At 40.0% G+C, this 72,089-nt stretch overlaps 2 long non-coding RNA genes across 3 annotated transcripts; one reads left to right on the forward strand and one right to left on the reverse strand.

Annotated features, from left to right (window-relative positions):
* The first annotated feature begins 4,190 nt into the window (after nucleotides 1–4,190).
* Nucleotides 4,191–34,504, forward strand: LOC125911129 (uncharacterized). The gene is made up of 4 exons (XR_007454271.1): nucleotides 4,191–4,284; nucleotides 29,846–29,967; nucleotides 32,643–32,760; nucleotides 34,364–34,504. It is a non-coding gene; the product is annotated as an uncharacterized LOC125911129 (long non-coding RNA).
* LOC125911128 (uncharacterized) lies at nucleotides 30,526–33,869 on the reverse strand. 2 transcript variants are annotated; one of them, XR_007454270.1, is made up of 3 exons: nucleotides 33,748–33,847; nucleotides 32,807–32,934; nucleotides 30,526–31,081 (listed from the first exon to the last, which is right to left on the reverse strand). It is a non-coding gene; the product is annotated as an uncharacterized LOC125911128 (long non-coding RNA). The 2 variants fall into 2 exon arrangements; XR_007454269.1 differs by lacking the exon at nucleotides 32,807–32,934 and having other exon boundaries at nucleotides 33,748–33,869.
* Nucleotides 34,505–72,089: the final 37,585 nt, after the last annotated feature.

The following is a 72,089-nucleotide window of genomic DNA, read 5'->3' on the forward strand; positions in this document are numbered from 1 at the left end:
TGAAATTATATAAAAATAAAGAGATATTTTTAAAAGTTCTAGATGAAAAAGAAAAAAAAAATCACCCAACACGAAGACATTCCTTCTCTTAAAAAATATCAGCAGCCCGGTTAGAACTAAGAAGTGATATTCCAGATGTGTTAAGCAGTAAGTTCAATGTCTGGCTGCAAAAATATTTAACTTCTAGTGTGTAATAGCCCCCAACTGAGGTTGAGACAAGTTGCTTTTACCAAACACGCTGACATTTCTAAACTCAAGAATTTGTATGTTTGAGACAAACCAGCCTCATATATAATTTCTTTTATTTATGAGACCTGTTCAAGTCTAGGTAGTCTATAATATCAAGACTACTCTACTGGTAAATGCTTGGCATTGTTTAGATTTAATCAAGGTCTTTCTGTCTCAGATCCTTCACACAATATTCCCTTTGGAAAAGTAATACTGTGCAGAGCAAAACTGCTATGCTCTGATGCCTAACAGAAGGAGATCAGGGGCATTTGTTTTTTTGGAGAATGTCCTCATCATTGTCACAAGTTGAGACAAGTCATGTGATGTGCCTACTACATTCCTTAAGGTCCACAAATATCAGATTGAAGATATAGCAGTCCAAATTAGAATGTGGCACTTTCAGACGTAAGTGACAAAAATGAGAGGCATATATCAGGCCAAAGCAAGAAGAAATGTACAGCCATCCATTTGAGCAGTGGAGACAAAAGCTGTGGAATGTGTAACACATTGGCAGTTTTTCCTAGTTTGGAGAAATAAAAAGCAACTTGTGTTGTTAGGAGTGCCTTGATACTTACTACTAAGTTTAGCTCAAGAGATAGTTTTGCATTCATCTTTCTTCATTTTTTTATACCAGTGCATGGATTTTCACTGCAGTCACATAAAACATATTGGGAGTTCAGTTTCTATGGAATAAAATTCCTAAAACTTAGAAATATTCTACATATTCTTACGGTATTATCAACATTGATAATTCTCAAAGTGTGTGGTGCTTTGCTGTTTCCAAAGCTTTTTGCAAACTTCATGTGTTACTTTGTATCTAGTTTTTTTTTTTTTTTGTGCTAGACATTGTGAGATTAGCCCTGTTGTATATGGTTGTTGTTTGTTTTCCTTTTGAATGAATGTGATACAATTTATATACCTATTCTGCTGCATTTAGGATGTTTCTACTTTGAGGCTTTTCTGCCTGCCCTTGGGTGAACATATGAAGGTATTTCTTAAGTAGCTGGTGTTGACTCAAACAAATCTTTTAGAATGTCTAAAAAACAAAAACAAAAAAAAAAAAAGAAAGAGGAAGGAAGAGAGTTTTACTGCAGTTCAAGTTAGGACAGCTGCTCTGGGTGTATAATTTTCATAAGGAAGAGAACGCTCTAGTAAGGAAACACTTGATGTAGGGTTACATTTTTTACATGAAAAGTTACAAATTATTACACAACATTTCAGAAAGTTGCAGCCCTTAAGTTTCTAGTATATGCAGAGATGTTTGACTTTAATATTATGGGAACCAGGGAAGTTTCTTCCTTTTTCCTATTGTGTGTGTGTGTGTGTGTGTGTGTTCCAAATGCTCTTCTTTTGGTTATTTTCATTAATGAAGCAGATGTACAACGTGTGCTTGGGGCAGAAATTGAGCCCATGTTTTGAGATTCTGCCGGGTCATTTTGACCTTGGTAAATGTTGAAGTATAGCATCCCTCCGAGCCCCGGAACGGGACCCACACACATTAAAACTTGAAACTGTTCTTGGGGTGCCTGGGTGGCTCCGTTGGTTGAGCAACTGACTTCGGCTCAGGTCATGATCTTGCAGTTCACGGGTTGGAGCCCCGTGTCTGGTTCTGTGCTGACAGCTCAGAGCCTGGAGCCTGTTTTGGATTCTGTGTGTGTGTGTGTGTTTCATTCTGCCCTTCCCCGCTTGTGTGCTCGCTCTCTCTCTCTCTCTCAAATAAATAAACATTGAAAAAGAATTATTTGTTTAAAAGTATCAGAGAGCCACTGAAACAACAGAAACCAGAAAGGCTAAGATTCCAGAGGGGGGAGAAGGCAGAAAATGCGAGTGTATCATGCGTGGCTGCTTTTGTTCCCAGAGGAACTGAAGGTTCTTGGTGTGGGCAAGAGGTTGAGGATCCAGGATCTGTCCTGGGAAGAGAACTGGGAAATGACAAACAAGGAAGACCTTCTGTGGTTCTCTAAAGATGGAAAGACAAAAGTGGGGACTGGAAGGGCGGCCAACACACGGTCACGTTCTCCCTCAACGCATTTGCTAAATTCTGAAGTCGTGTGAGATGGGTCCCAGTCACCTGATCTGGAGGGCTCTGTGACAAACACACAGGCAGCCAGAGGTTGGCTGAGCCTTAACTTTGCAAAAATGGCCTCAAATGGCTTCTTGACTGAAGAGAAATAATAAGCCTGCACCTTTGCTGACTAGTAGAGGGGAAGGGTGGCTGATTCCAAAGATGGTAATCTCATATGAAATAGCAAATACTTTCATAAGCAATTGTTCTGTTCAAATTCTTACTTTTATCTATTTTGTCCATCTTTTTTGTAATTTCCTTGAAAATATGAATAGTTATTTAATGTCCTGTCTGCTACCTCGAACATCTGTACCACCCGAGCCTGTTTTATTGTCCTTGTTCCCCTTAGTTTCAGTCACATTATCCTATCTCTTGATTGGCCTGGACATTTTTTTTTTTATTGAATATTGAACACAGATCTCTGATCTCCTGAAATTTGCATTTCGCCATCTATTTTATTGAAGTGGTTAATTTAAATCAATTTCAGGTCGAGGTCTGAGCACCCGGCATCCAGTTCATTTGTGACTCCGTTGCCTTTTGGTTTGGGGGTGCTATTTATTGTTATTTATTGTGATTTCCATTGAATGGCAAGTATTGTTTATGGCGAGTATGATAGAGTCTGCATGATGCTTTCCCTGCGGTGAGGAGTGACCCCATCCTGCAGCTAGGTAAGGGGAATTTCCCTCAATCCGACCAGAAAATGTGGGACCCAACCGAGGTTTGGAGTCTAGTCAAGTCTTGGTCTACTTTTCACCTACAATTCCTGGAGGAGAGCTTGCCAACAGTCCCAACTGAAAGACTGGAGTGCTTTCTAGAACCTCTTTTCCTTGGCAGTCCTAAATTCCAGTTTTTGTTTACCCAAATGCTGTGAGATTGCCAAAAACTCCCTTCTCCTCTTCAGCTGCTTTTTACTTAGCTTCTTAACCTCTGACACCGCTCAATAAGGAATTGGCAAATGCTGAATGGGGTGTACGAAGAATGTCAGGCTCATTTCTCTATGCTTCTTTATCTTCCGTGATCTTGTTTCCTCAAACCCTTGACACCTCATTGGCCTGAACTCCAGTTTTTGTCTTCCGGCCCTGTGATATTTTCAAAAGCTCCACTGCCCTCTCTGCCTCCTGGCAGCCATCTTCTGCCTGGCTTCAAAATCACTTCCATCGAAGATGAACAAATGCCCCAAAAGGAAAAAGAAGGATGTGTACATTCAGCTCGTCTTAATGGCTATCATTTCTTCCTGGGATCTTAGCGCCCAAATCCTAGGCACGTTTCCAATGTCTCCACACAGATTTGATTTACCTATCCTACCTGACTTTTCCAGTTATCCTTGGTGCTATATGGGTTTGTTATAAGCTTGCCAGTCATGGCCAGAAACACAAGTCCCTTCACATTTGTGTTTTATTAATCCTAAGTTAAATATCTTACCTGCGTTTTACAAATGAGGTAACATTTTATTTATGTGCTTCTTTCTTTATTTCAAAGTTTATGTATTTATTTATTGAGAGAGTGAGAGACAGCATGAGCAGGAGAGAGGCAGAGAAGGAGAGGGGAGAGAGAGGATCCTAAGCAGGCTCAGCACTGGCAGAGCAGAGCCTGACATGGGTCTTGAACTCACAAAGCGTGAGGTCTAGACCTGAGCCGAAACCAAGAGTCAGACCCTTAACCAACTCAGCCACGCAGGTGCCCTAAATGAGGTAGAAATTTTAATGAATACATGTGGTTTACCCCCAGTTAGCAAATGGTAGATTTTGAATCCTGAGTTCCGATTCCAGGTTCAGGGCTCTATACTCCATCATAGTGGCCCTTATTCTCTTAACTAAACTAACATCCGATCAGTTGATGATTATATTGTCTGAGATGGTCATAAAGGGAAAGGATACTTCTTCACTGTCACACGCCTAGTTTTTTGTATGCTAATGAAATACACACATATGTATGTTATTTTTCTTTTTTTCAACTGGACCATAATTCTTCTGGTCTGACACTCAACTGAAGTAAGTGATCATATTACTAATTCATTCTCCATATATTTCATAGATTTAAACTTCATGTCAATTAAAACTTCTTCAAAACCAACGCAAACACATTCATAACAACCTGACTTTTAGAAGTATATGCATTTTGTAGATTCTAATAAGTCTTAACATGTAATTTTAGCTTATTTTTCAGTAATATAATAAAAAATAATGATTGATCACCTGAATGAACTATCATTGCTTCCCCCATACTTATATACAACATGTTCTATAGAAGACATATATCATCCTCATTTTATAAAGGAGAGAGCCAAAGCTTAGACATCTGTTAAAAATTTGCTTAAGAGTAGGCGCGCCTGGTTGGCTCAGGCGGTTGAGTGTCCCACTTGGGCTCAGGTCATGATCTCGCAGTTTGTGAGTTTGAGCCCCGCGTCGGGCTCTGTGCTGACGGTGCAGAGCCGGGAGCCTGCTTCAGATTCTGTGTCTCCCTCTCTCTCTGCCCCTCCCCTGCTCATACTCTGTCTCTCTCTGTCTCTCAAAAATGAATAAACATTAAATTTTTTTTTTTTAATTTGCTTAAGAGCAGATATTTGTGAATACGATCAAGTTTAGGTCTGAACCACACAGCCTAATCTGGAGCCCACATCACTAAATACATGTAACTCTATCCCCACACCCAGGGTAGAATACTCTTACTTCTTTCTTTGAAATTTTAATGTCTATTGATTGCCTACTTTTATCGATGGTGAAAGAAAGTGTTTATACAGCTGAGCGAATTGAGTGTGTATGTATTATAGTTGCCCTGGTAGATATACAAAAGTGACAGAAACTTCCAATTTAGTTGATAAGTGAGAACGCCAGCCTAAGAAATGCCCGCTGCAAAGTGTCACTAAGAGCTGACTGACACAGATAAGAGACTTACGAATTTGGACAGTGGGAGGGCTGTGAGCCTATTCTTGGCAATAACTGCCCAGAGGAGGACAGCTCTGGGAGCTCATCTTGAAGGTCAGGGTCTAGAGCAGGGAAGACAAGAGCAAAGCAACTCGGGCAAAGGAACTTCAGAGGCCCAAATGTCCATGGCGTCTAGTCATTAATGCATGGGCATCAAAAGTCTTTTTACTGGGGGTACCTGGGTGGCTCAGTCGGTTGAACATCTGACTCTTGACTTTGGCTCAGGTCATGATCTCAGAGGCCTGGGATCAAATCCCACATCGGGCTCCATGCTGAGTGTGGACCCTGCTTAAGATTCTCTCTCTCTCTCTCTCTCTCTCCCCCTCTGCCCCTTTCCCCCACTCGTGCTCTCTTTTTCTTGCTCTCTCTAAAATCCAGATGGAAGAGTCTTCTTATTGTTCTCCTTTATGAACTTAATATCTTTGAAAAAATTTAACATTTTATTATATGTACCTTTTAAAGAGAAAAACTAGGCAGAGCTGTTCCTGCAGTATAATTGGAATAGGATAACCGATGCAATATTCTGCCCACCGACATTGTCCCCTTGCTGGTGTTTGTATCCATCGACTTGTTCGAGTTCTCAGTAGCTCTAACAAATGCAGTTATCTTTGAAATGGGTGTGGCTCAAGATATTGTCATATGTTAACGGTTTACTTATTTATTTATTTTATTTTTTCAGAACTTACTTAAATGACTTGCTCCGTTTTTTCCCCTTTTTTAAAAATGTTTATTCTTGAGAGAGAGCATGCACACCAGTGGCGGAGGGGCAGAGAGAGGGGGACAGAGGATCCAGAGCAGGCTCCATGCTGACAGCAGAGAGCCTGATGCGGGGTTCGAACTCATGGGCTGTGAGATCATAACCTGAGCCAACACAGGACGCATAACTGACTGAGCCACCCAGACGCCCCTATTAACAGTTTATTTTGAGCTAATTAATGTATTCTCTCCTTACTTTGTCTGAAAGTGGGAGTTGTGTACTGGGTTAGCGATTGGTTCAGCACAATAGGACTTGGTCAGTGACTGCCAACTCCTACATTTTTTTGCCCCCGCTTCTAATTCAGGGCCAGCCAGGGAAAGCCAAATATACTTCCCAAACCGATCATTAAAAGCCCTGCTTTTAGAGAGCCTGCCTCCAGATTCCTCCTGCTAACAACCTTCAATAAGAGCATACTAGCATCTTCCTTTTTTTTTTTTACCCTAAAACTTACCATATTCCCCTTACCGCATCACCCCACAAGTAATGGTGGCTGACTCCTCAGCTGTAGCACAGTCTGAATAGATAGAATCTATCTGTTCTAATTTGGAGACGGGAGGTGGTCTCAGTTTATTTCCATACATGCTACTGGAGGGCAAATAAAATTTTGTTTAATTAAAAAAAAATTTAATGTTTATTTATTTTGAGAGACATTCAGACAGACAGAGTGCGAGTGGGGGAGGGGCAGAGAGAGAGAGACAGAGAGAGAGAGAGACAGAGAATCTGAAGCAGGCTCCAGGCTCTGAGCTATCAGCACAGGGGCTTGAACTCATGAGCTGTGAGATCCTGACTTGAGCCCAAGTTGGACGCTCAACCTACTGAGCCACCCAAGAGCCCCATTTTTTTAATGTTTTATTTATTTTTGAGAGACAGAGAGAGAGAGAGAGAGATTGAGTGGGGGAAGTGCAGAGAGAGAGAGGGATCCCACAGAATCCTAAGCAGGCTCCAGGCTCTGAGCTGTCAGCACAGAGTCCGACATGGGGCCGGAACCCACAAACCGTAAGATCGTGACCTGAGCCAAAGTCAGCCCCTCAACAGACTGAGCAACCCAGGCGCCCTGCAAACAAAATGTTTATTGAGACTTTCAGGTCTCAAGTACTCGGTCCTCTGCGAGGGTGTTGAAAGACTAGAAATAGTCCCTGGCCTTGTGAATGGGACTGACAGTCTAGTAGGAGAGACAGAATAACACCTCCTCCCCACAAAAGTTAAAATAAAATAGATGCATAAAATGATAAAATGACATAAGATAGTCACAAACTGTGCTCATGAAACAAAGGGGCTGTTTTGAAGGAGAGGGGAGTAACTTCTCAAGTTGATATAGGCAGATCTCCCTAAAGATGCAGAATGAGGGAGACTGGCCTAGAATAGAATTTGCGAGGCAGAGGTAGGGATGAGCTAGGACGGACTGTGTGGAGTGCTCTGGGCATGAGGGAACATTCTGAAGCAAGTATTCTTCCATTTTACAGATGGGAAAAGTGAGGCTCAGAGTGAAAGAGTTGTCCAGAGTTTCACAGCCTGTGACTGGCAGTGAGAGAGAGTCTATCTCAGTTTCTCCTACATCCCTGCCCTCCAGGGCTTCTAGGACAGCTGGCCTAGGTGTAGGTTATTTGAATGAAGGAGTAAGGAGAGGGGGGAAAGTATAAATGGAAGGCAGAGTCTGAATTTGCAGGATAGAAAGGATTTTTGAGTTGGACACGTCGGGAAATAAGATAAACTTAAAAAAAAAGTGAGGGGCGCCTGGGTGGCTCAGTCGGTTAAGTGTTGGACTTTGGCTCAGGTCATGATCTCCCAATTTATGGGTTCGAGCCCCATGTGGGCTCTGTGCTGCCGCACAGACCCTGGAGCCCGTTTCGGATTCTGTGTCTCCCTCTCTCACTCTGCCCCTCTGCCACTCCTCTCTCTCTCTCTCTCTCTCTCTCTCTCTCTGTCTCTCTCTCTCAAAAATAAATAATAAACATTAAAAAAAAAAGTGTTGGCAGGATCCATTAAGGGAGCAAACAAAAACTTTTGAGAGGATTGGTAGATTCCGTGGCAGATGTAGCCTCCAGGGTCCCTCACTGCAGACAGTCCTTTCGCTCTATTTAGGGAGCTGGCTGTTTTTGGTTTTCCTTAGTTTGTTTCTGGAATTTGAGCCTGTATCATTTATTTAACCTTCCTCTTCTCCCCTCTCTACCGCCTAAACAAGAAGAAAAAGAAAAAGACACATGATACAAGTTCCCTCTCTCTTGTTTTACCTTGGTGTCATGTCTGGGACAAATCCACACTCGGAGAATGGCTTGGTTGTCCATTAAGGGCCTGGTGCTGCCTGCTGGTCCCCCAGGTAGCCCTTTCCATCAGCCCGATGCTTCCACGTCACCTGTGACTCAGAAGCCCAGGTCCCCAAACACCTCCTTGGCTGAGAGTCCACACTAGGAATATAGCGCTCAGCCCACGCTGAAAGTGACCATGGTGCTCATCAAAACGTGCTGTGTCTGCCAGGATCTTCCGGTGCCCCTCTGATTGTTGTGTTGCTGTCATTTTATGATTTCTTAGGGATTCGGTGACTCACTGATCTCAAGGTTTTTGTGACCGTCGTGTCTCCTGAAAATTATAGATACTTAGTGGGACCTGTTTAAGCATCGCCGCGAAGCTTCAGGAGGAAGCATGCCGCCCTTTCTCTGTTTGGAAGGGCTGAGCATCAACCGTCACCAGAGCTCCCAGAAGTGGCCCCTGATGCAACCGAGGAGTTTGGGAGACAAGCTGGAGGGTCCCATCACTCCACACGTAAAGAATACACACAAGAGCAACGTTTCTCCAATGTGTTGTCACATGGGTGAGACTCTGGAGATGTGAGACTCAGGCTCTGGAGATGTGAGTGTGGGTGGAGAGAGAAGGTGGGACTTGAGGCTGAAAAGAACACAGCTTCCCTCTGGGTGGAACACCACAGCTTTCATGTGGTCATCCTACCTTGTGTTACGTGAAGGGAAGCAGAAATGAAATTATGGTGGGACTGATTATTATATTGCCTGTGTACAGTTCCGTTTATGAGCTGTTCATCTCTAGCCAAGTCCCATCGCATTATGTAATGATACTATTGCCTCCCTCCAGAAGATAGAGTTTAAGAAAATAATCTCCAAGTACTTTGAAATATTAATTCTGCAAAGAATTCGCTCCGATGGGTGTGCAACAATGCAAATGCTTCTTGGCATTCCTCACTGGGAATCAGAAGAGGTGAGAAAAGCTTGGTCCATTTAGATTTCAGAGTTAATGCAACTCCTGGGAGTATTAAAACCCGAGGCATAGCTTCAGACCTGGAATTGCCGGCCTCCATAATTTCTTTGTCTTGGATGAAAGCCTGCAAAATCAGAGGATTCCTCCCATTTTATAAGCTGGGAAATCCAAGTCCTAAGGGTTTTGACCAAGTTCAAAAAATTAAATGGCATCTTTTTATATATGCAACAAAATTGGACAAAATCTATAGCTTGATTATTGTGCCTTGTAAACTTTTTAGTTTTTCCTCTAAGAACTGTGGAACCAGTAGTTCTATTGGCTTCCTGCTTTACCTTGGAAATCACAATGACAGTCACATTTCCATGGAAAACAGGTTTCAGTGGCACATCCCTTACTCCAGACTTTAAATCTCAAGCGCTCTCTACATTTAACTATCGAGTCCTATTGTGTAAAGCTGGAGGAGACATATATTTTTACCTGCACAGACTTTCCTCTTTCTTTTGTGGTAAAAAAAGGCCTCCCTTTTCCTTTTACAAGTCCCCCCCTCCATTTCCCAGTGGGACTCACGTTCTCACAGATGATTAATAACTGTTCCAGGCCCCATGACAGAGTTAGTGGGTCAAGGTAGGCATGTGATACGACCAAGATAAGGCCAATCAAAGTATTTTGGAAGAATCATTTTGGATGCTCAAATAAGGGAGATGTTCTCTCCTCTGACATGAGAGCTCAGGGGTATTTGAGTCTATTTCTTTTATTTCACCACATGGAGGGATCCTACTTGACAATAAAGCCAACTCACAGGAAGTGGGATAATGGAAAGAAAGAGACAGAGAGGATGGAGAGAAGGAGGAAGGTGATGAAGAGGAGAAGAGGGAGACGTCCTCATGACACTGTGTATTTTACAATCCATCCAGTTGAAACCACTTTATATATCTATGTATCTATCAATCATATATTTATTTAATTTTTAGGATAATTTGAATTGGGTTTGCTAATGTAAATAAATGTGTCCTGAGTCACATAACAGACAAATATATGGGTCAATTCTCAGAATATCATATCTTAAATAGCATGTGTTGAATGTATATGATTCATATAACATGATGTTATATATGTTCTGTAATAGTAAACACAATGACACCTATCATTTATATAGTAGACACTCAATAAAGATGTGTTGAATGAATGAATAGAGCCTAGAGGGTGCAGATGATTGTTATAAATTTCTTCAAAGTCCAGGAACGGAGCTAAGAATGGTCCACCTGTGAAATAGAAACTACTAAAAACCAGCTCACAATGTGTACAATACAATGCAATGTCGAATCGCTAATATCACACACCCGAAACTAATATTACACTGTATGTTAACTAATGAATTTGAATAAAAACTCAAGAAAAATAAATCACATAGGTAAGAAATAAAAAAATACAAGGCTCACCAAGATATGTTTTGAAAGTATAGTTGATCTATTTTTAATTTTTTGAGGAACCTCCACACTGTTTTCCAGAGCAGCTGCACCAGTTTGCATTCCCACCAACAGTGCAAGAGGGTTCCCGTTTCTCCACATCCTCTCCAACATCTATAGTCTCCTGATTTGTTCATTTTAGCCACTCTGACTGGCGTGCGGTGATATCTCAGTATGGTTTTGATTTGTATTTCCCTGATGAGGAGTGATGCTGAGCATCTTTTCATGTGCCTGTTGGCCATCTGGATGTCTTCTTTAGAGAAGTGTCTATTCATGCCTTCTGCCCATTTCTTCACTGGATTATATGTTTTTCAGGTGTGGAGTTTGGTGAGTTCTTTATAGATTTTGGATACTAGCCCTTTGTCTGATATGTCATTTGCAAATATCTTTTCCCATTCCGCCGGTTGCCTTTTAGTTTTGTTGATTGTTTCCTTTGCAGTGCAGAAGCTTTTTATCTTCATGAGGTCCCAATGGTTCATTTTTGCTTTCAATTTCCTTGCCTCTGGAGATGTGTTAAGTAAGAAATTGCTGCGGCTGAGGTCAGAGAGGTTTTTTTCCTGCTTTCTCCTCTAGGATTTTGATGGCTTCCTGTCTCACATTCAGATCCTTTATCCATTTTGAGTTTATTTTGTGAATGGTGTAGTTTCATTCTTCTGCATGGTGCCGTCCAGTTCTCCCAGCACCATTTGTTAAAGACACTGTCTTTTTTCCATTGGATACCCTATGACCCAGCAATAGCACTGCTAGGAATTTACCCAAGGGATACAGGAGTGCTGATGCATAGGGGCACTTGTACCCCAATGTTCATAGCAGCACTGTCAACAATAGCCAAATTATGGAAAGAGCCTAAATGTCCATCAACTGACAAATGGATAAAGAAATTGTGGTTTATATACACAATGGAATACTACTTGGCAGTGAGAAAGAATGAAATATGGCCTTTTGCAGCAACATGGATGGAACTGGAGAGTGTTATGCTAAGTGAAATAAGTCATACAGAGAAAGACAAGTACCATATGTTTTCACTCTTATGTGGATCCTGAGAAACTTAACAGAAGACCATGGGGGAGGGGAAGGGAAAAAAAAGTTAGAGAAGGAGGGACCCAAACCAGAAGAGAGTCTTGAAAACTGAGAATAAACTGAGGGTTGATGGGGGGTGGGGGGGGGGAAGGTGGGTGATGGGCATCGAGGAAGGCCCCCTTTGGGCTGAGCACTGGGTGTTGTATGGAAACCAATATGACAATAAACTTCATATTAAAAATATAATTTTCAAACCCAATAACAGCAATGATTTTACAAATTAAAAAAAAAAAAACCTCAAGTATAGTTGATTCGACGAGGTCATCTACTGAATCCAATTAAACAGATAGGATATTTTGCAAAAACTCTTAGCAGCTCTACTGGACTATAACATGACGAAGAAAGCTCCTGTCTTACAACAAAAGAGCAATGAGCTAAATGAAGTTGAGTCAGCCGTAGGAAGTGCTAATGTGTTTCCATTCTACTTGGCTAAGGTTGGAAAGACCAATCCAGCCAGTGTTCTCAGGAATACAGGTGTGTGTCCAAATCCTTTAACTCTAATTCTGTACTTTCAAGCAATCTTTGGCAGATATATGAGTTTAATTAGGGCCAGCTTCATGGGCATGAGACCCGTGCAGTTATACAAGGTCTTTGCTCTTAGAAGAGCCTGGCGCTTCGTTTAATGCCCTGCCATTGCTGTCTTGAAATTCTTAATCATTCTGAGCAAAGGGGTCCTATATTTTCATTTTGTAATGGGCCCTCCCCGTTATGTAGCCAGTCCTGAGTCTAATTTGTGGTTATGTTTCTCATTCAAAATTAATAAAATGGGATTTTGCATTATCAGTCAATCTTCAGTGGATCTGCTTGATTAAAGGCAGTTTTCCACCAAGCATGAAAAGTCACAATCAGTTTTTTAGAGTCAAATTTCTGAATCTTCCGAACTCAGAATCAGAACCCAGAATGAATGTGGCAATATTATGGACAGTTACTACTTAAAAAAGCCCTAAGAAGGTAAATCTTTAGTATCTATTTAGCCTCAAAGTATAAATACATGTGTACCAGTTCATGATGAGTAGAGAGATAAAAATGATCCCTTCAAAAAGGCACAGCTAGAGCAAATAGATATGTCGTCTTCCATAGCTTTACATCAGTTAGTTATTGGGAGATTTGCAAATAGAGCCTATTTCTCACACTGTTAGATTATATCGAGATTACTTCCAATCACACACACACAAACTGTCCTAGGGAGATACTTCAGGAAATGTAACGTTTATACAGAATATTGTTGTGATTTTCTTCTACAAAATGAACTCACTGATTGAGAATCTGTATCAGAAAAATACTTTGACTCAACACCGATTAGGTTTTTACTGGCTAGCTTCTCCATAGTTTTATTCCGTACCAAAAGAAAATCAGCACGTTATTAGTTCAAGATGAGAACCTGACAACCAACTATAATCTCAACTGTTGAAATGCATTTTTAAAGATGTTTATGCATTATTCAGTAACCTACCTTGAATCAAACATGTAAAAGCCCAAGAAACAAAAAATATATAATATATAACCAATATTATCACCAGATGGTAGACTTTATTTGTTATCCTAATTCCATTTTACATTTAGAAAATAAATATCAGCATGAATATTTAATACATTTGCTATAACAGAGGCAAAAGGCCAATATTATTATTGTAGGAATGTGAGGCTCAGAACCATTTAACTTTAATGGCACTGTTGTTTTTATATTGCTGCACCATCTATTTTCATTGGAATAAGCTAAAACGTTAGTAGATTGTTGCCAAAAGAGTCTAAGAAGCAGCTCTGTATCTTTTCTAAAAAAGCGTGCTTAAAGTCAATATATTTGTTTAAAAACTAGATCTCCACTTTTTATGCCTTGTTTGATGATCATGCCTTCTGCTCCTTCTTTACAAGAGATTAATGAGTTCACGTATGAAAATACTTTACCTTGAGAGTTTTAAAGTAGAATACAAGCTTAAAACGAATATGCAACACAAGATTTACCTCGGATCACCTTCTAAGAGTTCATTTATTTGGCCTTATAATGTCTAAATTATTGGTGAAAATTCATTGAGTCTCAAAGTGTGAAAAGGAAGGGGGTATCAATGTATTTCACAGAGCTCTGGAAATGTGTGTTTTTGTAAAAAGATGCACGGATGCTTCAAGTGTGTTTGTTTGCCGGTGTTCTTATTTGCATTTGAAAGGAGAATTTATGCTGTGAGATGCCCGGCTCTTTTGGGGTGCCCCTAGGAAAAGATGGTTTCTGTGGAGGGTGAAGCAGTTTTAGCCATAGATTTCTAGCTCACTGGTTCCATGGCGAAGACTTTTGTTACCACGGGGTTACATTTGGGGAATCAAAAGAAACCTCAGAAATGGTATAGATTTCCCAGTTTGTTTTACCGGTTTTAATTGTAGGGTTTCAAGGGCATCAATTTCACTTGCTTGTTTTATGTGCTTCTGTTTAACCAAACATAATCATCCATTAATTCATGCAATATACAATCATTGAGTTCTTGTCCCAGAGGATGCCAGGGCTAATGGGAAGACATAACGGCACTGTTGACCAGGGTGGGAAAATCCAAAAACCATTCTAGAGAAATACGGCTTCAACAAGCTGTCGGAAACTCATGCCCACCAGAAGCACGAGTATGACATTATGTTCTACAGCACATCCGAGGACAAAATAGAATAAGTTAGTGTTCTCATTTGTCATGTGAGAACTTAAATACTTATCTCTGAGAGTTATTATAAAGATAATAAAGTCATCTATAAAAAAACAAAGCAGGCACATCAATCTAATAAATAAAGCATAGAATTCCTTGTGATTACATGCATAGAATACATATGCATATACAACAATATATATACCATATGTACTATATATAATATCATATATAGTATATAACGTATACACATTTATACACACCAATCAACAGAAAGTAAAATATTGGGCAATTTCTGAATAGCAGCATACTACAAGCTACATGTGCTTTGGAGACCTCATAATTGAAGCTCATAAAAATTTCATTCCTGCTGGGCCAATACATGCTCTTGAGAACACAATGAATTTCATGAGAGCAGAGCAACGAGTAGGTTTTCAAAACTGAGGGAACCAAGCGTTGTTTGGATTTAACCTTCGGTCCATTCTCACTCGGCCTCGTAAATAGAAGAAAGCATTTTTTGTGTGTTTGTTTCACTTGCTAATGTCCCGAGCATGGTAAATCCTCTGTAGCACACTCAGAAAGACACTTAAATTCATCACATAATAGGGATACTAACAGAAACTTTATGCAGAAACACAGGCACCCTGAGCCAGGCCATAATATTAGCAACTGTAAATCATTCAAAGAATAGAGGAGCTGGAATGTATTTTTCCCCAGCTTGATTGGGGTTTAATTGACAAATAAAATTGTAAGCTATTTAAAGTGTGCAGTGTGACGATTTGAGATAGATACATATATATATATATATATATATGTATATATATATATATATATATATATTTACATATGCACACTTTTTTTTAATTTTTTTAATGTTTTTTTATTTATTTTTGAGACAGAGAGAGACAGAGCATGAGCAGGGGAGGGGCAGAGAGAGGGGGAGACACAGAATCTGAAGGGGGCTCCAGGCTCTGAGCTGTCAGCACAGAGCCCCACGCGGGCTCGAACTCACGGACTGTGAGATCATGACCTGAGCTGAAGTCAGACGCTTAAACAACTGAGCCACCCAGGCACCCCTACATACACACACGTTGTAAAAGGATTCCCACCATCAAGTTAGTTAATATATCTATCACCTCACATATATACTCTTTTTTTTTTTTTTGGTAAGAGCATTTAAGTTCTAGTTTAGGCAAATTTCAATTATATAATACCATGCTATCAATATAGTCACATTGTTATGCATTAGATCCTCAGACTTTATTCATCTTATTACTAAAAGGTTGTACCTTTTTAACATGCCCTCTCTGTTCCCTCGACCCCTCCCCCCCCCATCCTGACAACTAACTTTGTGTGTGTGTGTGTGTGTTCCACAAATAAGTGATACCATGCCATATTAGTCTTTCACTGTCTGGCTTATTTCGTTTAGAGTTAATACCCTCCACGTTCATCCACATTGTTGCAAATCACAGAATTTCCTTCTCTTTTCAGGCTGATGATACTCCGTTATATACATACGCACACGTCACGTTTTCCCCACCCACGCAACCATCCACAGACAACTAGGTTGTTTCCATTTCTTGGCTGCTGTGAATGACCGTGCTATGCCAATGGAACCACAGGCATCTCTTCGAGATAATGTCGTCCCCTTTGCATATATACCCAGAGATGGTAGTGCTGGGTCTTACTGTAGTTTTCTACTTTTCAATTCTTGAGAAAGCTCTGTAGTATTTTCCATAGTGGCTGCACGAGTGTAGCTACCCACCAACGGTGTACAAGGGTTCCATTCCTCTACATCCTCTTTTGTCTTCCTGATAGGAGCAATCCTAACAGGTGTGAAGTAATAGCTCATCGTGGTTTTGATTTGCATTTCCCTGATGATTTGCGATGTTGAGCACCTTTTTACATACCTGTTGTCCACGCGTGTATCTCCTTTGGAAAAATGTCTATTCATCTCCTTTGTCCATTTTTTAATTGAGTGGGTTGGATTTTCTTGCTATCGAAATGTATGTGTGTGTGTGTGTGTTTTTTTTTTCTAATTTTTTAAATATTTATTTATTTTTGAGGCGGAGACAGAGCGCGAGTGGGGGAGGGGCAGAGAGAGAGAGGGAGATAGAATCGGAAGCAGGTCCGAGCTGTCAGCCCAGAGCCCGACCTGGGCTCCAACCCAGGATCCTTGAGATCATGACCTGAGCTGACGTCGGACGATTAACCAACTGAGCCACCCAGGCTCCCCGAATTATATGAGCTTTTTAAAATATATTTCAGATATTAACCTCTTATCGGATATGTGATTTGCAAATATTTTCTCCCATTCCATAGGTTGCCTTTTTTGTTGTTGTTGTCTTGTTTGCTGTGCAGAAGTTCCTCAGTTTGATGTAGTCCCAATTGTTTATTTTTGCTTTTGTTACTTGTGCTTTTGTTGTCATACCCAAAAAGTCATTGCGAAAACCAATGTCAAGAAGCTTATTCCTTATGTTTTCCTCTAAGAGTTTTATGATTTCAGGTCTTCTGTTCAAATCTTTAGTCTGCTTTGAGTTTATTTTTGTCTATGGAGTAAGATGGGGTCCAGTTTCATTCTTTTGCATGTGGTTGTCCAGTTTTCTCAACACTGTTTATGAAATTGAAGAGATTGTCCTTTCCCCATTATACATTCTTGACTCCTTTGTCACAGATGAATTGACCATATATGTATGGATTTATTTCAGGGTTCTCCATTCTGTTCCACTGTTCCTATGTCTGTTTTTATGTCAGTACCTGTTTTTGATTACTGTTTTGATTACGATAGCTTTCTAATATAGTTTGAAATCAGAAAGTGTGATGTCTCTAATTTTATTCATTTTTCTCAGGATTGCGTTGAATATTTGGGATCTTTTGTGGTTCCATACAAATTCTATTTATGTGAAAAAGGCCATTGGAATTTTAACAGAAATTGCATTGAATCTGCAGATTGTTTTTAGTAGTATGAATATTAATTCTTCCAATTATTGGAATTATTCCAATATTCCCTGAACACAGAATATCTTACTATTTATTTTTCTCCTCTCCAGTTTCTTCCATCAACGCATTACAACTTTTAGTGTAGAGATCTTTTGCTTCCTTGGTTAAACTTATTCTAAGTATTTTATTTTTTTTGGTGCTATAATAAATGGGAACTCTTTCTTAATTTCCTTTTCTTAATTCTCTTTCTTTCTGAATTTCTCTTTGATATTCATTGTTGGTACATAGAAAAACAACTGACTTTAGTACACTATATCCTGCAACGTTACTGAAACCGTTTATTAGTTCTAGCAGCTTTTTGGTGGAGCCTATAGGATATTCTATATAATAACATCATATTTCTATATACAACATCATATCTTCTAAAAATGAGACAGTGTTACTTCTTCCTTTTGAATGTGGATATCTTTTATTTCTTTTTTCTTGCTCTAGCTGGGACTTCCAGTACTATGCCGGATAAAAGTGGTGAGCGAGCTTCCTTATCCTGTTCTTGAACTTAGAGGAAAAGCTTTCAGCATTTAACCACTGAGTATGATGTTAGCCATGGGCTTTTTATATATGGCCTTTGTTATGTTTTGGTATGTTTTCTCTATACCCAGTGTGTTGAGAGCTTTTATTGTGAAAGGATGCTAAATTTTGTCAAATGCTTTATCTGCATCTATTAAAATAATCACATGATTTTTAACTTTCATTTTGTTAATGTGCTATATCACATGGATTTGCAGATATTGGGATGGACTTACATCCCTGGAAAAAGTTCCATTTGATCATGGTGTCTATCTTTTGAATGTATTGTTGAATTCGGTTTGCTAGTATTTTGTTGAGGACTTTTGCATGTGTGTTCATCAAATAAGCTTGCAAGTGTTCCTGCCTCTTCTATTCTGGGGAAGGATTTTGAGAAGGATTGTTATTAAATCTTTAAATTTCTGTGAGAATTCACTGGTGAAGCTATTTCGTCCTGGACTTTTCTTTCTTGGGAAGTTTTTGATTAATGATTCAATCTTCTTACTAATAATTCCACTCTTCCATTCAGGTTTTTTTTTTTTTTATTATTATTTCTTCACAATTCAGTCTTGATAGGATGTATGTTTCTAGGAAATCATTTCTAGGTGGTCAAATTTGTTAGTGAAAAATTGGTCATAGTTACTAGTCTATCATGATCCTCTGTATTTCTGTGGCATCAGTTGTTAATGACTCTTCTTTCATTTCTAATTTGATTTGTATCCTTTATTTTTCTTAGTAAATCTAGTTAAAGATTTATCAATTATGTGTATCTTTTTAAAAAATAAGTCTTCTGGAATGCTTCGGTGGCTCAGTCAGTTAAGTGATGACTTCTTCTCAGGTCATGATCTCACGGCTCATGAGCTAAAGCCCCACATCGGCCTCTGTGCTGACAGCTCAGAGCCTGGAAACTGCTTCAGATTCTGTGTCTCCCTCTCTCTCTCTGCACCCCCCCCACTCTCTCTCTTAAAAATAAAATAAACATTAAAAAATTAAAAAAATGTCTTCCATTTTACTGATCTTTTTAATTGTATTTTTAGTCTACATTTCATTTATTTCTACTCAGACATTTATTTATTGTTTCCTTCCTTCTGTTTCCTTCTTTGATCTTAGTGTGTTCTTTCCCTAGTACTTTGAGATGTAAAGGTAGGTTTCTTATTTGAGTTTTTTTTTTTTTCTTAATGTAGGCATTTATTGCTATACACGTCCTTTTAGAATGATTTTTGCAGCATCCCATAAGCTTTGGTATGCTGTGTTTTCATTTTCATTTATCTCAAGATTTTTTTTATTTCTTTTTTATTTCTCTTTTCTTCTTTGACCTATTGGTTGTGCAGAAACACGTTGTTTAATTTCTAGGTATTTGTGACTTTCCCAGTTTTCTACTTGTAATTGATTTCTGTTTTTATACTGCTATGATTGGAAAAGACTCTTCATTTGATTTCCATCTTATTATATTTATTAAGTCATGTGTTTTGGCCTAACATATAGTTTATCCTAACAATATTCCACGTACACTTGACAAGAGTGTATATTTTGTTGCTGTTGGTCAGAATTTTCTCTTTGTCTTTTAAGTCCATCTGGTATAATGTGTAGTTTAAGTCCTATGTTTCATTATTGATTTCCTGTCTGGATGATCTATCTGTTGTTGAAAGTGGATTATTGAAGATCCCTACCATTATTGTATTGCTGTCTATTTCTTGCTTTAGATTTGTTAATATTTGCTTTATGTACTTAGGTACTCCTGTGTTGAAAGCATAAATAGTTACAATTGTTATATCCTGTTGATGTTTGATCCTTCTATTGTTATATAATGACCCTCTTTGTCTCTTGTCACAGTCCTTGGCTAAAATCTTGTTTGTTTGTTTGCTTTTTTTGTTTTTTTTTTTTTTTGTTTTTATGCCTATAGATACCTCTGCTTTCATATGTTTTCCATTTTCATGGAATATCTTTTTCCATCCCTTCTCTTTCAGTCTTTCACCTTAAAGCTGAGGTGAGTTTCTTATAAGCAACATGTAGTTGGGCCTTGGTTTTTGATCCATTTAGCCACTCTATGTACTTGGGAGAATTTAGTCCATTTACATTTAAGGTAAATATTGACAGGCAACTTACTGTTGCTATTTTGTTAATTGTTCTCTGGTTGTTTTGTAATTCTTTTATTCTTTTATTATTCTCTTCCTCTTTTCCTTTGTGATGTGATGATTTTCTATACTTGTATTCTTTGATTTTATTATCTCACTGTATTTTACCTTTTGTGTATCTACTATAGACTTTTACCCTGCTGTTACAATGAGGCTTACATAAAGTATTTATATTTAATATTTATAACAGTCTATTGTAAGCTAATAAAAACTTCAAATGCATAGCAAAGCTACCCCACCCCCATATTCTATGCTTTTGATGTCACAACTTACATCTTTTACATGTATGTCTGCTAATTACTGTCATTACGGTCACTTTAAATACTTTTGTCTTTTCGGGTGCCCTGAGTGGCTCAGTTGGTTAAGCATTCGACTTAAGCTCAGGTCATGATCCCACGGTTCATGAGTTCCAGCCCCACATTGGGCTCTGTGCTGACAGCTCAGAGTCTGGAGCCTGCTTCAGATTCTGTCTCTTCCTCTCTTTCTGCCCCTCCCTTGCTCTCTCTCTCTCTCTCAAAAATAAACATTAAAAAAATTAAAAACACACAAACAAAACGAAACAAAAAAAAACTTTCTGTCTTTTAACTTTCACACTAGGGTTATAAGTGATTCACTGCCAATTAGAACAGTATTCTGAATTTAAATATATACTTATGTTTACCTGTTGGTTTTAAACTTTAATGTGTTTTCATATTACTAATCAGTGTCTTTTTTCTTTCAGCTGGAAGGCATTTTTTAAAACATTTTTGTAAGGCCAGTCTAGTGGTGATAGCAACTTCAGCTTTTGTCTGTCTAGAAAACTCTTCATCTCCTTCAATTCTTAAGAACACTTTTGCCATATGGAGTATGCTTGCTTGGTAGTTCTTTCTTTCAATACTTTGAATATGTCATGCTAAATATTTTCTGCTGAAAATATGCTGGTAGCCTTATGGGCATTCTTTTGCATACAACAAGTTGTTTTTCTCTTACTACTTTTAAGATTCTCTTCTTGTCTTTAACTTTTGATAATTTAATTGTAGTGTTTCTCAGGGCTTTTGGATCTGGATTCCTGTTCCTTTCCCCAAGGTAGAGAAGTTTTCAGTCATTATTTCTTTGGATAAGCTTTCTTTTTCTTTTCCTTTCTCTTTTCTCCTTCTGGGACCTGTATAATATATCTATATCTATATTTATATCTATATCTATATCTACATGTATCTATATATACATATCTATTATATATATTCATATTTCATAGGTCCACTTGATGGTATCCCATATATATATATATATATACACACACACATATCCCATACATATATACATATAATATTCATAATCATATTCACATTTTATATTCATATTCATATTTCATAAGTCATTTTGTATACATATCACATATACATATGCATATACACACATCCCATATACGTTTACATACAATATTCATATTCATATATCATAGGTCCATTTGATGGTATCCCATAGGTCCTCTAAGCTATCTTCACTGTATTTCATTTTTTCCCATTTTTATTCTTCTGATTGAATGAATTCCATTGCCCTCTCTGAGTCCACTGATCCCTACTTCCATTAATTTAGTCTGCCTTTGAGCCCTGCTAGTGAATTTTTCATCTCAGTTATTGTATTCTTCAACTTCATGATTTCTGTTTGATACTTTTTAATATTTTCAATTTGTTGAAATTCTCACTTCGCTTATCCATTGCTCTCCTGACCTACATGAACAGTTTTATGACCGCTATTTTGGACTCTCTATCGGATGAAATATTTATCTCTGTTTGATTAAGATTAATTTCTGGGTATTTATCTTGTTCTTTTGTTTCAAACATATTCCTCTGTTTCTTCATTTTCCTTGACTCTCTGTATTGGTCTCTGTACATTAGAAAAACAGATAACTCTTCCATTCTTGACCGAGTGGACTTCTGTAGAAAAGTAAGCCTATTGATCAGTAAAGCCTGAGATGCTAACTGTCTCTCAAACTTTTGTATTGTCCAAGCCTCCTTCTGTGTCCTCAGTGGCTCCCAGAACTTGAGATTGTGCCGAGATCCATCAGTGTCCCAAAGAGGAAGATTGCAATTAGTATCTAGCAAGCTGATTAAAAACTAGAATCCCAGGCAGCTGCTGGGAAAGTATGTGGTTAAGGCCCTTCCAGGGAGAAAGTGAGAGAGAGACATTTTTGCTTGCTTCCTCTGTGTTGGGTCCAGGTCTCTGGTCACGGTGGTGGAGGGAGGGGTAATTTTGTGCCATCAAAAGCTGTTTCTTTGTTTGCTACAAGTTCTGTGGTACTTGTGAATGCAAGCCTGTTGGCTGTTAGAGTTAGATGATGTGAGGACCCATTCCTAGGATGAAAACTAAGATACTTATTTGTATTTAAATGATCAGAATGATACTATTTTCCCAGGGATGGAAAGTAAATATTGCAACCTTAGCATGACAAAAATAGATTATTTTCTGTTGAACATAATCTAAAGCTAATGGATTCTTTATATTTCGGAATTATAAGGATTATAAAAAATAAAACACAGTTGATTTTAGTAGTTCATCATTATCATCTAAAGTTTATCATTATATTTGGGAGGCTGAAATGCTCTTAATCATATAAAAAATTGATCAATAACTTCTTTATACTAAATGAACACGTGACACATCAGGGTAGAATTTGAATGAGAAATTAATTATGCTATAAATGATTGCTTTTATAAGAGAATCTTACGGGACTCTTCAAAAGAGAAAACTAACTCATTCTTCCTAAAGAAACACTCAAGGGGCAAACATATATGTTATCTCCTAGGTGATACTGACTCATTGGATAATTGGGTCTCATGTCATAATAAGAGAGAGTAATTCCCCCAGGGCAATGATGCACTTAAACAAAATAGGTCAGAGGTATGAATAACAGAAGAGGCAGTTAGAAAAATTCAGAGTCAGCTCAGAGATTGTTTGAAAACAATTCCTGTCGCTGGAGACAGTTTTGTTTTCATTAGCGGCCAAATATTCCCAAACAAATGAAGGGAGAACGAAGTCAGATAAATGTATGAAGACTTACACGAGGGTACCAGGAACTTTGTCCACATGCTACTGAGCGCATCAGCAGAACAGCATAATGCAGTCCGAATGTGTGGGCTAATGGCTAATTCGTATTGTCTTCTAGGTTTAAGAACAGCTAATTTTTCTTCCGTAAACCAAGTTTGCACTCGGCAGCACTCTAGGGCAATCGTATTTGTATTTTGCTAATCACAGTTTCGACATAATGCTATTTGCTCCTTGATGATCCACTAAAGCCACTCTCAGTCTTATCCCCAAACATGTCCTCAATGCTGACACGTATGCACAACTATTGAAGACTGCTAAGAAGTAGTTCTGTGCTGTAGACATTGCCACGGGGAACCAAACATAGAGATGTCATTTCATTTACGTCTTCCTGCTCTTTCCTCTCTTGCGTCTACTTTATTGGATATTGATTCCATTCGGAAAGGCTTCTATCTCCTGTCTCTTGTTTGGAGGTATTAGGAGCTGATAGAGGGTCATATACAGGCTTCGAATTTATACGGATGTTCTAAAACGTCAAGCTTTTTTTTTTTCAACGTTTTTGGGGTTTTTTTTTGTTTTTTTTTTTTTAATTTATTTTTGGGACAGAGAGAGACAGAGCATGAACGGGGGAGGGGCAGAGAGAGAGGGAGACACAGAATCGGAAACAGGCTCCAGGCTCCGAGCCATCAGCCCAGAGCCTGACGCGGGGCTCGAACTCACGTACCGCGAGATCGTGACCTGGCTGAAGTCGGACGCTTAACCGACTGCGCCACCCAGGCGCCCCAAACGTCAAGCTTTTTAAAACAAAGATCGTTCATGCTCTTCCTGCCAGTTTGCTTAACTCATTTCGCCCTCTCCCTTGTTCTCTGGCCCTGAGAGTCAAACTGATGCTCCCCTTCTATTCCCCCGTGGGAAGAGTTTGATGTAAATGAGAAAGTTGGTAGAGAAATACAGACTCAGGTAATAGGGGCCTAATTATCTGCCTTTGCCACATTTTAGGAAAGACAAAAGGTCAAAGCTATAGAGGCATCATTCTGAACACGGAGGTATTGATAAGCATGTTCTAGCTTGCAGGTTAAGTCTTTCGTTGTTTATCATTTCTCTTCCCTTCCCTCTCTCCCGGTTTACAAAATAGAATCATTGTAAAAGTACCTTTGGAACAGTTTATATGACTACCTGCCACATTAAACAGAATTCTGACCCCCCCAGTGTGAGACCAGATTTACTGGTTTGGCTTAAATAAAAATGCAATAAAATTGTGTCATCTATGGCTAACTAGTAGGGACCTCTCAATCTGTGCTCTGGTGAGCATTAGGTTAGCAGGTAGTTAATGATTACTACTCATTTCCTAGAACTGTGTTGTCTACCGTTGCATTTTGATTCAAAGAGCTGTAGAAATACCAATAATGGTGATAAAAATGTGATCGCGTTCGACCAGAACGCTGAGATACGAACAATTAAAAAAATTATTGAAGCTCTGTTAATATTTACTATTTTAGGTCAAAAGTTCAAGGACATCAGTAAGAGTGAACTGATACTCACTTACATGGAAAACATGAACAGAAGGGTTAGTTAAGGATGAATTTAATGTAAGCCAACAGCAATATTGCAATGCATTAATAGTTTTGACGAACTAGGAAGAAAAGCTTTGAGTGGGGAGACAGAGTTTGAGCCCAGGCTCTGCCTCTCCTTCATTGGTCATCTGACCCCGGACAAGTCCTCGATGCTTAGATTTTCACATCAACACAATGAGGGATTTGAATTAAATACCCTAAGTTTACACTAAAACCTGATGTAGGTTATAAAGGCAAGATGAGCAAGAAGAAGAAATAAAAAGTTGATAGATTTAATGGAAGGAGAGATTTGTACTGAGAAGTCAATGTGATAACCTTGGATATAAGATTATGTGAAGCCTTGTTGATGTTAGAGTAAATCAGATAGTTATTAAAGATTCAAAAAATCGTAAGTAAGGTAATAATCATGGTGTAAGTGTTGGTATAAGGGAATGTGACATATGAATTTAGAGAAAAATTAAATAAAATAACAACAATTAGAAGCATTTTTTGCAGTAAATTCAATGGTGATATTCTGTACTATTGTAACCGCAACAATAGGAACAAACATGCATTTATTTCTTACTTTCTGGCTAACACTATATTAAGTATTATATAAGCACTGTGTCATTTAACATGCCATATAAGAGACGTCTCCATAGAAAAAATTAAATCAGCAGGTCATGCTGGATAATACAAAAGTAATGTTAAAACTAGCCAATCGTGATAAAAAAAAGTGTTTTTTTTTATTGTTAATGTTTATTTATGTTTGAGAAAGAGAGACACAGCACAAGTGGGAGAGGGTCAGAGAGAGAGGGAGACACAGAATCGGAAGCAGGCTCCAGGCTCTGAGCTGTCTTCGCAGAGCCCAATGCGGGGCTTGAACTAGACAGACCACGAGATCATGGCCTGAGCCGAAGTTGGAGGCTTAATGGACTGAGCCACCCAAGCACCCCGTGATACAAAATTTTGAGTTTGAATTCTGCCACATGATGATGCCATTGGATTCAGAAAGCCAGTCAGTGTCAGGGGAAAGATTTGGTGATAACTTTTGGCCATGTTGAATTTGAAAGAATTTCCCTAAGGAAATATAAAACATACATTTCTAAGCTATGCTGTGTAGACCTAGGCATTCAGGCCCTAAAAGCAGATGATATTTACAAATGAGGAAACGTACACAGTGGAACAGGATCAAAGGGCTTGGATTTCAGGAGATAATCATAGATTGGTGAAGTGGAACCAAAGAAAGAAAAAAAGGAGAATGGAGGAGAATGGTCACAAATGCTAAGAGAAGGGAGAATTTCAAGAAAATTGAGGGGAATTGAAGGGGAACATCGGCAGTGAAAACTGCCATATAGCTCAAGGTGTGTTTCAGGTCTGGAGCAAACAGGTATATTTGGCTAGAAGGACTAAACTGAAGCTCCTGGGGTGCCTGAGTGGCTCAGTCCATTAGGCATCCAACTCTTGACTTTGGCTCAGGTCATGATCTCACGGTTCCTGAGTTCAAGCCCAGCATCAGGCTCTGCGCTGAGAAGGTAGAGCCTGCTTGGGATTCCCTCTTTCTCTCTCTCTAAATATAAGCTTTAAATAAATAAATAAATAAATAAATAAATAGAAACCCCTTCAACATCCACCAAGATACTGACAGTGGACGACACTGAACTTCGTTAGTAAGTGAATTAGGGCTGGGTCTTTATGATATTCAACAAAAACTGATAAAATAGCTCTAGAAGTTGGATCTCAAAACCTATCGGAGAAGAAATGAAACCTACTTCTGTTAAAGATAATTAGAACTATGGAACAGACCCTGGTAACTCCCAGTGCAACTCCTATTCCCCACACTACCCTCCCCTGCCTCTCTTTCACCCTGACAGAGCCCTGAAATTATTCAGGTTCCCATTCTCCTCTGCTCAAAATTTGGTTTCATTAGGCAGTTGGCTCCATTGGCAGCCCCAGGGGAACTTGTCTAACATACTCATCATGATCCTGTTTTCTTTGGCTAGTCACTGTTCCAGGCGTGGATATCTGATACCAACTTAGCCAGGGAGAAATAAAGAGAAGTTGGCTAGGGGCCTTCTAGGAAAAGTTTTCCTGACTGATTTTAATACCTGCCCTCTGACCCCCCCCACACATACAAGAAAAGAAACCTGACATTTCCTTCGTAGATCTGGATGGGATGCCTGGAAGTCCTGCAGCCAACTTGTAACCAAGAGGGAAGTAACTTTGAGGACAAAAGATGGAACAGAGAAAGGAGGGAACCTGAGTCCTCGAGGATATTATTGAGATGTTTGCCATACCATGCTGCATTTCTAGGATTTTCCTTTACTTAAACTATTGGAATTTTCTATTGCTTGTAGCTGAATGCAATCTATAATGAAAATGTGAATATTACTTCTGGCATTTTCCTCCCTCCCTCTTAATTTTCTCTTGTTATCTTTTATTCAGCTTTTTGTATTTTCTTCCAGTGAAAGTCTTTTACAGAAAATATAACTACTCTAGAAAAGTCCCAATTCTAACTCCTAATTTTGTAATTATTGTCACAATTGAATTCTTTGCTGACTAGATTGGGTGGTATAGTGGTGAGGGGAGGTAAAGAGAGTGCGTGAATACAAGAAGAGTCTATTATTTCCCAATTTTCCTTTCCACAATCATGGCACAGATTTAAAAGGAACTGTGTATAGCATTATTTCAGGGGGATTACAATAAAAACCAAAATCTTTATATAAATTTCTCCAGCCTTTTGTTTTGGGCTCCCATTTTATGACTCTTTTCAGGCATGGCACTTGCATTAACGAGTGCAAGCAAAGCTTCATTGTTCAATATGGCTCTCTAATGAGAAAGAATAAGACTAAGTATTGAGAATGAAAATTGTACATTTTTATGTGGTGGTTTATAGACTATTACTTCTAATTGAAATTTGAAGTTCGCCTTTACAGTTAAGGTGAAAGCAGAAAATCACACATTATGCCCCTCTCTGACATAACAGACTCCAGCCTGGAGTGAGAACTAGTCTTTGACAAAGGGTAGCACTTACATATCAAAAGAAACAGAGAGCTGGCATTGTCTTCAAAGGTGAAATTTGAATGAAGTCCAAAGTCTGTAAAGAAGGCATCTGTGGATGGTAAGGACTTATGATTGTTGGAAAGGTTTTGAGATTGCTAAAAATGGAAGTTGAGGGGGAAAAAATCTATTAACGTGTCCAGGTGATGGAGATATGCCTGTGTTAGGGACCCAGTTTGCTGTTTTTTTTTTTTTTTCCCCCCGCCAACCTAAGAATTTGCTGTGTAATCTGGAAGAATGCTGCAGAATAGACTTGGAGAGTTTATTTCAATTGGTTTAACTACATGGGATAAAACTTATGATAATGGAGCTTTCCAAAGCACTAATATACTTGAGTACTCTGAAATCTGCTCTTTCAATAATTACTCCCCATGCATTCCCAATGGGTCCAAAATTGCCCTCAAGGGGCTGAAAATCCGTCCTTGAGAGAGGAGTGGAAAAATCTCAGTCCATGAAGAGTTATACAGTATGTCTGTGAAATTAAAATTTCACAGGGGAGAGAATAATTAGGAGAAAATAATCTACAAAAGCGGAAGGGAGTTAATAATGAATTTAAAAATGTTAGTCTACAAAAGGGATTTATTTACTCTGTAAAGAAAAAAGAAAAAAATACACTCTGTCATTAGGAGGTCCATCTGAAGCTTCCAGAATTACTTCAGTGACACAAGATCCATGATATAAAGGCTGCTTCGGCAGAACCTTGAAACTGTACGTCAAAAATGTAAATCTTGTTACGATTTTTGAAAGTGGATATGAATGGAAACTTTTACCATTGGTTCAGAACTGTAGCTAAAGGTTTAAGGTAAAACAACACTCTTAACTACCTTCATAGGTCTATCCTGGGCCTTTGGTCACGTGGCCGGTCATCCCTACTACGTCCTTCTTCCTTTCCTAGAACCACGTAATTAAAGGACTCAGGAGAGAGAGGGAATTCTGAGACTGTTTTATGAACAGAGAACTTCCCCCCTGATTGGGGAGGCAGCACTCAGGAGGATGAGAAATTACTGACACAATCGAGGGAGGCTGGCATCTCCTTTCCTGGTTGGACTTCAGCTTGGACGGCACACTTGCTGTGGGAAGCAGGTGGGAAAGGCAAGGAGAGAAAGAGAGAGAAGAGACAGACAGAAAATCCCTAGGGGAAAAACGTCCTGAACTACCGTCATCTGACCTATGTGTTGCCTGCATTTTCCATCAATCGTTGAGATACTGTGAAAGACAGGCCAAGAGACCCTCATAACAAGAGGCTTAGAGTAGTTCCATAGAGGGGGAGGAAGCTAAGGAAATTCCAAAGGAGATCAAAACAGAATATGTCTCCAGTAGCTAATTGTGAAGTAGAGAGATCCGCCCAAGGTGCCTCTTACATTATTCACTTACGTCCCCCCAAGGCAGGTGGAACGTAAGCTATGGTCACGTAGAAAGGCATTGATAGCCACGACCAACGACATCCACTTAATAAAAATAGTCGTGTTCCTTTTAATCTTCTCTACTCCCTTACTAACCCCGAGGAGCTAAAACATAAATAAATAAATAACTGAGTGAAGGAAAAGCAAGGGAAGGGCAAACACAACCTCTTCCCCCTGCAAATCCAGAAGTTCAAAGTGGATATGCTTCAAATTGAACGTGTTATTCGAGTTTTAAGCTGCCAAGGACTTGACCAACCTCCTTAATGCCTGGACTTTACTACAAGCTCTCAGTGAGACGGAGGGACAGTTTTGACTCTACAGAAAAACTTATAAATTAAACACACAAACGGCAACAACGACAGAACGCTTCATTAGGATTTGTTATTTTCCTCCATATCTTTGTAGTTCTTCTTCAACATACTCAAAACCTTAGCTTATTATCAAAATATTTTCCTAATGAATTTTCCCCTCGTATTATCAACATGATTCAACCAAGGACCACAGGGCCTCTGTCTCCATATAGCCAGGAGGAGTTATCTTCACTGTTAAGTACTGCTTCCTTAACTTTCCCGGCTGTAAGAATTACTTAGGCACTTTAGATGTTGTTATTAATATAGTTTCTGAGGGTGCTATGGACTGAATTGTGTTTCCTCAAAGTTAATATGTTGAAGTTCTAACCCACAATGTGATTGTATTTGGAGATGGACCTTTAGGGAGGAAAGTAAGGTTAAATGAAATAACAGTGAGGCTCTAATTTGATAGAACCGGTGTCCTTATAGGAAAAGAAAGAGACACCAAAGATCTCTCTTTCTGCACAGGCACTAGGAAGAGGCCACATGGGATACAGCAAGAAGATAGTCTTCTAGAAGCCAGAACAAAAGCCTTCACTAAAAACAGAATCAGCAGGCACCTTGATTTGGGACTTCCAGCCTCTGGAACTGTGAGAAAATAAGTTTCTGTTGTCCAAACTGTGGTGTCTTGTTATGATAGCCTAAGCAAACTAAGACAGGGGGCCTTCCTCTGGAGTTCCTAAGTTCCTAAATCTGAGATGACTCTTAAGAATGTGTGTGTGTGTGTGTGTGTGTGTGTGTGTTAAACAACTGAAATGATTTTTATGATTTTGTGAATTTGGGAGCTACTAAATTATAGGCATTATACTTATGAATATTTCTGCTTACACCTATTTCTTTCTTTTTTGTGGGGATACACAGGGGTTTTTATTATATTTTTATGTGGTTCAGAAATTACATAAGGAAATTTTTTTGAAACTGTCTAGATAATGAAGGAGGGATATACAGATAAATTTTAGCACATACAGTGGCTTGAAGCTATTTTATGTAATCATTCACTCTACTATCTAGTATAGAGAAGGTGGTCAGTTTAATAACATAAAACAAAACAAAACAGACAATCGCCCTGATGCCCCTCTTGCTCGTCATAGTACTAATTTCACCCCAGCTCTTTGCCTGATCATCCAGGTTTTTACATATACACAGTCTTACGCTTTTTCAATGAGTATTTATTATTAGGTAAGCCATGATTCAGGGTCCCAGGGTGGGGACCACCATGCACCCAGGTCCCCCCTCACCACCTTTGGAGGAGGATGCAGGACAGAGGAGAGGTGGGTGAAGCCAGTTCAGATCTTCCCAGGAAACATACCACCTGTCTACCAGGCTGACACCCAGGATATGGGGCAGAGAGATTTGTACGCACGCTGGTACCGTTCACGCATGGAAACGTCCACCCCTTTAGCAATCATTGACTTCTCACAGCGGTGAAAGTCCACTGCTAGAAACTGCTAGTTCTGCTAGCAGTTCTTTGTCTGGTGCTTGTTGGGGAAGTAGCTGTCAAAAGGGGAAGTCTTGTAGTTCTTGATTTTGGTCTTGACATCTTTAGCCAGCACGTTGACTCCTAAGGACACCCCTGAAGCAGCTCGCAGCTCAATGTGACCCTCAGCAAAGACTTGCTTATACCTATCTCTTTCGGAATTCTCCTTCCTCCACTCTTCACCGACCTTCTCCATTTCAACAAATGTTTATTGATCCATTACCATTCTAGGTGGTAAGAATATAGAAATGAAGTTTTAAAAAAGAGAGGATAACTCCCTTCCACAAGTTGGCATTCTAATGGAGATGGAGATAATATTATTTATTAGTTAATATGCAGTAGTGATAAATACTATAAAGAAAGTTAAAAAAAAAGGTAAAGTATTAGAAAGTGAGGTAAAGTGGAAGGGTGGCTCTTCCTATAAGGAAGTCAAGTAAAGCATCTGTGAGAAAATAACAACCAGGCCAAGATTTAGATGCACTAAGAAAGCCATGCAGAAATGCTTGAGGAAGCACATTCCAGGCACTGGGAAAAGCAAGTGCAAAATATTGTGACATCTGTTAGGGACATCTCAAGGGCCAAGATGGCTGACCAGGGACTGAGGAGGAGGGGGCTGGAAGATAACCTCAGAGAAGTGGGAAAGGGCCAGATCAGGTACTACAAGGCCAAGATAAGGAGGTCGGATGGTGTTGAGCAGGAACCAGTTTTGATCTGATTTATTTCCATGTGGAAAAACCACTGGAGTGAGAGGAAATATTGCAAAGCCAGTTAGAAGGCTATTGATATGCATAGCCTGGGTTAACTCCTAAACACAGAATTTCAATGAATTTTAGTATGATGTAACCAGTAGGTATAACCGGGTCCAAAAAAATCAGGGAACCAGAGGCCATTACCTAGAGAGTCTTATATTTTTTCCAGTCCGATTACAATCCAATGCATAGACTTTCAGCATTCCTTTTCCTTTAGTAGAGGACCCTAACTTTGTGGCCTTTCTTCAAACAGGAAGGTAGTTAAGTCTTCCAACACTGCCTCCTGCCTCCGCTATCACGGAAACATGCAAACAACTGATTTGATGTTCACAATATGTTTTACTAATAATGAGAGCAGGTATATGAAACACATTCCCGTATGATTTACGTAGCGTCCTTCACCATTTTCTAGTTACCTGTTTAGGTGGGGTTAGAAACACCTTCATTTGCATACAATGGAATTTCACCTTTAAAAAATGTACCTATCTACCAGCAGAACTTATCAGTGACCTCAAACCCAGATTTTCCAAATATCTGCTCTTAAAGTGTTCATATCCTTTGCTCAGAACGAAATTATTTGATGAAAGTGTCATTGTGCTTCAGATCGAGGTTTTAAAGTGATTTGATTATAGCCATAGAATGTTGGGTTTTCTGTATCATATTGACAAATCCAAACCGTACTTCTGAATTTAACGTTCTCTAAGGAGGTGTTAAGAGCATACTGGCTGCTCTTTCTTTGGCAAAAGCTTCCTACTAGGTAGCAATGCTTCCAATGTTATTTTTGAACTATTCTGTTTTTGACCCTAATCCTTTTCTTTGCTGTGGTTATGGCCCTGAGTCCCTAAATGATCGGCTCTCCTGCAGCTTCAAAAAGCTAATTCACACCACGATGCACATTAGGAAGGTGGTGTATATAATATTCCACTAAGGGAGACCCGGTGAACATTAAGCCCCCACCAGTAACTGGTCATGAGTCAGGCTACAACTGACGCTACTCATTTTTCTTCACTGACAAGTTTTCATTATGTGGCTTTCCCAGAACAATTTAGAAATTGATCTGCAGCTGATGGAGGCTGGGATGAATCGGGCCCGTAAGTGAACCCAAAACATCAGAGCACAGTCAAAACCAATGCCAAGACTCCAACACCTGGTACAAGGTGAGGAACACCCCCCTCCCAAGTTCCCCCTTCTCCCTTCCCCCACCTCTTCTTCCATAGGCAGCACACACAGATCTCAGACCCTTAAACAGACTTCTCACTCTGGGGACATCTCTATGGCCTGGAGGAGAAGCCGAAGACTTTTCTTTCATCTTCTGTTTACTTATCTTCTGCCTAAATAGGTCAGAGGTTCACATTCTTGAAAAAACAATTCCCTAGTTATGTGTCTACAGATATTAAAGAAAGGGCCTTTTGTTTTCTACAAGTTGTGTAAATCTGTTTGAAAATCTAGGGTGTTGATCTAAACTTGCTCCATGCAATTCTGGCATGCTTGGGGACAGTGGGATTACCTGACAGAGTATGCAAGGGTGAGGTTATGCAACCCTGGGGATACTTTGGGAATGAGATGCTCCTTTTTTTTTAAGTTTATTTATTTATCTTGAGAAAGAGAGAGACAGAGACAGAGACAGAGAGAGCACAGAGGCGGGACAGAGAGACAGAATCTCAAGCAGAGCCTGACGTGGGGCTCAAACTCACAAACCGTGAGATCATGACCTGAGCTGAGATCAAGAGTCAGATGCTTAATGGGCTGAGCCACCCAAGCTCCCCGGAATGTGATGCTCTTAAGACTATCCCAGGAGACTGAAAGAGTCTAGGGACATGCTCTGGTTCCAAGAAGAGTTAAGAGTGATAAATTTGACTTGAGCTGATAGAGTTTAGCCAGTAAGTATTTGTGATGGTGGTGGTGGTGGTGCTGGTAGTGGTGTGTGTGTGTGTGTGTGTGTGTGTGTGTGTGTGTGTACGAGGGAGGAATAAGTGGATGTGTGTTATGGGATGAATGTAGCTGTAATAGGCAAAGGGACCACCTAAGAAAGGACTGAGACTTCAAAAATAAACCTAGATCTATCCTACAAATTGGAATGTAGTTAAGCCAAAAGAAATAGTCCCTTTTCCCCACTCCATCCACGTTTTATGAATTATACCCACCCGATTCCCCTGAAACCAGTGATGACGTCCCAGTCTGTTTCTTCCCCTAACAACAGTCATGAGAACAGCGATCAGTTCAACAGCTATTGTGAGCAAGGCAAAATGCCAGAGGCTTTGTGATGTCATAGATTGACTACAACTGCTAAACTTGGACCCAGAAGTCACATTCTTACATTGTGAGATAAATCCAATTAATTGACAGGGAATTTCACTCTAAACTTTCTTGAGGGAAGGGGGTCATCTTCTCACACACTAAAAGTATCTTGGAAGAGCTTCAGGATAACCTTTTACCAATGAGCAAATCAATAGGACCCATCCTTCAGAACCATCTACTGAGGGCGGCCCCACCTCTCAGGTAGTTGCTCAGCCGTGTCTCTGTTGTGACAAGCCTTGTGCCCACACACATCCAAACTCCACACTCCTCTAGACACATGAGTGCAGGAGGCTGGTAGTGTGTAGGCAATAACCGAGAACCATCTGAGAGAGGAAATATCTTGGTATGAGGTCACCTACTTTATAAATGCCATTTGAGGCTTATGCTTGTATCACCATATCCTTTTCGTAAACCCTTTTGTGGTTTAATAATGAACTCTTGGTTTATTACTTTCTGTTACAGAGTCCAAAGGCAAATTTCCATATCTGGCTCCAGCAGAGTGATGGGTACACAGTTGGTAATCATTCTGGGACTTACCTTTATAGCAATTATGTTAAGGAACTGAGGGCTGAATGGTTTCCACGATCAGCGGAAAATATAACAGACCAAGAAATTAATAAAAAATAAATAAATTAGCTAAAGGGTGCATCTTCCTTGAGTTATTCTATGAAATATCCAGTTATAATATTTTAATTTAAATAGTAAAATATATTTGAGGCTTAAGACCAATTACATTTTTTCCCTTTCACCTAAAAATCATGTTGGTAGTTGGCTAACTGTGTCATAGGACAAAAATGGCCTAGAGTACCTTCTCAGTGTGAGACTTGTAAGCATCTCCAGAATCCTCTGTTTGGAATGATCAAAAGGGAGGTGGAAGGTGAGTGGGAAAGAGCTTCTGTGACAGTGGTGTGAACCCAAACCCACCAACAAAGTTTCATCTTTAACAACACTTTCTGTGATTAGTTTCAGCCCAAGTCTGCTTCCTTCTCCAGGCTAGAGTTTGGATATGGGCAAGTAAGATGTCTCTAGAACAGGGCGGCTCCCTATAGACCTAGCTTTAGCCTGTACGGGTTACTTGAGGAAAGGTGGCTTTAGCAGGAGGGAACGCTACCCAATAAAGATTTCTTGAGAGAATGAGTAAATAAATGAATGAACCCACTGCTGTTTGGCCACAAAGAAGCAATCTTTTATAAATGGACTTAAAATTTAAATTCCAGTCAGTTAACATGGAGTGTAATATTAGTTTCAGGTGTACAATTTAGTGATTCAACACTTCGGTACAATATCCGGTGATCATCAGAACAAGTGCACTTTCAATCTGAAGGAGAAGATATCCACATAACTCAGTTACATTAAAGAGTTATAACTGCCTACAGTTATTGGGAGTATGTCCCTTGATAGACTTGGAGGCAAAGATAACCTCAACCTGGTCATCTGTTACTCTGGAAGACTGATGTTAGTCACGTGATGCCAAGTCGTCTGTGATAGTCCGTACTAACAACCTCGAGTAAGTTGTCTTTTCAAAGCTCTTTTTTTTTTTTTAACGTTTATTCATTTTTGAGACAGAGAGAGACAGAGCATGAACGGGGGAGGGTCAGAGAGAGGGAGACACAGAATCCGAAACAGGCTCCAGGCTCTGAGCTGTCAGCACAGAGCCCGACGCGGGGCTCGAACTCACGGACCGCGAGATCATGACCTGAGCCGAAGTCGGCCACTTAACCGACTGAACCACCCAGGTGCCCCTCAAAGCTCTTTTTAACTTATCTAGTTAATCTTCAATGACACTACAAATGACCAAAGATGAAAAACAAACATTTTGATGTCATCAATAAAAATGATAAATCTCATCTCGCTTTTGATCAATTTCTGGTCAATTCAGTGTAATGGAAATGGAAATGATGCCCTTTTAGAATATAAAATTATGAAACTTTTGCTTAGTAGGGAAACTAACTATTATTTCTCCTTATTACTGGCTAAGCTGGTCAGTTTAGGTACCGATGTTTGTCTCTTCATGGAAGAGGGTATGGCTGGTTACATAGTTGAGATAAATAACACAGCATGCTTGCTAAAACCACCTCAACTCCTACCATATATCCATGTGTAACACATACGTGTAGATCAAAACGTTTATATAACGTTTATAACGATATATGTAACACATACGTGTAGATCAAAATGTTTATATAACGTTATATAAAACGATATATATATCACTGGTTTCAAGGGAAACCTTTGTGAATGACAAAGGTAAAAGCTGTAGAGGAAATTATGGACAACTCCCACCATCTTGCTTGGGACATTATCCTTTAACTGAAAAGGAAAACAAGACAGTTCGGTTGAACACATTGTCCAAATTAGTCATCAAGTAAGATGATGGGCGTTAAAGCATTTTGAAAATATGCAAAAGTTTAAAAAAATGTAATATGGTATTATAATTATTAGTTATTTTCTACTGGATGTTGAGCCCTTTGAGACTGGCTTAATTGCATAGTATTTGAGATCAGATGTCTTGCTGGATTGTGTTTCTAAATGATTGTCCATTTTTATACTTAGAGTTAATATAATTATGCGTGCAGTAATGTAAACATCAAACTATGGGTTCTGTGTCTACACAAGAGCACTGATACCACTGAAGTATGAGAAACATTTCTAGTTGTTTGTTGTTCTTAATATTTATTTCTACCTTTGCATAACAAGAAGCAAACTTCTTAAACTGAAAATAAATCTCTGAACGTGTCGCCTGTAAGGAAAGTTCAACGTCCGTTTCATTGCCTTTCAGCCAAATTTATGTTGTCGGTAATCATAGTCTAAACTTCCACATTTTCCTCAGTTTATAACACTTCAAAAAATCTTAAAACTATTGGTTCGCTCATTCTCACTACAATATTTCTCAGGTCTTCAACAATTATACATTAACAGGGATTAGACTAGATTAGTTCAATTAAATCAATAAATAAACTCAATTTCAGGACTTTATGTTTGAACAGAACTTCTTCCACTCCTTCCTGTGGTCACTTCTTCCATTGCACTTGTTGCTTAAACTGTGTGAGTGGACCCTCCCTGAACACCTGCAGGGCCTGGGCTAGGACTACAACTGGACACTCACACATTAGACACATTTTATCTTTTTTTAATTATTATTATGAAATTTATTGTCAGACTGGTTTCCATACAACACCCAGTGCTCATCCCAACAGGTGCCCTCCTCAATGCCCATCCCCCGCTTTCCCTTCCCTCCCACCCCCCATCAACCCTCAGTTTGTTCTCAGTTTTTTAAGAGTCTCTTATGTTTTGGCTCCCTCCCTCTCTAACCTTTTTTTTTTTCCTTCCCCTCCCCCATGGTCTTCTGTTAAGTTTCTTAGGATCCACATAGAAGTGAAAACATATGGAGTCTGTCCTTCTCTGTATGACTTATGTCACTTAGCATAACACTCTCCGGTTCCATCCATGTTGCTACAAAAGGCCGTATTTCATTCTTTCTCATGGCCACGTAGTATTCCATTGGAAACACATTTTAAAGCGATACTGTAATGGGGCGCCTGGATGGCTCAGTTGGTTAAGCGTCCGACTTCAGTCCAGGTCATGATCCCATACTTCGTGGGTTTGAGCCTCATGTCAGGTTCTGTGCTGACAGCTCGGAGACTAGAGCCTGCTTCAGATTCTGTGTCTCCTTCTCGCTCTGCCCCTCCCCTGCTTGCACTCTGTCTCTCTCTCTCCCCCAAATAAACAAATATTTAAAAGAATAAACTAGAAGCACCTGGGTGGCTCAGTCGGTTAAGCATCCAACTTTGGCTCAGGTCATGAGCTCACAGCTCATGAGTTCGAGCCCCGCATCAGGCTCTGTGCTGACAGCTCGGAGCCTGGAGCCTGCTTCAGATTCTGTGCCTCCCTCTCTCTCTGTCCCTCCTCTGCTCATGCTCTATCTCCTCTCTCTCTCCTAAAAATAAAGAAACATTAAAAAATAAACCAACATTGTAATGTAATAGATGATTAAATAAAATGTGTTAGGCACCTATCTTAACCAAGATATTTTCATAATGACAAATTTAAAAATATGTCTGTGCTACTGTTTTTACATATCTAAAAAATAAAATATCATTTCAACTTATTCTCAATAATAAAAAAGGTTAAGAGTACAAGGTAACTGTAATCAAAATATACCTTAATCAAAATATATTAAAGTACATCATATATTTTATTGAGTATAGTTTCATCAAAAATATAAATTAAGGTAAATATGAATTAACATAAAGGGGTGTCTGGATGGCTCAGTGGGGTAAGTGTCTGACTTTTGGTTTGGGCTCAGTTCATGATCTCACAGTCCGTGGGTTCGAGCCCTGCATCGGGCTCTGTGTTGACAGTGTAGAGCCTGCTTGGGATTCTCTCTTTCTCTCCCCCTCTCTCTGCCCCTCCTTCACTCTCTCTCTCTTAAAATAAATAAACTAAATTAAAAAAAAAAAACTAAAAGTAAATTCTGAACTTTAAAAAGTAAATAATGTTATTATACATCCCGAATTTTTTCTCTAAAATATTGAAAATATCTATCAAAATTAAGGGATAATAGATGAATTGTAGTTAACTTGGGCACGATTTTTAAATGAGTGGGTTTCAACAAAACTCACTTTTAGTTTTTGAAAGAGTTAAATCTTTCAGTATTTTCCTAAATAGGAAGCCATTCATTACCCTGTCATTCAATGTCCACCCGGTTGCCAATGTAAAGAATGTATATCATGCTGCATTTATGGTTTGTCCCAACCTGAATATGAACGCATTTAAGAATAATTGAATTGCTGAATATTGCAAAATATTTCTCGGTCACTGGGTTCCACTGTTGTAAATATTGTGCTGAATTCACGTGTTCCTGCAAAGCCAAGGATGGGAGTATGGACGAGCGAGAAAACAGGCACTCAGCAGCACCTCCAAAGGACACGGCGTGATGGGAGAAGCCCCTGCGTTCTTGCTCTCCAAGGGGATTTGACAAGTTAATGAATTTTTCTCCTCTCTTCTCTTGCCTAAGTACTCCCACTGCTCAGTCAGTCCCCGTGTCCCAAAGCCTTGCCCGCTTCCTGTGTCAGCAGCCCCCTGGCGATCCACAGGCCTCACTGCCTTTGGAAGCAACTGTGGATTATTTTGAAGTGAGAGGGACAAGCATTTCCCTGGGGTCTGAGGACACCGACTCACAAGAGCAGATGTTTAGGTTACAGGTTGCACCGCCCAAGGGCGAAGTTCAGAACGGCCAGCGAGAGGGGCGCCTGAGTGGCTCAGTCGGTTGAGCGTCCCACCTGGGCTCAGGTCATGATCTCAGGGTCCGCGGTTCGGGCCCCTCATCGGGCTCTTGTGGTGGCAGCTCAGAGCCCGGAGCCTGCGTGCTTTGTGTTTTGTGTCTCCCTCTCTCTCTGCCCCTCCCCTGCTCATACTCTGTCTCTGTCTCTGTCACTCTCTCCAAAAATAAACAAACATTAAAAAATTAAAGTGATAGGGGCGCCTGGGTGGCTCGGTCGGTTAAGCGTCCGACTTTGGCTCAGGTCATGTTCTCACGGTCGGTGAGTTCGAGCCCCGCGTCGGGCTCTGTGCTGACAGCTCAGAGCCTGGAGCCTGTTTCGGATTCTGTGTCTCCCTCTCTCTCTGCTCCTCCCCTGTTCATTCTCTGTCTCTGTCTGTCTCAAAAAAATAAATAAACGTTAAAAAAAAATTAAAGTGATAAAAGCTCCCTGTGTCTTTGGTAAAGTTCGATTTCTCATGTCTGTGATATCTGGGCCCATGAAAACACGCGGGCAAGACCGGAGCCCAAGCCTGCCTGGGTGGAAGGGGTATGGGACGTGAACCCGGAACGATTGACAACCTTGGTGTAAAGCTTGAAGATGAAGCCAGCACAGCAGGAGGGACAGTGAACTGATGGCGAGGAACTGATCCATGGTGAAAACGTCTGAATTCCACATTCCGTCACACCTGAGGCCAGGTATACATCTGGAATTTTCATTTGGTGAGACCGTATCTCGTGTTTCTTTTAAGTCAGTTTTAGGTGGGATTCTGTCATTTGCAACAGAAAGAGCCACACCTAATATAGCAGGAAGCCATTCTCTTTCCAGTACACTAATCACCAGGAAGTGTCTTGCCAGCTTTGGCTTCATCTAGTAGAATGTGGATAGGAATTCTGGAGAACCTGCTGGATGTCTGCTTCGGATTCAAACCTTGGATCGTGTCTGGGTGGCCCCCCTTTTCACCAACACCACCCAACCACCCATCCCGACTTTCCCCTTCTGGTTTCAATTGGACTTTCTCTAGATGCCAAAGACCTCTTTGAACAGCTAATAGCGACCCAGACAAGAAGATCATGAAGAGGTTTGAATATGCAAAGAAAGCCTTGAAAGCGCTTTTCATAAGAGCATCATAACTACACCTCTGACGTGTTCATGTATGACATGTGGATCTGGTTAAAAGGGGTAAATACCTAATTTCATAGCCCACTGTTGAAGAGAGGGTTGCATTTCTTCAATCTAAACAACCACCCATTAATGCTTAATTGCCATGATTTGAAAATCTTTTCTAATCTTATTTTTCTTTCCGCCTCCAGCCGAGCGATTTTTTTCTTCCATGTATTTAATCGTTAACATAGCATCAGTGTTGTTTGTAAGGTAATACCACCAAGAAAACTGCCTGTGCACTAATGGCTTAGTTGGAGGCTGCACGTTCCCAACGATTATGCATTCATTTAAAGCTTTCATTGCACAGTAGCAAAGTCGACTTGAAGTAAATCATAAACTTCACTTTAGTGAGTGTATCACATATCAAGATTTTTATAAGTACATGTTGACTTTTTGGTAGAGGCCCAAGTCCCTAATCAGTCTTCCAAGAAAGAAAAAAAAAAAAAAGGAAAGAAAAACTCACAGAAATACAGTGGGTGGAATCATGCCCTACACTAATAATCTATTTTGAAGAATACCTTCTTTCAGACTACACAAAAATATAGTGCTTACATTTTTACAAACCCACAGTTTATGTAGAAATTATTTTATGTTTAGATATCACTCGCTAGTAACTGGTATTGAGCCAGCCTGCAAGCTACATAAACACCAGATTTTACACATTACATAGCTCACACAACATTTTGCTCTAAGCTAGTTAGTTAGTTGTAAATCTACATGCAGTTTATAGTCTAACCCCACCCAGATAGTTCGCCTGCTCTCACGATCTTGGTTTTTTTGTTGTTTGGGGATTTTTTTTTGTATTGTGTCGCACTGTTTTGTTTTGTGTGTATATGTGCGTGTGTCTGCGTGTGTGTGTCTGTGTCTGTGTGTGCCGGTTAAGAAAAGCAGCAGGGGGATTTATATATACACACCAAAAGAAATCAAATCATACATGTGCACTTTTGTAAACTAGAAATTCCTGTTTCTGTTACTGTAAATCACTACCAGATGTCAAATAGCAAAATGTTCATTACTCCCCCAAATAATAGAGTTGATTAATGAGGCACATTTACATTATGGAATCTTGGTCTCTGTCACAACCGGACAGGGTTTAAGAAGTTTCTGCTTTTTTTTTTTTTTTTAAATCACACAGATGGAGAAATAACTTTAACTATTACGCTTCAAAGACAAAGTAAATATTAGGCATCTTGGGGCAGGGTTTGGTCATCTAAGGGGTAATAACTTCCAAATGAAACGAGGCTTTCTTCTTAAAGAACAGAAATGGTAGCCATGTCACAAGACAGAAAGATAGATATGTTTCTGGTCTATCTGTGGCTTATAACTGTTTTGTATAGGGAATATATTCTAGGGAAATTTCAGTGTGATGCATAAACTTTAAAAAATTTTTTTTTTAAATTATTTTTTTTTTTTATTTATTTTTGAGAGAGAGAGAGAGAGAGAGAAAGCAGGGAAGGGGCAGATAGAGAGAGACACACAGAATCAGAAGCAGGCTCCAGGCTCTGAACCTTCAGCACAGAGCCCGGTGCGGGGCCCAAACGCGTGAACTGCGAGATCATGACCTAAGTCGAAGTCAGACGCTTAACCGACTGAGCCACCCAGGTGCCCCAGTATGATGCTTAAACTTCTAAAGGCAGCCTAATCGCTCTAGTCCAGTTCCCTGAACAATCAAATCTTGGGCTCATAACTCTGCGATGATAGTATTCGTGCAGAAGTACTAAAGAGAACCCCCGTTTCTGCTGAATAGGGAGTCTTCATTTGAAAAGGAGCTTCTACTCTTAGTGAAGTTAGCAGATTGTAAACAAAAGTGGTTACCGATCTGTATGCAACGCTCTCAAAGTGACACTTGTTACATTCTGACCCCCATGTTGCACCATCGTGTGGGCTCTCAGGCATGGCAGACATTTGCAAAAGGTACTATTGACCGTGTTTCTCCCCACTTACTGTATGTGTGTGCTATTGCATGGAGGCAAAAGATGTTAACAAATAACACAAACTTGACACTGGCAGTTAATCAGAACTTTTTTGTCGACCAGGCTGACCTGGAATGACTCCTAAGCATCTGGAAACCGGCCTTTTGTCTGTGATACTTGGTTCAGACAATTTGGAACCAGTGTAGGTCTGTTCGCCTATAGGAACACATGCACCGGCATACATCTATGCAATCCGCTTCTCAATCAGGCGTTTATTCACTCTTATGCAGACAAGTGGTGTGTGTGTACGTATATGTGTGTGTGTGTGTGCGTGTGTGTGTGTGTGTGTGCATGCCATTCCATTTCTTAGGAGGCAACCTCTGGTAAGCATCAAGAACATCAACTTTGGAAGCAGTTACATACAAGTGTGAACCCTAGATCTATGACCCATTAGCAGTGTGCTTTGGTCGAGTAACCTAAATTCTCTGAACCCCAGTTCCTCCTATGTAAAATGGGAATATTAATGACAACATCAGAGAGTTATCTGAAGAATTAAATGAGATACGGTGGATGAAATATTTAGCTTTGTGTTCCACACAGTGTAAGTGCCACACCTCCAGCCCTAATTAATAGCAATTAAGAGCTTTTTAACCAAAAGACCTTTCTACATCCTGGCAAACACTGCTCAAACTCCCTGGTTCTCCCTTTACTGCTCCAGCTGTAGTTACATGGAGCAAACCCAGGACTCAGACGCAATGAGAGATATTAATATTAATATTAATATTAATTTAAACATGAAATATAATCAGCGTTCTCTGACATAATTTGAAAATCCAGGACCCAGAATTGAAATAATGCCACACTATCAGTTACGAAGAATCACAGAGCTGGAAGGGAGTCCTGGATTATGGGAAGACACCTTCATTTTTTAAAAAAAAATTTTAATGTTTATTTTTGAGAGAGAGGTGGGGGGGAGGCATGGGCGGGGGAGGGGCAGAAAGCGAGAGGGAGACAGAGAATCCGAATCAGTCTCCAGGCTCTGAGATGTCAGCACAGAGCCAACGCGGGTCTTGAGCCCAACACGGGTCTTGAACCCATGAACTGTGAAGTCATGACCTGAGCCGAAGACAGACGCTTAACCAACTGAGCCACCCAGATGTCCCAAGACACCTTCATTTTAATGCTGAGAAAACTAAACCCTGGAGAGAAGATTTCAGTTTTCTTCCACATCTCTCCAGAGGTGGTACTGGGAACAGAATCTGGGTCCAGTGGTAGCCCCAGTCCCTGCTGACCTCTGTCCTTAGCGTATGTTCTGCCGCTTCTCTTGGGGGGAAGACTGGAGCCAAATACCAACTTTTCTGAACATACCAAACTGAGGAAAATGTGACAGACAGAACCCGAGCCAGCTCGTGTCATTGAAAGCCAAGAATCACAGAGCGTTACCTAATCAGCTGGGTTATAAGGCTTTGTGAGAATACAAACGTGATAATGGATGTGCAAGCAACCCTTAAGAGAAAAAATCTTACGTCATAACGAGGATTAATATTATGCATTTCTCTTATTATCGATTGCATGCTTGTCAAGTTTAATCAGATAACAATTTGCTGAAAATACCTGGTGTTGCAAGACTTCCATTCTATGGTAGGAGAAAATTCCAGTATGAAGAGGAGAGAGAGAGCTGAGAGAAGCCATGTCTTGAGAACTCTTAACACAACATGAATTACTGCCCCCCATCTTATTAGCAATTTCTGGCGTAAAGTCTCCCAGCATCTGGAGAAGACCAGGTTTAACCTTTGTTATTAGTGAAATAACTAAAGCCCAGGGTGATAGAGTGACCATCTCAGAACACATACTGGGTCTAGGTAAAAGTCACTTAAACCTAATGTTGATGAAGAACTCTTCCCAGTTGGGGGAAAAAAACATATTAGCAACTGAATATTGGAAACTGAAGGCAATTTAGAAAAAAAGGGAGGTTAGCTTGGCATGACTAGGCACTTTTAGCTGTCTAGAATACACTTAGGACTTTTAACTGAAATTCACCTTTGATTTTAAAAGAGGAGTTTTTAGTTCTATCTCTCCCTCTAGAGAGACACACCCTTTGTGACACTTATGCCTAGTGTTCATTCCGTCTACCCTTCGTCTAACTTCTAAAAGTCTTCTCTGAGGAATATAGTCTTCCATTCAACACCCTGGAGTTCTTAAATAAGAGACGGTGAGTTGTATTTGAAGAACCTGTAGGTTTTCCCAATGGGAGGATAAAAGGTACTCCAGTTTCCAGGCATAGTTCAAGGATGCCAAGGAGATCTTCCCTTTTTGACTAAATAAATAAAAGACAGATGATAGGTAGATGATAGATAGATAGATAGATAGATAATAGACAGATCTAAAATCTCTGAGTGATCTGACAATGGCTTCAGCAGGCTTCCAAATTTTAGAGGCTGGCATCTCACATAGACTCTTAGGAGTCAACTCTGAGTAATTTGTTCAGTGTGGACAATGGGACCACAGAAGAAGGGCAGTGGTTATGTATGTATGGAATGTAATTAGACTCAGGAATATAGCCTGATAGAAGGGCAAGGATGAGGGCAAACTGGCATCTCGTATTGTCCTGTGGGATTTGGGATTTCCTGGACTCCCCCTTGGAGCTCATTTTCTTTTTTTTTAAATTTTTTAAAATTAATGTTTATTTATTTTTGAGAGAGAGAGAGAGAGAGAGAGGACTCAACTGGCCCTCCTGGGATGCAGCTTTGAGCATCCAAATGCTTCAGATGTTGGAACATCGGCATTTTGCCAATCTCTCCATCTATCCACCCACCTCTCTCCCCCAAACTGTTCTTTGCACTAATTGAGGCACCCAGTTGCTAGAATGTTTTGTTTTGCTTTGTTTTTAATAGTCATTTGCTATTGTGGCATTCTATAATGGGAGAGTTAGAAGCTAGATGCTGCCAGTTGAATGAATTATTCTGTCCTAATATGGCCAGGTCAACATGTGTGAAATGGAAAGACAAAGGGGCATGCGTGCAGGCCATTTTTGCCATCATTACAATGAATATTGATCACCACACATCAGTGCAGCTGGAACAATTACTGGTAATCACGGAAATGGCCAAAATAAATTGATTGACTGTTGTTTCATCCAGTTTCCCAGCTGTGTAGCCAGCTGCATTGCCACAGTCTAGGATAAATCCCGTTTATCGGGTCCTAAGGCTTTTTGATCATGAGACCACTTGTGAAAGTTTATTAAATGGGTACTTGAGGATTCCACCGCAGTTAGAGTACCTTTGAGGATGTCTAACTCATGGAAAAAGTAACTATTCATCCACCGGGATCCCAGACAAAGACATTGCCCCTCTATGATATGCATCAAGCCAAAGTATTTTTAAAACAACTGAAAAATAAAGTAAGCATTTGAATTTTGGCATTGTTGATTTCCCAACGTGTGGTCAGGTGGGATTTACAAATAAATAAATTTTAATAATAATAATAATATATTTGAATGTATTTATTCATAGTAAGTTTATACCTGTTAGTTTCTAAATGGACTCAACACAGTCACACACACACACACACACACACACACACACACACGTATTAAGAAAAACAGATGCCACAATTTTTCACGTTTAACTGATATTATATATGACATGTGGGTGGCTGAACAGTATTTAAAGTCATGTGAACTGCTAGATGAGACTCTTACCATTGACAAGTTCTGTTATTTATTAAAGAAGTTTTGTTAGTTTAACATTGGTTCCGCATGAACAATAGTTTTGTATTTTCTGAGTCATCTTTTTTGCTTGCATGAAAATAGGACACCCTTAGCCCAATGGCAACCGACTCTGACCTCTCTTATGCTTTCCATCTGCACTACATTCATCAAACAATAGAGTTTGGAATCTGCAGCCTTTTTATGCAATTTGAGTAAGAGAGGGGAGGGAGTGAAGCACTAATAAGCCTCCCCTAGGAGGACCCAAATGACTTCTAGCACCATCCCAGGGATTTGGGTCAGTGAAAGACCAAAGCTATACTGACAACTTAGCTTTGGACAAGGGCAAGCTTTGGTTTGAAAATGGCTCTGCGCCTGCTATTCTCACCCTGTGGAATTCTGAATCTCTGAGGTTGTTATAGTTTGAAATAGATGCCTCATATTTCCCCCACACAGACTGGAATGTTCAGGTTGTCCCCCAGACAGGCTGGGGGAAAGCATCTGAGTTTTGGAATAAACTCTGCTTGAGTGGTCTTCCAAGATGGGAGAATGGGAATGATGACCTATTATCAGAACTGCTTAAGGAGGTTCTTGGTGAATATTTTCCTCACCAAAAATTGTGAAAATTCATGGAACACGTGGCCTAATAACAGGAAGGGATATTGGCAGTCAGAACCGCCCTAGAAGGCAGGACTTTTCTTGACAATCCAAAACATATGGCCCCAATAGTGATAATCCAAATTGATTTCCAAATGGTGCCATGATGATTGCAAAACACTTGCAATTATGACACCTGAAAAGGTTAGATAAAAAAAAAATTATTTGGGGCAGAAATAGTTTATAATACTATGTTTTAAAATTGAAGTTTCAGAATTTATTTATGTATGGCCTTTTTAAAACACTTGGACTTAGATGTGCAAAACATGAATATTTACATTCCTTTTTTGGTGAAATGTAATTGTGGCTTTCTATAATTCCTATTTTTCAATGAGTTAACATTCAAGTGTGCTCTTTGTTACGAAGGATGGAAAGAATTTATTTTGACATATGATGACTTTCCTTCAGCTAATTCCACCATTAGTCCTTCATCATTAGTGCTAATGAGTAGAAATAATGTGAGGATAATCCAAAAATAGTAGATAATCCAAAAGGCATGTGTACTTGACTTAAAAATATTTTGTATTTATTTTTGGATATGGGTATGTCTGACATTATTGGCATTCTCACTATTGCAAATCATATAATTAAGTCATATTACAAAGTAGCTTAGAATGAGTAATATAACATTTCAAAACCTATTTTACTTGGAATTTAATGGATCATCACACATCTAGACAATGCTAGTACTATTCCAAGATATGTCAGTGGACAATTTTGCCACCAACCCATCTCTTACTTAAAGCTCCATTTTCCTTTTCCATTACTGTGGACCTTTGTTGTTTACTGAAACCCTAAATCTCCGATTCTCTAATGGCTCACTCAGCTCTGCTCTGACTTGCTAGTTATACCCAACTAATTAATGAATACCCCATGTCAGACACAATTTTATTTGAAGGAGGAAGGGACATGAAAATAAACAAAACACAGTTTGAAAATCCAAAAGCCTTATACTTGAAAGAGCCACGATTTGGAATCAGAACTCCTGAGTCAAAGTCTTAGTTTGGGTGGCCACTCAATCTGTGATGTTGCTCAGATCAACTTGCTTCTTCGGATCACAGGTTCCTCATCAATACGATGAGTGGGTTGAAACACGTTGGGGCTTTCTCAAGGGTCCACATTCCCACAGGATTGTCTCAGTGTGCAAAATGTCTTTGATAGATGAGGAGAGGATGTTGAGGGTCAATACCAGACTTTTAGTCTTTTCTCCCTGGTTCAGAAAAAGCAATGAAATATTTATGTGTTGATACATCGATTGTATTGATATTCCACATAACATTGGGTCTAGGGGAGAAAAGAAAATTTGAAAACTAGACAACTCTCTTCAGTTCTAACACACTTAAATCACAATCAGGTTAACTGGAACACCCATGAAATCCTTGAGAGTGTTTACAAAGCCGTCTAGAGTAAGTTAAACGCCTCATATCAATTATGGTTGGAGACCTAAGGTAGAGTAATATCAAACTTTATGGACAAATTAGGGTTGGGGGAGTTTGGTTAAACTGGAAACTTTGAAAATTCCTACAAATAGATAATAAATAGATGGATAAGTAGACATGAGGGATAATTTTTATATTCCAAATTTTAAAAATAACATTAAGATAGTATCAGTGGCATTCTTTACATTTTAAATGGGTATTTAATATAACACAACTGATTTTCATAGGTCTTTGTCTTGGGTATTATTACCAAGGAAAAGAGGCTCTCAAACCCCCCCTCTTCCAGAACATGGGTTTCCATGCTTTCTGAGACAGACAAGTTTGATAATAAAATTGTATCACTATTGACTATATTTGAATGCTTCGCTCTCTTTCAAAGGATTTTTTTCTGTCCCTTTGAAAAGCACACGAAATGTAAACTGAACAGATATGTTTTGAATATCCGTTTCCACCTCCTTATATATTTGCCAGAGATCATTTTAGCCCTTTCTAAAGAGATTCATTTCCATCTTTTTACTAGCATATTTCAAAAATAGAGTAAGAAATGGCTCAAGGGTTAAGAGACAGCTTCATTTTTGGTCCCAAATCCTTCTGTCTCTCTTCATCATCCCAGAATGATCACAAGGTCTTCTGATAGAATATGAGAGCAAAAATAAAGCTGTTTGGCAATCACTTGACTCAATGTGTTTGAATCTCCCGGTAACCAAATGTTTTACAGATGCTTGGTGCATATATATATATATATATATATGATGTGTGTGTATCTTGAGAAGAAGAATAAGAGAGAATGAAAAACAAGTCAAAGCTGGAAGAGGAAATTCACTGGGGAATAAGGGCAGAATGCTTCCTTCTCTCTTGCTACCTTCTTTTATTTCTCTGCACTCTTTTATAGAGGACGTGAGCTCTTTCTCTCAGTTCTTTCTAGCAATAGCTCCCTTGGAGTTGTTTCTGGCAAAAAACCGAAGTGTGCTTGCCTTCCCATAGAAATCACTGGTTGAGCAGGAGTGGAAATGTAAAAACCAGGGTTGTGTTCTTCTCATTATGCACACACACACACACACACACACACACAACCTCACAGAAATATCTTTCTCTATTAGTTACGAATGAGTCTTTCCTTCGTTAACAGACCTCCTTGAGGCTTCCAGCCTTGCTAACATATGTCCATTTGGGGATCACCAATCTCTCTTACTTCTTGGCCTGAACAAAAGGGGTCTCCTTTACCTTGATCACCTGCCACATGTCTCTCCCTAGTCTTGTGTGGTTTCAACAAAGGTATACCTTCCCTAAGGAAGTTTTCTCTTCTGCCTCACAACCTCTTTACTCTGCCCCCAGTTAAAGTCGTGATACATACTGTTGTGGTTATATGGTAGGGGATATAATATTTTCACAATTCACACACTCAGACAACAAAACTCTAATTTCAAAACAGATCCCTACAACTCACTTGAATTTCTTGCTCAGGTCTCTCTGCCCTCCTAAGTACAGAAAATGACATTTGTTTTTTTTTTTTCACTTCTAGGTAAAGTTAGTCAACATAGTTATTATTTTGTTATTCGGGGTTCTAATCTCAGCCAGTGATCTTACTCAGCTCAGGTCTGTGTCCCTCCCCAGCTCTAGAGATTGTCTCAGTCTGGAGGGGGATTGGTGATAATAGACCAATTAGAAGAGCTAACTCTTCATAGGCCCTATTAAAAGCTTTTACATACTTGTTTAGTCCCCACAGCAGCCCTCTGAGGTAGTACCATTCTTTGCACAGCTAATAGTGGAGGCTGATCCTGGATTTGAACCTGACTACTCTAGATCCAGAGCTCTTATAGACTGCTGTAAGGTCTCCATGAAATATGAGTTTCAAACCAACTGGACCAGAATTTCTCCTTCCTGAGAAGCATGGGAGGTGATCAATCAATCAATACTGAATGAATAGAAAGAAAGCAAATTTGAGAAAAAGAGGGCAGAAGGAAGAGGAGAAAGTAAACAAAGAGCCAGCAACCTGCTGTGAGAAGGACACTGGAGATGCCCTTCCCCTTCCCCAATGTCCATCATCAAGCTGGCCATATGGTGGCTATCCGGTGGCTATCTATTGGGACAATCTGCAGACTCAGGGAAGGACTGTCAAACATCACCTGCATGTTTTTGCTTGCTGGAAAGATGTGGGGGTATAAATCAATGCATGCTCCACTTCTGCATTTTTTAAAGGAATTACTTTGTCATCAAGTTCATAAATTCTCAGGTCTTGAGAGGTTGGCATAGATAAAAGCAGAAGCAGAGTGGGGTGGGACTGACCCAGAGGACTGCCTGCTGGAGATTTTCTGACTCAAATCTGGGAAAGTGTGAGGGGCCGTTAGAAGAGCAACCAGATAGAGAGTCAGCTGGAGAATTCAGGGTAGCTGCTGACTGCAGCGCACGGTGGAGAATACTGGAAAGCGAAGGCGTTTCTACTTGCTGGCCGCTTTGACATTAACTTGCGTGTGACCTTGAGCAACTTTCTCGGTGTCCATTTTTTTCCCCACCTAAAATGGAGGCCATGTTTTGAGTAATCGCTTGGGTCTTTACCAGGCTCTATGCTCTGAGCTTGCAATGTCCTGCTTTGTATTTCTACGTGCCTCCCTTTCTCGCCCTTTGCTGGTTATAGTTCAGAGCTATTGCTGAATGTTTTCCCCATTCTCTTCCAGAAAACCGTACTGCCTACCAGGTGGGGATGGGGAGTGGAGGGAGGGTTTGACTTCCATGTTATCGGAATTTGCTCCTCCCCAATGAATTCCAGGCTTTCCTAGGAAGAACGATTTCCACACTCTCCATTATTCTGTGTTCTTAGGGATTCTCTTTAAAAGCTATTTTCAGGCCTGAATGCACAGTAGATAATTCCAAGATCTCAAAAAATTGGCAACTGTAAAAAATATTCTGGTTGTTTCTATTGCGTTGATATTTCAATTAATAAAAACACGCCAAACAGTTGAAGTAGGACGTTCTTTTTTTTCTGTTTCACATTGAGATGTACTCAAATAAATTTTTTAAAAGTTGAAGAAAAAAATGTTGTATACAAAGAAGATAATAGTTCTCTTTTGTTCCTTGACTTTTTAAGATACTGCATCAAATGATCTCTCGTGATTAATCACTGAAAATATTTGTGACACTGGAGTTTCTTCTACGCATCTTATTATCAGTGAGTAGATTTCTACTAAATCATCAAGTGAAAGATTTGGGAAAAAAAAAGCAGAAGTCACCGCCTAACATTGAGACTGTTAAAATGTCTTAGTTGTGGATTTTTGCCCTCAACAATAATCAATAATAACTATGAACAAACCCAGGAACCTGTGTTAGCCTACATGACAGACTTTTCATGATATTTGGGGTGCTAAGCCACATTTCCTTTATTCCTTTTGACTTCCAGATTGCAGTCAGCTCTTTCTGGTAAGGTATTACAATCAAAAACCAATTTCTTCTGCTTCCACGTTCTGAGTCTAACACATCCTCTGGTATGGCGGTCAACAACCCATTGACAAGGTCTCAGTCAGATGAAATGGTAAGCTAGGGTCAATATTCACTTCCAGATCTCTCTTTCTACTACGTGTTTTGAAATCTTATATCCCGTCTCTCGCACAGGGGATGGTGCCTACTCCCCAGTGGAGAAAAGTATTGGGCTAATATATACGTTGAAAGTCCATGAAGATAGATACTTGATTGATAGAAATGTCTAAAGTAAAATCTAAATTTTATTTCATGTTGTAAGCACTCAATTGTGGCAGGGATGGCCAGTGGCCTCTTTGGTCAATAATTTGCAAAGATAGTTCCAGTGATTCCTTCCCAAAATTTCCCATTTTCTTAAATTTAGGTTTAGCTTGTGATTTGCACTGCCCAGCAGAACGTGGCAAGAATGATATGTGACTTTGGAACCCAGACCTCAACAGACCTGGTGGTTTTCTGTCTTGCTTTCTTGGCATCCGGCAACCATGCGGTAAAGGAGCCCAATCAACTGCCCTGAGAAAGTTCTTGGCTTGGCCAAGAACTGGAGTCAATTGCCAAGCACATGAGTGAGCCTGTCTCGGACTGTCCGTGCTCATGTGCCTTTTGTTCCTCTCCTTCTGGCCAGCAGTGTTTATTATAATTGACCTGTCACCACCTCACTACGTATATGAGCTGCATGAATCGCAACAAGTTTGTCTTTTCAGTTCACAAGTCTTTGGATTAAGAGCAACCAAACCTGAAGAGCTATCCCCAGGAGCTCCATGTGAAGCCAGATTTGGGGCAGTTAGCAAAATTGTGGACTTCATGTCTGATGCCATAATGATACGAGATTATGAGGAGTGGGGTCTTGAGAAAGGGTGAATATGTTTTGTATGTGGAAGACATATGACATATTGTGACTAGAGAAAAGAGTGTGGTAGATAGTCTAATGGCCAAAAAGCCTTCCCTTCACCATCTGCACACCCATTTCAATGGAAATAGAGACATTTTCTCCACTCCTTGAAAGGCTGTATCCCTACCTGTTTCCCTCCCCCTCACCTCCTCTCTGTCTCTCTTTTCCTCTCCCAGGGTCATTCATGTTGATGGAAGTGAACTGTCATGTTGTGAGAATCTTACAAAGCATGATGAGAATTGAGGCCCCAAGTGCATCTGAAGCCTGACAACGAACCACATTAGGGATCACACTTTCCCAGATTTGAGTCAGAAAATCTTGATCTTGATTTTCAGCCTCATTTGAGTCTTCGATTGAATACAGCCTCAAAAGACAGCTTGATTGCAACGTCATCAGGGATCTTGAACCAGGAGCACCTAATTAAGCACCAGTTTGGTTTCCTGGCCCACAGATACTGTGTGTTAATGTTTGTTGTTTTAAGCTGCTAAATTTGGGGATAATTTGTTATGCAGCAACAGATAACTAATACATAGATATTATAATTTGTATACCCATTCATTCGGCAGATACTAAATTGAGCATTTGTTATGAGCTACTATGAAGAAAAATACAGATTCTGCTCTTTTTCATAACCTGTCCTCAAATCGAAGAATGGAAATTTTTGGCATGAAAAACACCTTCACTAGGATTCTGTTGGAAGGCAAGAAAGTGGATTTCCTCTTGAGTGGAGGGGGCCAGCAATTATAAGAACTCTTACTAATTTCTCTGTTTAGTAACTCGATGATGGCTAGTTTAATAGAGTAGCTTGTGGTATTACCTATACATTTGTGCTGAATGAATTTTAATGAAACTCTCAGAGCTTGGCAGGAATGGATTGGCACAGAGAGCCAGACTGACTGTGGCTGGAGAAACACGGTCCTCCATACATACTTCAACAACTACAACCAAGTGGAATAAATAAGACAGATGCATATATAACCATAAAATAAAATGCACTAGGGAGACTGTAGGAGAGAGAGATCCTTCTGCCAGGGGATATAAGTACCATTTTTTAAAAGAATTTTGCTATTAATGGTATTGGGTTGCATGTTACTCACTCTCAGTGCTAAGCAGGGAGTAATAATGAAGCAGTGAACTTTGACTGCACATATGTGAGATCAGCTGTGTAGAGAGATGACTTTCCTCCTCTTGCCACCTTAATGAGATTTTTGGCAATGGTGGCTCCGCGTGCAATTGGATTTTCGCTAAAGATTAAAATTTGATTTTTCAAATAAAATCGCTTTTAAAAATCATTATAGGATATAGAATCAAAATGAAAAGGCATTGTTCACACAGAAGGTTGTCTGCAATTAAAGACAGTAGGAATTGCCAAAACTCTTGGACAAGATCATAGAATGTTCAAAGCTAGGAGAAGTTAATATCATCTGTTCCTGAGTATTGAAAGCTTAAAGGAGCTAACATCTGTCAGTATCTTCTGGCTTGACTTTAAAAAAAAATTTTTTTTTACATTTATTTATTTTTGATAGAGAGAGCACAAGTGGGCGAGGGGCAGAGAGAGAAGGAGACGCCGAATCCAAAGCAGGCTCCAGGCTCCGAGCTGTCAGCACAGAGCCCGACACGGGGCTTGAACTCATGAACTGCAAGATCATGACCTGAGCCGAAGTTGGACGCTTAACAGACTGAGCCACCCAGGTGCCCCTTCTGGCTTGACTTTTAAGAGACTTTGCATGACTTCTAAAAACAAGTACTTCGGTTGAGAACAAAATATTTAAGACTGTAATATAATTTACCAAATAGAAGTGCAGACTATATACTTCAGTATTTTTCATCTATCTTGAAATTATATTATTAATCTTAAAAATGCTAAAAACATGAAAGTGATGAGCATAGATAAGGGGAGAAAGTGTTATTTTGAAGCATGCATAATGATAAAAACCAAAATGATTCACTAAATATTAATACGTTGAATATGAGCTCTGTTCAGACTCAAATTTTCTAATACAGAAGAAAATAGGGTATGTTCTATTTTTAAAAAGGGTGTGTTCTATTAATAAAAAGAATAAATATTTACTTCTATGGTTCGTATATTAAAAAGTGAATATGTAATACAATTTTTCCAGAAACATTGTTATTAAATTAATTATCTATTTTGCAACTGAAGATAAATATCCTTGAATATGCAATCTAGCACAACTGAAGATTTTTTTTTTAAAAAGCGCAGAAAATTTTCTGACCAAATATAGGTGGCCAGAAATATTCCAAGGATAGTGATGTTTTGTCACAGTTTTGCTTTGATGTTCCAGAACTGTTTCATATGAATATACTTTTTTTTAAGTGAATTACCTTTCAGTATCTGCAATGTATGAGGTAGAGATATGTATTAGTAATCAAATCTATGTACTTTTGATTTCTTTTATGGAAGACTATTATAAAGGTGAACTATTAAAATGAATATAGTTAAGTACTCTTGATTCATCTTATGTAGGGACGAGTTTTATTAATCTTTATTTTCTAAGGGTATTAGGCAAATCCTTAAAACCCAAGTTAAAAAAATCTTGGCTTCCAGCGAATCTTAGAAAACCCATTATAAGAGTAGAGAGCATTTATAAGGCCAACCACTAATAGTCAGCTAATGACCTAGGACTTAAGATTGAATTCAGCATCACTGAATTCAATATAATTATAGTCTATCCTTCATCACCCACACAAATGAAGAAGAACCAAAATCTGGATAACCCAAAAACTTACACAGGTATATCATAGGATACTTAGGGCTATTTTTTTTTCTCATTGTTTCTGCATTTCATCCCTGTTATACTTGAAGCATTTGCAGTGATGTGTTTCTACTAAATACTAAGGTTTGATGGCGAGAAAAATTAGTTTTTTCCACACAAGCAGGAGGTTCTTCCATTTAGAGGGAACACAGAAACAAAAATAAGACGAAATGATTATAAAATTTGACTTACCAAGTAACATTTGAAATCCACTTTACATAGTAAGGTATTTTTCTAACAAGCGACGTGAGAGTTGTATTTCTAAGAATAAAATCTTATTTGATTTTTTATTTTTTTTAAATTTTATTTATTTATTTTGGGAGAGGGAGAGAGATTGCAGGCAGGGGAGGGACAGAGAGAGAGAGAATCCCAAGCAGGTTCTGAACTATCAGCACAGAGCCCAACGGGGTACTCAGCCTCATGAACTGTGAGATCATGACCTGAGCTGAAATCAAGAGTTGGATGCTTAACCAACTGAGCCGCCCAGGCACCCCTCAAATCTTATTTTAGACGTCTTAAGTCCCATGTGTGTGAACTGTTTTGTCAAACAATACTTTTATTTAGATTCAGTTCAGGTTTGCTCATGTTTAAAATTTTGGCCGTTCTTAACGAAATGGAGAAATAAACTATGAACGTTGGAGTGTTTCTTCATATTTGAAAACTCTTTCAGTCCATAAACAATATGTAGTGTGGGACTCTAGGTTGCAATTCCAAATTTAAAAATTTGTCCAAAACAGCCTATTTCCATTTCTGAAGTAATGATTCTTCTTTTAAGACCTCTCTACCCTGTCACAGAACAATTAAAGGTAGCATTTAAAAAAAGCCTTAACGTCTCCTCATGTCTACACTTCCCCCATACGTAAGAAATGTCTATTAAAAATGTCATTACGAGCATCTTCACAAGCCTGTCTGTGTTTCTGGTCGTATCCAAGGGAGCCATGGTCAGAGCTGGGGCCCGATATGAAGGACCCCGCTAAGGCAAGTTAAAATGACCATTATATAAGCTCCTCTAAAGTTACTATTTTTACATAAAAGACATGAAAGTCGCAGGCATCTGTAATGTTATATTATTCTTAGCACATGGAAGTGACTTTATGGTTTTGAAAGAATTACATTCCCTTCATTTCTTTAGCACCTCTTTCATCGTCCCTTAAGATGTTCTCTGCCTGACCTTCCCCACAAAGGAAAAGTCAACCCAGTGTCTCTGGAAAATTAGGGTAAGGTCATAAAGGACAATCCAAAGCCTTTCTTAGACAAAGCCCTTTTCATAGCTGCCTATAAGCCAGAGCCCATTGGAAACGGACCGAGCACAGGACCACGCAAATCCGTATTGCTTGAAGGGAAGTATTTGAGATGCCCTTTGCCCTTTGCCTTATCAATGAACCCTCTGAAGGTTTGGAGAGTATTAGTGCAGACATGTCAGCTATGAATATGCCTTTCCAGGTTCCGTCTTTGCCTCTTGTATTTTCTGGACTTACCTAAATTTTCAAGTCATGTGAAATCATTATTGAAAATTCTGTTGAATACCTCGGATTCTGTGACACTGTGTAATGATCAAACAGCTTCCTGTAACATCTCTGGCAGTTAGGTTGCAAAAAGGGCTGATAATTTTCCCCCTCCATATCTAAATTATAAAGATCTTAGGACTTCAGACCCTGCTAAATCAGCTTCTTAACAACTAGAGCTATTACAATCATAATTTCTACCCGTCTGAATATCCGTGGAAAATAACTGTTTATAACACATTTCTATACGATAGCAAGTTTTTCTTAAAGTCAGGTCTCATAGATGAAATCATGTTTAACCTTATATGTTAGCGAACCACATTCTAGAGACCGTAGGATTCTAGAAAAATGTGTACACCAGAGCTATTAGTAAATACTTGCCAGTCCAGGTATTACATTTTATTTAGGAGCTCATCTCCTGTATTTTCCTTACACATTAAGGTGAGACTGGGATCTGGAGACTTCCTACCTCTAGCAACTGTAACACTTTGGATGTGGTACTGCCTGTCTATATGATTGAATGTTCTCATCTGTACAATGGGGATAACAATAGCGCCCATTTTATGGGGTTTGAGAGAAGATTACGTCCTTTTGTACATATGTCCTCAACGAAAGTCAGCTCGTTCTCCAAGTGTCTTCTCCAAGTGTTTCTAGTCAATTCAGATATACATCCAGTCTCCTATTAGATTCCACTCCTTTGAAGTTCATTTTGGTTTTCTCACTAAAAGCATATTTAGATCTTTCATTTATTAAGATTTAAATGATTTACAACTTGCTTAAATTATTTCCCTTTCCAAAGATATTCACATTTAAATAAACTTACATCAAAGACCTTGAGTTTATGTTAAAAACCTACATTTTGGACTTAGACAGATTTCGCTCCTAAGATGTACTAATTGTGTGGTCTCGGGTGAGTTATGTCACTTAGTTTTTATCTGAAGCTTAGATTTTTAATCTGTTAAATGAAGATAATATTTGCCTTCTGACAAGATCAACAGGAAACTTCTAAATAGAGATGTATTCGTCAGTACACTTTCAGTTGCAAGAGACAAAATTGAACTCCAACTGGCTCAGGCAAAGAAAGGGATCTATCAACAGACTTTGCTGGAAAATCCAAGAAAGAACTGGCTTCTCAAATAATGTTTTCTGAGATTAGCTTTTCCCTGCTTTTAAACTCTGCTTTCTTCCAAGTTAGCTTCATTCTTGGGTGACCTCTCCTCTGAAGGTGTCCCTCATCAGCAACAGGCATGTATCGTCACAAATTCAAGATTAATGGGGGCAGGTTTCTTCTCTTCCCAAAGATTCGAAAAAGAGCTTGGACTACATCTCGTGGCCCTGGTTTAGTCCACATGTCCATCCCTGACCAAATAACTTCAGACAGTGGAGACCAAATGACCTGCTTAACCAGGTCTGGCTTCTGTGCACATCCTAGCCTGGGCTCGCAGCAGAGGACATGAGGTCAACTGAATTGAGCCACAGGTGATTTTTCTCCGAAGAATGGGTAATGTGTACTGATTGGGCAAACACCATGGATGCCTCTACAAAATCTGTTTCCTTCCAAGAGGAGCATATTGGGACAAACTACCAAAATAACTTCCAAGGACGTAGGGCTTTTACAATCCCTTTAATATCTGACATGAAGTAAGTCAAATCAGAAATGAGAGAATCTCATTCGATTTCGTCAATAATTGAACTAATTGTAATTATTTCATATACATAAACACGCAGCATATATAGTGAAATATACTGTATATATGATATCTGTTAACATACATGGTATATAATGAATATACGTGTGCTGCACGTGCCATGTATTATATACTTTTTTTTAACTTTTTTTTTTTTTTTAAGAAAGATGTCACCTTCATACATTGCTATTTGAGGCCAGGAATCATGGATGGTTGAAATGCAGAGAAAGGCTGACAGGCTAATTTTACATCTGGCACCACGGGTTTATTGAATCCAATGCAAAACTCGTATGAATGTGGTTAATACTGGGTATTGCATTCGGTAATGCATTTTGTTCGTTTAATGCCCCCTTTAAATGCATATCTGTGCGTGTCACTTTCAAACTAGCACCGTGGGCTTTATAAACATTATAGCACCACTGTACAAAGCTGCCAAATGAGTATTTTGAAATTTAACTACAATACAGCTGGCCACAGATCTAGAAGTGGAAAAAAAAAAAAAGAAAGAAAGAGAGAAAAGAAAAGAAAAAGGAACAATAGGTCTGGAATCTTTATTAGTCGGGCCAGGTAGAAACATCTGTTCAGAGGGGCTGGCCTGATTATCATCAGTTGTTTGCTGAGTCTCTCCTTTTGTCTAGTACCACAGAACACATTAAAATCCACAGCTTTTCTCTTGGGCATCCTGTGGAAACACATTTTGTGTCTAAAGAAGGCCAGAAGGTTCTTATTAGCAATCATCCTTCAACTACCTAAGGAGAAAACAAAAAAAAAAAACCCTGCCTTTCCCAGGGAGGACCCTGGATGTGGCCCAAATGGTCAGCACCTAATGGATGTTACTAAGAATTCTATAGCCCAGGGGGGCAGGAAGCCAGCATTTCCTTATGAAAAGGCAGTTGAGACACATGCATTTGCAAGGAATAGATCTGTAGGGGAGTGCTCTAAAGCCATTCTTCTTAGTATTAATAATATTTCTCTTCTAACTCTATTTTTAAGTTTATTTTATTTGTTTGTTTATTTTTTAGAGAGAGCAAGCAGGGTAGGGGCGGAGAGGGAAAGGGAGAGAAAGAATCCCAAGCAGGCCCCACACTGTCAGCATGGAGGCCTACACTGGGCTGGAAGCCAAGAACGGTGCGATCATAAGCTGAGTTGAAATCAAGAGTTGGACATTTAACCAACTGAACTACCCAAGCGCCCCTCTCACTCCTCTTTTAAAAAATACTCTTTGAGGGGGGCCTTGGTGGCTCAGTCATGTGAGTGTCTAACTCTTGGTTTTAGCTCAGGTCATGATCTCATCATCATGGGATTGAGCCTTGCATCAGGCTCCGCACTGAACGTGAAGCCTGCTTGAGATTCTCGCTCTCTCTGTCCTCTCTCTCTCTCTGTCTCCCTCTGCTCTTCTCTCTTGTTTGTGCTCTCTCTCTCTCTCTCTAAAAAAATAAAAAAGAAGAAGAAGAAGAAGAACTTAAAAAAATACTCTTTGACCTCTGAAATTTGACAGTGGTTTTGTTGTTGGAATGCAGAGACTTTTTTAAGGGATACCGGTCTATCTAGTTATATTTCCCAGAAAGGAGGAAACTGCTAGCTGCCCCATTGCAACCTAGATTCTGAGAAATGTCCATGGCTCCACAGATTGTCACCTGAGGTCCGTAATGAGCAGGCTGAGAATTATTTGCTTGGCTGTTCACCTTGTAACACCAGGCACCCCCAAAGTCCCTGGCGGAAACCCATCACACTGTCACTGACTTCTTTCTCCTTCGGTGGTAGTTTGGGCACACAGACGCCTTTAATAATCTGATATGTCTTTTCAAAGGGAAAGGAAAAGCAGAGGAAGGCACAGAGCTCATGGGGAAAGTGCCTTCTTTGTGGAAGTCAAGAGAATGGCTGAGACCAAACTTCAGTGAAACCAGCCTCCGGGCCTGGCCAGAGATCACCCTGATAGCTGGCAGGAAGTTCTCTGCAACCAAAATTTTCTCAGGATCTGGCTTTGAGGCAAAGTTGAGGCATTAACTTACCCCCCAAACAGATAAGCTTTTCATTATAGGGCTTCCTTGGAAAGCAAGTTTGACAAGTTTGATATTTATACCAGGACCGTGAAGTTTACTGGCAAGTTCAAAGGCATAATCCATTACCTCAAGCAGCTGCAAGTGGAAAGATGTTTAGCTATATTTTTTACATGAGTGATGGAAGTGTTCAAGAAGGCATGATTTTTCCAAGGAAAAGGCCAAGGTTAGGTAGGCAGTATTTGGGTTATAACAACTACTATTATCTTGTGCAAAATTGCAAACTAAGGAAACATGTGCTTTGGTTCTCTGCCTATTTTGTGCTGTATTTCTCCCACTCAACTACATGTCTACTGACAAACTCATAAACCTGGACCCACAAACATATATGTAGAAGTCTACACACACACACACACACACACACAGACACAAGAAAGCAATCATGTTCATTTCCAAAGCACCATTTTATTCTGCCTCTTCCTTTTGCTGTAAAAATATCGAAGAGAAGGACAAGACATATCAGTCATCTCTACCCAAGATATCAATGTCTTATATCCTTCCTGAGATTATTTGTATTGTAAGCCTTAAAAGAATATGAAGGATTGAACTTCATGCGGTTTATGTTATAATAAGGAAGAAAGAATAAATGATAGCAGAAGTGAGGGCCCTACATAGGAATCATAGCTATGGACACTGGTTAATTGTTGACTTTGAACAAACGATTTACTTTCTCGTCATGTGAGAAAATTGACATAGGGCTTGCCATTTTTTCTAAACATATACCGTGGAAGACAGAAGAGAATGAATGTATTGTCTAAGGCGTTGAGGAGGCAGAGCTCTAAGACCCCAATGCAAACAAGATTTTTCTTTAGAATCTTATTTTTATTACAGAATCCAGTCAAATACCATATCCCTACTCCTTAATGTTTGGGGGTTAACATAAAAATGTATATTCCTTCATCGATTTTCAGGCAAATCTGGTGATGCCTAAGGTCACACCGTACTTAAATCCTTTGTACTTACAGACCCCCATGGCGCACCACCGGTTAGTCTTGGAGATATGATCCAGTTTGAGAAGTGATGGGTTATTCTTGGATTTAGTGTTCTTGGAAGTCTCACAGGGCTGCGGTTATCAGTGATGGGTAGTTAAAATAGCACATGAACAGTTTGCAGACACAATTGGCCTAATTTGGAGAGGGGGCAGGTTAGTATGCAGCTGGAGATCCTGAGGTCTTGGCCATCCCAAGGCTCCACTCTGAGTTCAAGAAGACTCTGTTGTGGCTACTCAGAGGGCCCTAGAATCTGAAAAGCCTGGACAAAGGGTGAATCCATAGTATGTTTGGATTTGTGGCTTATTTTGGAAATGCACAGATTCTACAGCAAAGCGATTCCCTTGGTGCCATGACATCCTGCCCTAGGGAACCCCACACCACCTTGTACCTACAGTAAGTGTGGAGCCACTCCAGAACTGAACGCTAGTTGGGTCTGAAGCAAATTTATCAGGGCACCGGGGTGGCTCAGTCGATTACGCATCCGACTTTTGCTCAGGTCATGATCTCACGGTCTGTGGATTTGAGCCCCGCATCAGGCTCTGCGCTGACAGCTCAGAGCCTGGAGCCTGCTTTGGATTCTGTGTCTCCCTCTCTCCTCTGCCCCTCCCCTGCTCACACTCTGTCTCTGTCTCTGTCTCTGTCTCTCTCAAAAAATAAATAAAACATTTTTAAAAATAAAAAAAAATAAAGCAGATTTACCATGGGCCCTGTTGTAGGGGGTTTCTGGATATCCAAATGGGCCTGAGTTTCAGACACACAGAGCCATACCCAGCCTCTGTCTAAAACATGGGTCTGGAATTCATGCCAGTGTATGAAGACTGACCCAGAACCCTGCTTTAATTGAGAGCAGGCAATTTCACCAGAATAAGAGACCAACAACAAGCTGGAAAGCACTCCTTGGGGCAATATTTTATCAATTCATCACATTGACTATTGATGGGCCCTAAAAATGAATTAATTGTTCCATATTTCTCTGTTGCATGTTTAAGAGGCAGAAAGCCTCAACCTAAAAGTCTGCTCTCTATTCTTTTTTAGGAAATGAGATCTTGATGAATAGAAGCTTTGCTAATGTTCTATTTACATTGATACTCATTTTTGAAAAAAAAAGAAAGCCTGTGTGCCCTGTTGGGACTTTATCTTAAATTCACGTTAACTCTACGTGTTATGCAGCCTCCTGTATAATATCTTAGGAACTCCTGACGGGACTGTCCGACTCAATAAAGCACACAGAAATCAGCTTTTGGAGACAGCCAGAAATGGTTCACCCAGTAATCAATTCTGTAGGGACATAGAAAAGTAGTAAATAAAAACCTTACCTCAAGAGAAGCACATGATTAAGGAGATTAGGTTTCAAACATAAGAGTTTCTGGACTTTTGTCTGAGGAGGGAGAAATAAACTTCAGGTGATGTATTTTCAAGATGTTGTGGTTTTTATTTAACTCTGTAAGATAAATCACAAAGCAGTAGGTAGAACCGAAAATGCTTCTGGTCCTTGGAATCTCTATTACATGAGACCATCGAACCTAGGTTAATATCATAAATTGAGACAGGTCGGGGCATAGAGATAATTTGGAGGCTGTTTAATATGTCATTAGTTTTCTAAAGTGATAGATATTTCAAATATTGTCTGGAAACCCATGCAAAAAAAAATTCTGGTGTGTATTTATTAAAATGGAGATTTGGGGGCCTTATCTTTGACCAAGTGAATTTCCAGAAAGGCTGGAATTAAAACTTTTATCATATCTCCAGCCAACTCTTTCAATCCTAAATTTTGAGAACCGCTTCATTAGGGAATGAAAGTTTTCTAGATTCACGTAGAATGATGATACTTGACTGCTTTCTTCAGAAGGACATTAGTTAGACGTCTTCCCAGTTGAATACTAAATCAAGAATGGACCGAAAGGATGGGCTTGGTTAGGATAACAACAGGATGGAGGCAGAACACATTAAACAGATTTTTAAAATCTGACTCAATCAACTATGTGGTTTCCAAAGCAGTCTTCCAAAGAAATTTTACCCTATAAATGAATGCTTGTGGAAACCAATGTAAAATAAAGACTCAAAGTGCAAGAAACAGGATTGTGCTTTGGGAATCTGTATCCTGGCTACATGCCAAATTAACCAGGTAATTGCTGTATCCTGAGTTTCTAAATGGAAAATTGTTCTTTGTGCTTCGGATGGTTTAGTGCTATGTTTAATTGACCTTCTTTAATTAGGTTGGCTTGGTGATTCTTTCATTAAAAATCCCAATATTGTGATTACTTCTTTTTACTTTTTTACAGGAAACCGAACCTGAAGCTGGCTACAGCAGTTTGTTTAGAGTCTGCAAATAAAGAAATGGGGGAACTAGTTTATAGAATGAGTGTTAGTTTTTCAAACACGGCGGAGCAAAAGATCATTTTGGAAATGGAAAAGAAAATAGGTTTGCATGATAGAGAGTATTAGAAGCCCTAGGGTATTCCCAGCCCTGGGGTTAATTTCTCTGTGACAAATCACATATCATTTCTGTGTGTCAATTTCTTTCATATGTCATGAAAACGACTGTATCTATGACAAGGTTGACCTATCAGCATTTGGCGGGCAAGACCCCTTAGGAGACTGCAGGAGACCAGTCAACTGAGAAGCTACTGCCAAGAGAAATTATTCTAGGTAGGCATGTTGATTTAGAAGCAGCATACTGATGGCTGATTAGGAATTGGTTTCAGGATTCAAGAGCAAAACGAGATGCCTGGGTGGTTCATTTGGTTAAACTTCCGACTTCGGCTCAGGTCACCATCTCACACTTTGTGAGTCCCAGCCCCACGTCAGGCTCTGTGCTGACAGCTCAGAGCCTGGAGCCTGCTTCGGATTCTGTGTCTCCCTCTCTCTCTGCCCCTCCCCTGCTCACACTCTGTCTCTCCCTCTCAAAAATAAATATTAAAAACAAATTAAAAAAAAAAAAGGTGCAAAGAGCAATGCTGACATGGAATTGAAATAGGGCTGCAGTTTAGAGACCCAGGGCTGAGTTGGTAAGATTTTCTTGCCATGGTCCTAGGCTACCTATACTTAAACACGGAGACCGACATTCTCAGTGTAGCTTAGTCCTTGAGCCAATCGGCGGCTAACTTGAGATGCATTAAGAAGCAGTTTCCTATAACCTTACGTCATTGACCTGCAGCTTCTCCTGTGAACACTTTGTCTTTGGGCATGATTTCCGTCAGCTTCAGTTGTGCTTTTGCACTGTTCTGCATGCCAAATAACCTTTGGTTGTTGTTAGCCCTTACCAGTAATCCCCCTCCTAGGATCTCTGTCTGGTATGATGGATTGCAGACCCCCTATCAGGGCCCTATTTCAGCCCAAATGGACCTCTTTGTAATGACAAAAGGACTCTTTGGTGTCCAAAGATTCCTGCTGCTGGGTCCCTGCCTATGTGGTCAGATCAAGCCTGTCTGGTCAGACTGGGTTGGGTAAAGCCTCAGATTTTGGACACAGTGATTGAGATCCTTGTTTCTTCTCAGGGGCAATTTCAACTATATGGCTAGTTCTCTTGGCCCCGGCCCTGCCGTATTTACCTGCTCTGTGTCAGTTTGCCACCTTGCTGGAGCTGTTCTCATGGCTGGAGCTTTTATGAACCATAACATTCAGACCCTAGGGCAGGGGAAGAGGCAGGATTTCATCAAGGTTGTGAGTCATTGGTTGTTTTGTTTCCACAATGCTGCCATGCCACACCTGATCAATCCAGTTGCATTTACCCCTTTAAAGGTCATGCACTGAGCCCCGAAGTCTGAATTTATTCTGGTCAGACGAGAAGAAAATTAAAGGTTTGCAAACACTTTATTGCCAAAATACGAAAAATTCCTAAAAATAAATTTAACATTTATTGAATACCTATCACATGGAAAGCACAGACGTATAAATACTGTACGTGCATTTAATTTAAAAACAAGTTTTTTTGATGTTTGTTTTTTGAGAGGGAGAGAGACAGCGTATGAGTGGGGGAGGGGCAGAGAGAGAGAGGAAGACACAGAATCTGAAGCAAGGTCCAAGTTCTGAGCTGTCAGCGTAGAGCCTGACGCGGGGCTCAACCCCACGGACCGTGGGATCATGACCTGAGCCCAAGTCAGACGCTTAACCCACTGAGCCACCGAGGCACCCCACGCATTTCATTTCTATTGAGAGAAGATACCATATCTGACCTAGTGAGATTCATATTCTAGCTGGGGGAGGTCACAGACATTTATTTTGACAATGTTTATGGATTATTGTGAACATCTAGAAAAAAAAAAGTTTCCTGGTTTATGAAAATACAGTGTATTGCATTTCATTTAAAAGCTGATTGACTCAACAAAGTTCATATTTACAAAAGCAGGCTACTCTTCCTGTAACTCTGCTACCTGAAGTTATTAATAATGATCACCCTTCAAGACTCCTGAAATAGAAACAATGCCGGGCAGGTCCACAGACAAATTTCAATCCATTTATTTAACCCACATGGGCATCGATATTCGTTTTCCCCTGTGACAGATGTCATGGAAAAACAGACATGTAAAATCATCAAGAAATTTATAATCCAATTGGGAAGATGAGGCATACACATAACGTTAGTATAAGAAAAGAATGACATGGGTATCATAATAAGTTAAGAGTTAATAGTAAGTATGAGTTAATTACAGTGAGATTTCAAAAGCAGAGATAATTATGGGGTATTGTTGAAGAACTTCTGGCGTCACTGCAAACTGCTTTCACTCGATGATCAGGGCAACGGCCGTCTCAGGTCTTAGCAATTTCCCTTTGGAAATCTTGGACATTTCCTAGAATCTCAAAACATATCCTACGCTGGATGGTGAAGAGCCATCGTGGAAAAAGCTACTCTATGCTACACATCTGCTTCTAGAGCAAAGCATTCAGGATTTTAGCCCAGGTATGTGTGGGGGGTCCACAAGTAAAAGAATCAGGTTCTTCACCGAAAAGGACATTCATTTTTCTTTTGTCTCGCTCATAGGAAGGTTCAGGTTCTTGAACGGATTTTTGCCTTTATGAGGATGTCCATGGGGTTACGGTCAATACAAGAAGGAAAAGTCAGGCCGTAGTTTAGATCTCTAGATCCAAAGTACCTCAGTTAATTTATTGGCATATTTACAGGTATCTCCTTTCAGTCTGATGAAAAGCTTGTAGAAGAGCTGGTGCCTAGGCGATCGGGGAGTGTTCGGTGTCCCTTCCTGAAGCTGATCAGAAGCTCAGGGGGTAGATGTAAAGAGCAAATGTGAGACTGTTCCTTCTTCAGTGCTACAGAAGATGCATTGCTATGTCCTTCTGGAGTGGGAGAAGGAATTAGGTGGAGGAGAGCTCTGATAAACCAGTTCTGTGAGAGGTCTCAGAAGGGCATTTATTGAAGAATTGCCAGAGGACAGGAAATGTCTTTGACTTTGACGAAGTTGGGAAATGATCAGAAATAAGGTATCAGGGTCCTACTTCAATTCATGCCTTTACTCTGGCCTCGCTCGATGACTTACAATAAACTACCCCATCTTGGTCAAGGAGCATGAGTCCAGTCAGCCAGGGTAGCTCTATTTACTAGAACCAACTGCTTGCTAGAGTTAATTCATAGCATGGCTTGCTAGCTAGAGGTCCTTATGAGGCAGTGAGCTCTGAACCTTAGTTGGAGGGCAAGTTTTTTTAATGTCTCTTCTAGGGTCCTTTCAATAAAATAAAGTGTGGGATAAAACATGTGAGGGGCGCCTGAGTGGCTCAGTGAGTTAAGCATCCAACTCTTGATTTCAGCTCAGGTCATAATCTCATGGTTTGTGAATTCAAGCCCCATGTAGGGCTCTGTGCTGACAATGTGGAGCCTGCTTGGGATTTCTTCTCCCTCCTTCTCTTTCTGCCCTCCCTCCCCCCATCTTCAAAATAAATAAACATTAGAAAATGCGGTGGTTGGGGCGCCTGGGTGGCTCAGTGGCTTAAGCGTCTGACTTCGGCTCAGGTCATGATCTCACGGTTCATGGGTTCGAGCCCTGCGTGGGGCTCTGTGCCAACAGCTCGGAGCCTGGTGCCTGTTTCGGATTCTGCGTCTCCCTCTCTCTCTGCCCCTCCCCTGCTCACGCTCTGTTTCTCTCTGTCTCTCAAAAATAAATAAATGTAAAATTTTTTTAAAAAAATGTGATGCTCATCTGGCTATACTGTGTATCTTCATAAGTGGTAAAATAACAGAATTATTAACAAGCATGTAAGAATTATTAACATGTATGTAAGATTTCTGTTGGAGGTAGCAGAGTACTCAAACTTACAGAAGGTTTATATTCAATGGATTTTAAAGCCAAATTTATCAAAATATAGCCTACTCCTTTTATCCTACTATCTTTTGTAGTTTATACTAAAAGGAGAAAGAACAAAGTTATAGCTCATATCCGAGGTATGTAGCGACTATGTCAGATGCTTTCATTACCAAAGAAATCCTGACCATATATATGTGGAGGGAAAATGCAAAATGCATTGTTTCTCCATAAACACAGACCATAAATTGACGAATTTATGTCTAAATTACCAATGAACAGTGTTTGCTACATTCTGCTGGCGTTTCCAACAAAGTGAGTAACATCCTTGGGGATATTTTGTGTTGGAGAACGTCACCCGTTATTTCTTTTCTCTTCTTAAAAAAATATGTTTTATTTATTTTTGAGAAAGAGAGAGACAGAGTCTGAGCAGGGGAGGGGCAGAGAGAGAGGGAGACACAGAATCCGAAGCAGGCTCCGGGCTGGGGCTCGAACTTGTGAACCACGAGAGATCGTGACCTGAGCCGAAGTGGGACCCTTAACCGACTGAGCCCTCCACGTGCCCCACTTCACCCGTTATTTCTAAAAGAACTCTGAGGGCAAAGAGCAATTTCTGCATGCGCACAGCACGGGCAAGACCTTTTGGTCTCCCACTGGTATTTTCCAACCGAATCAGTCACCACCAGCAAATTCACCTTCCAGTCTGACAGACAACCATGAGACTCTCGCTGCAAGTTCCTGGGTGTTACTGTTCTCCAAGCACTGGAATAAAATGCATGCATCCCCGAGGGGAAGGCACACGGCGTAAGCTGCACTGGAGCTGCTGTGCTTCAGAGCAGCTAGGAAAATTGTGAGGATCACAGGAGTCCTGTTTTAGGTTAAAAAGTGTGTGTGTGCGCGCGCGCGTGTGTGTTCAGTGGGGAGGGGTCCTCGACCTCAAGTCTTTTGCACGTGCTGTTTCTGCTCCATGCTTCTCAACAAGGATGCCATGGGTGGGGGGTGGGGGGTTGGACCTGTCTTCATTGTCCCTGGCTGTCCTATGCATTACGGGACATTGGGCTTCTTGGCTCTGTCACCTAATTACCAGCAGCAGTGTCTCTCCTCTAGTTGCTCCCCACCTGGTCACTGTGATCATTAAACACACCCCCTGCGATTGCAAATGGCCCCCCGGGTGCAGGAGTGCCGTCCCAGGTGGAGAACCCTGTGTCCTTTGGTGCTCACAGTCCAGCTTTCTACATCAGCCGCCTCACCCCCTCCAGGTCTTTGTTCAATGACGCCCTCCCTAGGAAGTCACTGGGGGCAGTGTGCTCGCCATGGGGTCTCCTCCCCACCTCTCTCTGTCTGCTTCCCCTTCACTCCACCTTTGTTTTTCCCCACAGCCCTCATCACCATCTGGTATGTAATTTTTGCTTGTTTATTTTGACCCCATTTCCCACCCACCATAATAGGTGTTTAATTAATGTTCGTCAAATCTAAAAAGCTAAACGGAGCAGGATGAATTGTTCTTGCACCTTTTGAATTTCGGCATAAATCAGACCAAGATAACAGAAGGCGACGTACACTATTCCCGAATATCCCATAGGCTCGTCATTCAGTGCACTGCCACACGTTCATCACCCTGAACAAATCCACACCCTGAGGCAGACAACCGTGAAAACCTTCCTTCCCTTTTCCTCTGCTTCACCCAGGGGTCTCAGCCAATAGGGTACCAGGATGAGAATGAACGGCTGGCAATGGGGGCAACACTGGCCCAACTGGAGGAAAAGGATACAAGGATAGTTGCGTAAAGAGATTGTTGCCGGGCAGGGTAGGGTGTGGTTGCTGGGACTCCGAAGGTGAGACTCCTACAGAGAAGGCTGGTGTGAGAAAGCCTTGAACTTTGGTTGAGGACAAACCAGCCAGAGGCGACTCTTTAAGGAGGGAGCTGCCAGGATAAATATTCTAGGCTCATTATCTTCCTGCCCTCCCATCTCCTGCTTGGGCGTCCCATTGACTGTGGCAAAGGCAGAGCTAGAGGGCTAGTGTGCACACAGCTACTGTGCAGGCAGAGAGCAGGGTGGAAGAGGGTGGGGACACAAGTTCTTTTTCTAGTGATAGAAGCTGGAGGAGGAGAAGCCATGAAATGCACAGAGAAGCTTCTCCCACACCTCCAACCACCCTCAAAAATTCTGTAGAGGACTTGATTATCCAAGTGGAACCCGAAATGAAAGACTATGTATAGGTTTTTGCAGACTGATATGTGCTTCTCAATCCCTAGCAAGGTCATTTTCGGAATGGATTGAACCATGCCCTTTCTTTCAAGACAGGGGTGTTGTGCTGGGGTTCTCCAGTGTAGCTGGGAGAACTGTGAGGTATTCCTCCTTTTATGTTCATTTGTTATGGAATATGTGGGTGAGCGTTAGATAAAGTGAATGAGATTGTTCAGGAAATAATCTTACTCTCCATTGAGAATGGGCTGAAAAAGAATTTGCTTTATATGTAGTACAAATCAAGTGAATGTCATATATTCCAAAATTACAGGGAAAAAAATAATTTAGCCCACTATATAGCAAGAATCATGGTCTACCCTGTGGAGTAGTGACCTATGTTGTATTTACAGAAGTTGTAGAAGAGGGGGTCTCATGCAGCTCATATTAATATATTATATAACTATTACATAAATACTGTACTATACAAGTTATATAAATCTATTATAAAAATATTATATGTACATATATGATGTATGTACTACATAATACATAATAATCTATTACTATATATTATATAACAATCTAATGATTATCTATTATATTTATAATGATCTATTATTATATATTCTATAAAAATATACATACATATACATACACATATACATATACATATATCAGGGGAACATTTCCTTATTTTACAGCTTTGGGTAGACAAGAAACTACAGCTGTGTGCATGTGCATTCTTGGGAGAGGGGCTGCTAGATTAAAAGAAGACTAAAGTGGATTGCTCTGCTGGTTGTCAGAGAAATCGGAGTAGAACATATATGGTTACTGGCACACTAGCTAAAATTAGATTATTCAACAGTCTAAAACACCAGGATCTCTTGGGTCCTCTGCTGTGGTACATGGCAACGGGTCTCTTCAGCTGAGGGCATCCTAGCTCCTCTCCCAAGTAGCTCCTGTAGGTCTGGTGAGCCAACTGGGTCCCAGCAGAAGACTGGGTGAAGCCATCATCCTCCAGAGCAAGGCAGACGAGCTTGCACTGGCAACAAGATCTTAAGAACCGAGCGAGAAGACCTCTTCAACAGCCAGTTCTCTATTCCTATAAACATCTATGATTTGGTGTTGTGTCGTGTCTTTGGTTTTTACAAAAGAAGAGAAAAGCTATTTATTGGTGATTTCTTGAGGGCTTCTAAGAACAATGAGAGGTCAACTGGGAATACTTCTGAAGAGAAAAGAGAGCAGACGGAGAGATTTTTCCCAGAGAGATCTAGAGTGTGTCTTTCCCTTTTTCCTCTGGATGAAGGGCGTGTCAGCAGTCACTGTGATCGCTGGAGGCCAGCATCCATGCCCTGTCTTCTGAGCATCACATACATCTTTCATTTTCTTGTCTGAACTGGCCAGGAGACCAGGTCAAGCACAGGAGTACTGATATCTGAGATTGACTACCCCACCTCCCTACAAGGATGGATACTTACAATTATTTCACTTGATTTAAAGAAGAGAAATGGAGAGTTGTTGCCTGTCTCTTTAAAATGAACTTGAGATTCACACTGGCTAAATGTAGATGTTTCTAAAATAACTGCTGTATTTGCAAATGAAACGAAGTACATTGTGTTACTATCTTCCATTAGATTTCACTCTCCCTCATCTCTAACTTGAGGGTCTGATGATAATACACAGAAACCTAGGCAACCTATTGCCTAGAGACAATACCAAGGTATTCATCATTCATCCAACAATATGGAAGGAGAAAAATTTGGGGAAGAAACTAAGCAGGAAATGGAGCATGAAAATGGATATACCAGATACATGTTAACAGCATAAAGACACTTACAGGGTTCCTTAGAGATACTCTCAATGTCCATTGACTGATGAATGGATAAAGAAGATATAGATAGATATAGATAGATGAGATATAGATATAGATATAGATATAGATATAGATATAGATAGATGATATAGATATAGATATAGATATATACACACACACCATGGGATACTACTTGGTGATGAGAAAGAATGAAATCTTGCCATTTGCAACAACATGGATGTAACTAGAGTACATTATGCTAAGTGAAATAAATCAATCAGAAATAACAATTTCACTCATGTGAAATTTAAGAAACACAACAGATGAACACAGGGGAAGGGAAGGAAAAATAGGATTAAAAACAGAGAGGGAAGCAAACCATAAGAGACTCTTCAATACAAAGAAAAAACTGAGGG

This window comes from Panthera uncia (assembly GCF_023721935.1).
Source record: "Panthera uncia isolate 11264 chromosome C1 unlocalized genomic scaffold, Puncia_PCG_1.0 HiC_scaffold_3, whole genome shotgun sequence".
NCBI lineage: Eukaryota > Metazoa > Chordata > Mammalia > Carnivora > Felidae > Panthera > Panthera uncia.